General features: G+C 41.0%; 3 protein-coding genes and 1 pseudogene across 5 annotated transcripts in view; 1 reads left to right on the top strand and 3 right to left on the bottom strand.

The window, feature by feature from the left end:
- LOC119361684 (ABC transporter B family member 4-like) overlaps positions 1 to 1,507 on the bottom strand; it is a 12,518-nt gene extending 11,011 nt beyond the window's left edge. The window contains exon 1 of one of the 2 annotated variants that reach the window (XM_037626814.1): positions 1,263 to 1,507. In XM_037626814.1, the coding sequence (XP_037482711.1) occupies positions 1,263 to 1,499 (237 nt within the window). In that variant the 5' untranslated portion in view covers positions 1,500 to 1,507. The remainder of the gene's footprint in view (positions 1 to 1,262) is intronic. The other variant, XM_037626815.1, reaches the window with a different exon arrangement.
- Positions 1,508 to 5,043: 3,536 nt separating this feature from the next.
- Positions 5,044 to 11,372, bottom strand: LOC119366763 (annotated as a pseudogene).
- A 6,187-nt stretch (positions 11,373 to 17,559) lies between these two features.
- On the bottom strand, positions 17,560 to 34,125 carry LOC119361682 (ABC transporter B family member 11-like). Its single transcript, XM_037626813.1, has 12 exons — positions 33,847 to 34,125; positions 23,408 to 23,462; positions 22,863 to 23,038; positions 22,533 to 22,754; positions 22,198 to 22,436; positions 21,590 to 22,115; positions 21,238 to 21,511; positions 20,522 to 21,152; positions 20,201 to 20,429; positions 18,978 to 19,244; positions 18,582 to 18,845; positions 17,560 to 18,493 (listed from the first exon to the last, which is right to left on the bottom strand). The coding sequence occupies exons 1-12, from the start codon at positions 34,084 to 34,086 to the stop codon at positions 17,840 to 17,842; spliced, it is 3,777 nt and encodes a 1,258-aa protein (XP_037482710.1). The 5' UTR covers positions 34,087 to 34,125; the 3' UTR covers positions 17,560 to 17,839.
- A 16,934-nt stretch (positions 34,126 to 51,059) lies between these two features.
- On the top strand, positions 51,060 to 58,906 carry LOC119361681 (pyruvate dehydrogenase E1 component subunit alpha-3, chloroplastic). 2 transcript variants are annotated; one of them, XM_037626812.1, is made up of 5 exons: positions 51,060 to 51,236; positions 51,339 to 51,469; positions 55,320 to 55,467; positions 56,121 to 56,907; positions 58,317 to 58,906. In XM_037626812.1, exons 1-5 carry the CDS (start codon positions 51,174 to 51,176, stop codon positions 58,592 to 58,594), a joined length of 1,407 nt encoding a protein of 468 aa, XP_037482709.1. In that variant the 5' UTR covers positions 51,060 to 51,173; the 3' UTR covers positions 58,595 to 58,906. The 2 variants fall into 2 exon arrangements, with proteins under 2 accessions (XP_037482709.1, XP_037482708.1); XM_037626811.1 differs by lacking the exons at positions 51,060 to 51,236; positions 51,339 to 51,469 and having other exon boundaries at positions 55,183 to 55,467.
- The last annotated feature ends 3,681 nt before the right edge of the window (positions 58,907 to 62,587 follow it).

Genomic DNA, 62,587 nt, shown 5'->3' with positions numbered 1-62,587 from the left:
GCACGATTGTTCTTTCGCGAGAGTCACGGCCGTGCCTCTTAGAAACGAAAAAAACACGTTTTCTGTTTTTTTTCCTTTCGCGAGAGTCACGGTTTTGCTTCCGCGAGAGACACGGTTGGGCTTTCGCGAGAGTCACGGGCGTGCCTCCTCGGAAATGAAGAAAAACGTGTTTTTTATTTTTTTCGCGAGAGTCACGGTTTTGCTTCCGTGAGAGGCACGGTTGTGATTTCGTCAGATGCACGGGCGTGCCTCTTTCGGAAAGGGAAAAACCCATGCTCCCGGTTCGGCTTTTTCGTCCGTTTTTTTTCCTGAAAAAAAGTTCGTCAAAACCTATCAACATAGATCTAGTTTTGAAGATCTCGACGCGAGGAATCCAAGGGCGAAAGCGGTTCAAGATTTGGACGCACGGTTTAAGAAATAAAACATTTTGAATAAATGGATCTACGAAAAAAGAAAAAACTCCCAGGTTGCGACAAGTGGCGCACATGCAACGCGCCACTTGTCGTAACCTGGGGAATTGGAATGATCTTCGCAACGAGTACTCCTTAACTAGTGATTTCAGAAAAAATCGCCAGAAGCAAAGTTTCAATAACGTGAACAAGAGGCCTCCCTGAGCCGGTCTATGGAGGAGCCTTCTGGGCATTTCCCCAGCATTTTGACGCATAAAGCATCAAATATGGACTCGCACGTTAAAGACCAATATGACAGTTGACAATTATTTGTTTTTTAGCTATTTACATGGCCAGATAATAAAAAGGCTCACTGATAGCCTAACTAATTTTTATCTCATACTTCCTCGGTCCCAAAATATTTGAAGCTTTAGGTTTGTCATGTATCAAACATTTTATGGTTTGACCAAGTTTATAGAAAATTTTACTATATATATTTTTGGAACGGAGGGAGTATACAGCTATGGGTCAAAAGGGCTCAACAAAGGCAGGAGGTCACCTTCTACTATGAGTCCAAGTTAGAGAAATGTGACTAAAATTAATTACGTAGCGCATGAGTTCGCTAAAATGGCTAAGGAGGTTGGTCTGTAGTAGCTCGAAGGAAGATGCTTCAAGCGAGACTCTCTCCGTCCCAAGTGCAGTGTCAAAAACGCTCTTATATTATAGGACGGAGGAGGTAGAAGTGATTGCACGCTTTCTAGGATATATAACATGGACGACAAAGTTGCAACAAGGTATAATATATACGTTGTATATATATGCCAATAAACCTGCAACAATGGAAGCTGAGCGTGTGAGACGATCGGGGCTTACCTTGTTGACGCGCTGGAGGACGTTGTCGTCGGTGGCGCCGCCAAAAGCGTCGAGGACGTCGCCGAAGAAGACAGTCATGAGGGGCGTGGTCATGCCGTTGGCCAGCGCGGCCACCGTGCCGACCAGCATCAGCAGCTGGTCCTTGCCGTCGGCATGCCGGAACAGCCCCATGAAGGACACCTTCTGGTGCTGCCCCGCGTTCTCCTCTCCCTCGGCACCAACTGCTGCCGCGTCCATTGCTTTAATTTGTGTATATACTTCTCACATTTCTTCTTCTGCTCATTTGCAGGGTATTTATGGGGCAGGCCAATGAGTGGAGGTGGAGGAAATATTGTAGCGTTGCACACCCTGTTGCCAGAGTAGAGTAGTATTAGTTATGCTCCACTAACAACAAATATTAGGGTATGACGTAACTGGATTAGAAAGCGTTTATTCTTGATTAGGACACCTTCTCGTTGAATATTTTATAGATGCTGTATACTTTTTTTTTTGTCCAGAAGTGTACAACCATAGACTTGAAGAGGTACTGTAACACATCTGGACATTTATAGACATATAGACTTGAACATCATTGACAATAGAGAGAACTTTTTGACATGATCTTATCTCAACGTTGGGCAATCATGATGCAAGCAGCAGTCTGGATGAGTTGCATCGGCAGCCTGTACCTAATCTTGGACAGACTTTCCGTGGCATCAACTTGATAAGATGCTCCAACTTGCTTCACATGAGTACAGAACCTGGCGCCACAACAGATAATCCAAACGGTATAGGAAGAGAGCATCTCTACAGTATCGTTTAGTTGCTTATACTTAACCTAATCTTCATGTATTATTGTACACCTGTCACCTGTCCAACTGGTATATATAGAAAGAGCCAGCATCCTAGTGTATTGTTTAGCTGTTTACTTGACCTATTATTCCTGTATTATTGAGTGCATACAATCCATCAGCATGTTGGTTGGGGCAACGAATCGATTCACCTGACCCAACAACCACCTGAGGATGAGATCCCCCGGCCGGATGAGCTTGCCGAAAGCTCATGCCCTCATCGATTCCATTGAGCAGGGCAGGCTCAAGACCAAGGAGCTCGGGGTGTTGCTCTCGCAACTAAAGGATACCACCTACGAGGCCACGACCACACTTTAAAGCTGGACCCGAATATCCAGCGAACGTCAGATTTTTAGGCATGACAAATCGAATGTTTTTCATGGCAAGTTGCGTTCATCGGTGATGGCAAGTTTAGTTGGCGAGTATGAAAAATCTGACTTAATTCATGTTTTGCCAGGAAAATTGTCGTGCTTGGGAACTAAATTTGCCGTCCGCAAATTGCCATGAAAAACTTTCGATTTGCCATGTCTGAAAAACCGACACCAGATTTTTAGCCTTTCCGTTGAAGTTTTGGAAAAAGGAAACATTTGACCTCAGGACATGTCCAAATTTTGGAAATTCTTGGTTTTTCAAACATCATAATCCCAATCAAACTTGAAGAATTTTACTATAATTCAAATTAGCTTTGAAATCACTTTGAGTTTGGTCCGAACTTTCAAGGTTGCAAATATTTGGACACCCGCTGACACTACCAAAGTATCGTTGAGATTTTGAGGTTTGCTCTCTGTCGTTCCAACCTACCACCGCCGCGCTCGAGGATGAGCTCTCAGAATCTCTCCCGATGTGAACTACTTTTCCAAGAGTAGTTCTCTTAGCCAACCAGGCCTTGCCACAATTGATTCTTTGCACCCATTTCTACGTTCCTTTTTTTTTCAGATGGAACCCACCCATGTGGAGGTGTTTGGGGAAGCAACTTTATTCTGGTCTAGGTTTTGCATACTTGTACTTTGGCATTTAATCTCTATTTTATTTGAATTTCAGCTAGTCTCAAAAGATTAGATGCAATTACATCTGATTTGCATCTTATTATTTTCCACATATTACATCCGGTTTGTTATATTATGTATTAATCTCGGTTTCAATCTGATTTGTAAAAATATTCAACTAAACTTACATATGGTTTGTTTTTTTACTTTGGTTTCCAAAACAATAATCCAAGTTTCCATTATGGTTTCATTTGTGCCTCTATCACGTTTTTAGCTCGTAATGAATGGATCTCAAAGAGGTACATCCAAAACGCCTGCATGTAAGAAACTCTATAAACTATGATGAAACACCTTCAATTATACGTCGTACCTTTCATCTTAACCATGTGTCACATTGACATGAAATAAGTAAAAACATGATCAATTAGTTCCATTATTATTATTTTCCAAAACATGCCCAAGATTGGTCTTCTTTTGAAGATTTTAACACCATGAATAGTAATATCCAAACTGTTGGTTTTTACTGGTAAAAAGGGGGAAAGAAGAGATTTGACACGATGGTTAAAACAGGATAGTAACAACTTGTATCTCGATAGGACTGAATGTAGACAGGAGTTGTCTTAGGTTAGTCTAATGATAAAAAATAAGCTTTAGAATCAAACTAGAAAAGCATGGGTAGATACGTCGCGAAATTACTTGTTGACTCCAGACATACCCACTACTCACTTACTATGGAGCCTACGGGAAGACAAAATTAAGGTTGAGAGGGGCCAACCCCCCACTAAAAACTTTTAATTTCATTAGAATATATTCATGCCTGAAGGAAAAAAAATCATATTATATGTATTTATACTACAAGTGTGCCAATCATATGGATTGCCTCCACTGGAAAATATATTGGGCCTGCCCCTAATGTCGCCGCCAAGCTAGTTGCCTCAGTTATCAAAGAACGGGGAGGAAGGTAGATGGATGAAAGGAGAGAGAATGTATTGAACAAATGGGTTTATATGGCACATATCCCAAGCAATGAAAAGATGGATGATAGACTCAATTCAGTAGAAAACATCTCCCTAGGAAAATCACATTCAATTCCCAATAAAACTTGAAAAAATATGGATCATTTTACTAAGTTCAATAGAACGCCACACATGTGTTGTAGGGAGCACACGCCGATGCATGCACGTGGGCACTTTCGCTTGTCATTCGTGGAAAAAGCTTTTATAAAAGCATGCATTAACTAATGAGAGTTTCAGTCTATAATGTATGGTAGTCATAATACAATTTCCCAATATAATGAAAATGTAACAACAATAGTATAATTGTCCCATCCTATATATACCACACCAAATATGCACTCCATTCAAGTAATGAAGTTATACTTTATATAGAAAAGTATATTTTTGGCTCCTCAAGTTTACAAGAAGTCAACATCTAGCCCCTCATCTTTTTAGGTTGACATTTCGTCCTCGTGCTTATAACCGGAGACATTGGCCCCATACCGGAAATGTGGAAAAAACTGCTTGTGTGTCATTTGTTTAGATGAGGGAGAGAGAGGAAATAGAGGAAGGTCCTAAGGGCTTAGCCAAAGTACATATATTGACAAGATACCGAAGAAGCACCTTCCAGAACATATATAAGAAGAGAAACAAGAGTTGCAACATCTTCATACAATACATGACATGTACAACATTCTTAAAAGGCAATTTTCAAATGTATATACGTACAACAGGAAAATGCACTGCTTTTCACATCGACATGAGAAATGGATGTTTGAGATTTAGAAATGAATCAAAACGAGAAGAAAAATCTTTCGTTGTAAATGCATACAATCTTACTACATCACATATACTTATATTGGTAAGTACAACATACTATAGTTTACATCTCAAGCTCCTCTTAATTAAGGTCATCCCAAACAATAAATGTGCCATAAAAATTGGAACCGGTTGCAAGGATCCTAGGTTATTATGATGACGCCGACTGGAGTTCGACCAGTGAAGCATACACTCCATCTTTGAGTTTCATCAAGGACGCATGACTTCCTTTCTCTACTATCACACCATCCTGGAGAACTTCAATGGTATCAACACATTTGATCGTCGATAGGCGGTGCGCCACAACAATCGTTGTCCTGCCAACCATAACATGATTTAAGGCAATATGCACTATCCGTTCAGATTCAACATCCAAGGCGCTAGTTGCCTCGTCGAGTAGTAGTATCTTAGGGTCTTTCAGTATGGCCCTTGCAATAGCCACCCGCTGCTTTTGGCCACCAGATAGTTGTATCCCTCTCTCTCCAACGGAGGTGTCATATCCACGAGGAAGGCTTGATATGAACTCATGCGCATTGGATGCCTTTGCTGCTGATATGAGCTCCTCCTCTTTGACTTCCCGTTTGTTACCATAGGCTATGTTGGCACGAATAGTGTCGTTGAAGAGCACAGGCTCTTGGCTCACCAGTCCGATTTGGTCCCTCAACCACTTGATGTTTAAGTTGTTGATTCCCACTCCATCCAATAAAGTGGTGCCTAAATCAGGATCATAGAATCTCTCCAATAGCGCAATTACCGTTGACTTCCCACTACCACTCTCTCCAACAAGTGCAATAGTCTATAGAAGACCATAAAGGAAGTAAATGACTAATTACATGCATGTATGTTGAAAATATAACAACGATGTGAATATATGAAGTGGGTAAATTAACCTTGCCAACCGGAATATGCAGGGTAAAGTCATTGAAGATGATAATATCTGGGCGAGTTGGGTACTTGAAGCTGACATGTCGGAAATCAATGTCTCCCTTGACCTCATCTAATGTAAAACCCTCATTGTTGCTTGAGTCAATTTTTGACTTTCGGTCCAGCAAAGCAAATACGGAGATAGCTGAAATCTTTGCTTTATTTGAATCGGAGACCATAGCACTTGTTTGAGATACTCCCATAGTTGCTAAAACTAGTGCAAAGAAAACCTGCAAAGTATGGCTTACTATGTGAAATGATGTTGTGAAAGTTATGACCGACGTTAAAGATGGAGGGATTATGAAAATAAAATAATGTGAAGAGAATCCTTAGCAAGAAACCGTCCTACTCCCTCCATCCCAAAATAAGTGTCTCAACTTTGTACTAGCTCTAGTACAAATTTGTACTAAGCTCAAGACACTTATTTTGGGACGTAGGGAGTACTAAAAATGCATTTGCATACCTCGAAGATGTCACCAAATTTTGATTTTCCTTGGCGCACAAATTTCCCTCCGACATAGAAACAAAGACCATATGTAAGGTACAACATCAAGTAAGAGAAACCAAATCCAATACCCCCAACTACTCCAGTTTTGAATCCTTGATTCATTGATTCTTCACATTTATGATCATATATTCTTGCAATTCTTTTCCGTGAACAAAAAGAAGCTATGGTCCTTATACTAATGACTGCATCTGTGGCCACTTGACTCGCATCTTCATGCATCATCTGGAGAATGAGCAATCGTTTGAGAATATGAAATAACAACTTTCTAGAGTAAGTGTTGATTCTTACTACGCATGATAGAGTAAAAAGAAATACTATACTTTTTCAACTCCTCTGAATATTTTCTTAGTTATTTGTATTTTATCTTTCATCTTACTATGGTATAAAGGGAGTTTTTTTGTTGACTCTTCCACTTTCCTTTCGCCTTACGAAAAATCTTTAATAGAACATTTAAAGGCTAATTAATTGAACAACAAAGCTCCCCACATAACAAACTAAGTTCAATATGGATCATGGAATGGGTTAGAATATGAGAAGGTGTGTCTATGGAGCCAAGGGCGCATTGTAATGTTGTAAGTCAAGTCGAACACCATCATGACACTAGACAAGATGAAACTTGGATGTCCACAACAACATATGAGATATATGAAGCAGGCCGAGCCAATGTTCCTGACTTACAATAATTCATAGAAAGCAAGGGTAACAAGCTAGTTGTTCTATCTGAACGACATCAAGGTGACAGGCTCTACTTTATTTAGCTAGAAAGGTACGTCTTATAAATAGCAAGACTCCACATTTTTGGAACATCGGCAACTAACATACTTGAAATTATTTTGACTAAATCATATGCGTAAAATTTCTCGTATGGCACTTCTACAATATTATTGCTTTCTTGGCTTTTCGTACAAATTATATATATTATAGTGCAAATAAGTGGTAGAATTGCATTTTGAAGACATTGCCTATGTGCAAAGAAACAACATACATGGAATTACAAGGTGTAACATTTAGTTTTAGGAAATCATTCTGAAAATGTAATATTACTTGAGGAACATCCCAATAGTTTCCTGTAACTGATTACCTTAGCATCTTGACTAAATCCACCTAAGAACTTCACATGGGCATAACTTTGTAGACCCACAAGTGGAATCACACATATGAGGATCAAAGAGAGCTTCCAATCAGCTATCATAGCAATGAAAACTCCTGTGACAAGTGTTGAGATAATCTGAACTATTAAGGACAAGTTATCTCCCACTAAACGTCGGACATTTAAAGCATCAATTGATAGTCTTGCACCAAGTGCTCCACTGTAAGATATAGAGTTGGAAATTATATTACCTGAAAGTATAATTCACACAACCTAGAGGGAGAAGAAATTAACCAAGAGAAAAGCTGCAACACACCTGGAATTTCTCGGATCATCAAACCAAGCAACTTCTTGGTGCACAATGCTTTGAAATGATAAAGCCCGGATGCGCTCGATAAGCTTTCCTCCAGCTATTCCAAACAAGAAGAACTCTGATGGTCTTGAGATTATCGATATGATGCCTATGACAACACATATCAGACCCCAAAAACTAGTATCCTTTTTTAGTTTATCCAGTGGCTCATAGAAAGCTTTAATGGCACTTGAAAGCATTAAACCAAACATTGGGAAAAGCACTCCGTGGACTGCTGCCGCTAAGGATCCCAACAGAAGAATAGGTACCTCTGGCTTGTTAAGAAGTGCTAGCCGTACCATGGGAGATTGGTTTGGGACCAAACCATCAAAATTGCACTCTTTCTGATTCTCCTTATGTGTATCATTTCCTACAGACGATTCAACTATGCCAGGCAGTCCGGAGGGTAATGTAAAAGAGTGCCCGCTACTGCTTCCTAGAGAATCACTAATCGATCGCTTCATTGACAGGCTTGCGCTTTTAGACCGTTGAGTAGACAATCGACGATCTATTCTTTTCTCTTCATGGCTTTCTTGTAGTAGAATAAGTTGAGAGTATGCACCATCTAAGTTTAGTACTAATTCATCATGGGTACCTAAATAAAAGTAAATTTATATATGTAGGAAATTGATCAATTTAGTTGAAATATTCCAACATATGATTAATAAAAAGTGAGTGATGTGAATGTAATCCCGACCTTGCTCAACTATCTTTCCTTCTTGAATAACTGATATGCAATTAGCATTCCTAATGGTACTTAAACGGTGTGCAACCACAAGCGTACTTCTATCAACCATGATCCTATCCAGTGCCACCTGAACTATCCTCTCTGCTTCCACATCTAATGCACTAGTAGCCTCATCTAGCAAGAGTATTTTGGGGTTTTAATGATTGCTCTAGCAATCGCAATCCTTTGCTTTTGTCCCCCAGAAAGTTGAGCACCACGTTGGCCAACCATTGTGTTATACCCCCGACACGAGATACAAATAAATATTAGCACTCAACTCAAATAGAAGAACTCAGAATTAAACAATTATTTTCACGCACATTGGGCAACTTACCAACAAAATTTGCCGCATTAGCAAGCTCGGCAGCTCTCTTAATCTCATCCATTGTTGCATCTTCTTTGCCATATGTTATGTTATCTTTAATTGAGGTCATAAAGAGCAAGGGCTCTTGGCTAACAAGACCAATTTTTGCTCTTACTGAATCAAGGTGTAAACTCTTGATATTGATCCCGTCAATCAAAATCTCACCAGCCTGCGGATCATAAAATCTCTCTACAAGACTAACCACGGTTGACTTGCCACTCCCACTCTCCCCAACTATAGCCATCGTAGTGCCAGTACGCACATGTAGTGAGAATCCATCAAATATTAGTTTCCCGGGCCTTGATGGGTAGCTAAAGTACACATCCTTCAACTCAACATCACCCCTCATTTCTTCTAGTTGTTTACCAATATTGTCATCATGATCAATATCTGGTTTCCTCTTGATTATTCTGAACATTCTGTGTGCTGCTGATTGTCCTTCTGCAAAGGCAGTCATACACGGGGCTGCATTACCTAAAGATCTGCATCAAACAGTCAGTATTGTTCCACTAATGTGTTATAGGACAGATGAATTCTAGTTCAAGGTAAGAGACAGAACTCACGCTGCCCCGGTCATGATAGCTAACAGGACAGTGAGGACTTGTCCTCCAGTGTATCCTTTTGTAAGTACTAACTTCCCACCATACCATATGGCTAGGCCATAGCTAGAGAAGAGGGCAAAGAAAACAGAACCCATGCCAAAACCATTGGTAAGTCCTTCCTCAACAACATTCTCATATGATTTGTGTATTAGTTTATTGTACGCTTCTATGGCTTGCTTCTCCCCATTGAAAGAAACGACCTATTTTGCGGATATAGCCAGAAGGTAACTTAGTGAGCACACAAACAATTATGTATGCATACTAGCCATTGGATAAAACTTTAAGTTACTTTATGAACTGAACTTACTGTTTTTATGGCTCCAATTGTTTGTTCGACAACATTCCCCGCATTACTGTATGATGCTTGACTTCTGCTCGTGATTTTGGTCATCATTTTTGTGGCTATTCCTGCAGCAAGTACAACTGGAGGTATGCATGCCAACATGACAACACATAGAAGCCATCCTTTCATAAAACCGATAGTGAAACCACCAACAAAAGTAGCCACAAGTTGTTGGAACTTGCCAACCTGGAAATTTTCATGGTGCACATCTATGTCAGTTTAATACGAGTTAGAATATAGCGAATAGTGAATACAATTTGTCTTATGCGCTCTACATTTGACTTCGAGAAAGTCCTTACCTTTTCACCAATAGCATCTTGAACTAGCACAGTATCACCAGCCATTGTTGAAACTATTTTTCCGGTTGTCATTTGTATGTCAAAAAATGATATATCCTGTCTCAAAACAGATTTGAGGTAGAGAGATCGAATGCGTATCGCCTGCCTTTCACCGGTAATTGTCCAACATGACACCTCTGCACAAACAACGACGGTTATTGTACCTTGACATGACCAATGGTATATTTCTTGCTATAATTGAGTTTTTATAGGTTAGTTACATGAACCAAAAAAAACCATCCATCTTCCATTTGAAATGTAAACATTTTTATATTCAACAGTTTTGCTATTCTCTTTGGACAAGAAATTTAGCTTCGAATTTTCGCCATATCGATAACTACTTGCAAATTTAAAACACTAGTATGTGCATTAACTGATTTTCAAACAAGGTCAAGATCTGGCTAGTATCTCAGCAGGTGGTTAAAATATGTATTTATGTTTTGTTTTCTGAATAGGAGGATATAAAACCCATAGGCTCTACATCGACCAAGGTGCAAACACAGATGAAGAGGTTGACAAAGTATGCTGATGCTCACGGAGAAAGGAGATGACCGCTGCTCCGATTCCCAAGTAGACAAAGTTCAGAACAGCCTGCATAAGCGAAATGACAACAAGGTGAAAAATGTCTCCCTGCGTTTACCGTCTTACAACCATGCAACATGTGCAAGTAAATAAATGGAACTATTATTTTATGCCGAGATGTGATGATGCGCGTGGTAAATAAATTCCTTCTGCTTGCTAGAAGTTCTTGCGATTGGTGGACCCGAAATACTAACATCTACTCGGTAGCCAGGGTAAATTCAACATACAACAATCATCTTTAAACTGCAAAAGAATACTCGCTGAGGTAACCTGCAAGTCAAAAGAATACATGGAAATTCATGGACAGAACTGTTGAATCGACAGTGGACTTGATTTCAGCCAGGCCCTGACGGTAAGTCAACCGAGGACTGGGGCGGCTCCGGCGCGCATACTTTACTTACTTTGTTGACGCGCTGGAGCACGTTGGCGTCGGTGGCGCCGCCGAAGGCGTCCACGACGTCCCCGAAGATGACCGTCATGAGCGGCTGCGACACGCCGTTGGCCAGCGCGGCCACCGTTCCGACCAGCATCAGCAGCAGGTCCTTGCCGTCGGCGTGCCGGAACAGCCCCGTGAAGGACACCTTCCCGACGCTCCCCTCCTCATCCTCCTCGCCAGCATCCCTCCCGTTGGCAGCCGCTGCTGCGTCCATTGCTACCTACTAGCTCCTAGCTTCAGCTATGTGTGTACCCAGCCTAACCCAACCCACCGCTCTGTCTGAAGCATAGCCTGGTTGACTCTCACAGTTCTTCTGGTACTCATCTGCAGGGTGGGTATTTATGGGACAGGCCGGTCAACTCTCGGAGCATATGGGAAGCATATGAAGCATAGCCTGGTTAACGAGAACGCCACTCTCCCAGACTTAAACACGTCCTGCCACAAGCCCTCCACCCACCACAAACCCACGTCGCGACACCCCAACGGAGCACATACACGACAAACCACTTGTTCAACCACCACCTAAGGAGCGCACCGCCTAGATCTGGCGCCTCTGGATCTAGGACACCGGGATGCATCAACACCAAAACTGCTGGAACCCACTAGACAAACAACCGTGAAGGGGCCACCATTGACGGCCCACCCGTGCTCTCGTATGTGGTGCATGGCTGTTTGGGAACACCGACCACCTGATGGCAATAGTGGCCAAGCTTGTAGAGCCATGCGACCAGGCATCACCAGTGGCAATGCAAACATCGCTTGGGGGGATGATGTCGAGACGAGTCTAGACCAATTCGACAACGACGGTAGGCGAGAGATCTATGAGAGAGAAATAGAGGTGGAGGCATGGCCGCGCGCCTGAGCACCCGCCCCCTCCAACCACCACGAGGATCTTGGTCGTGAAAGCCCCTACCGACAACAGTAAGGGATAAATGAGGTGGAGGGTTCTAGAGAATGATCAGCGGAGACGCTACTTCCTCTAATATAGGAAGGCGGTGGGCCTCCATGTGCAGAGGTTTGTAACAAGCAACAATTTACCTCAAGTGGATAACTTTAAAGTTTATCAAACCAATAGGAGTCTTCCAAAAAGAACAATCCGTACCTACACACACAAATAAAGAACTTGCCTTGACCCCCAATGAAGCTAGATAGTAAGATTGCTAGCCTTGCTAGTTACAAGAACTAACGTAACTTGTGTTCGGAAGTATTGTTTGCAACGAAAAAAGGAAAATCCAGATTGTAAACGGAATTTAAAAAATGTTGATCAAGGTTGAAAGCAATGTGAATGAATGGATTGGGATCCATGGTTTCATTAGTGACATCTCTCCATAAAAAGATAACATTGCATGGTGAACAAATTACACTTGTGTATCGATTGAATTATAGTAGTATTACGAATATGGTCATACGTGGCATAATTGCATATCTGCATCACGTCTGGACATCCACATACCATTAGTACAGCTATACCTATAGTTAATAATCCAACCCAACAATGCTATCCGGCATTCATCTCAATATATCAAGTAAAACAGAGTATTGCATTAAGTACGATGACATGATGTAGAAAATATATTGTCTTCGGCCTCTGTTTAAAAGATAATTACACAACTATCTTTTTGACCTTAGTGGCAACAACACAATACAAGCATTTTTTTTACTTTCTGTCACTAAGATAGGTCACTTGCAAAAATGAACTCAACTAACATACACAACTTCCTTTTGGTCATCATTCATCTAAACATGACTAGTTCAAGACTAACAGATCGAAGAGCATATATGTCTATAAATTATGCAGGAGAGAACTCATATGAATCTAAAAATATAACATATATAGATCTGATCATAAAATGACAATTCATCACACTACAACAAACACACCAAAGAAATTAAATCATATCGATCACAATCATGTAAGGCAACTCATGTGTTCATTGTATTGAAGAATAAGGAGGACATTGCCATATAGCTATTGCTATGGACCCATAGTCCTAACAAAATTAACCATGGGTAATCATGTCGTCAGCAAGTTTGACGTAGATGACCACTGTGATAATTTTCACATCTGGCAGAGTACCAGAAAATTCCTCCACATTGGACCGCGGTGAAACAGAGAGCTGCAGCGCGGGAAAAATCCTTGATAATTATTGTCATGGTTTTCGGGGCGATATAAAAGCGTGAGCACCGAGAGGAGGTGGGGGATGCCAAGACGGGACGACCATGCAACCACGTTCCCTACTTGAGTGGTGGTTATGGGCCACCCCCCCCCCCCAGGTTGGGCGAGGTGCCTCCGGAAGCTCCCCGACTCAAAATATTTTCTGATTTGTAAAGGATTTTTCTAAGTTCTGTAAAATTTATTTTCTTAAAAATTCCAAAAATAGCAACAAAAGAAAAACAACTCATAGTAGCCATTGAATTGATAGGTCATTCCAAAAAAATAACAAACTTTGATTCTAAAACTATGCCAAAATAATATAATTATAGCATGAACAAGCAAAAATTACAGATACATTTAAGACATATCTAGTGCCGGCACCCTGTGTTGCATGGATAGGTTTTTTTTCACGACATCGTCCATCTGTCGGCAGTTAGCGCTTCTGAAGGAGATCTTTTCTTGTTGGTATATCCTTCAATAGGTACACAATTCTTGTAACTGAGTGAAAAGTGACTACTCCATGAGATCTAGAGATTGTTAGTAGTATTAACAGACATGAGGAACAAAAAGGAAAACTATAAGAAAGAAGAATAGAGAAAATATATAGTTTGGACCGTTCACGCTTGAGCTCCATTACCTTCTTCGACCCAGGGCTCTTACCAGAGACACTAAGAAATAAGTTGGGCCATGGCTAGCACCGCCAACCAGTTGGAGCATGCAGAGTGTTCACTTGTCGTTTTTGCTCTTTCTTATTGTTTTCCTTTTACAATGACTATTTTGCGGTTAAGTACGGTCAATGTGCGTGTGTCACCGAAAAAATGCCAACATTTGTTTTAAAAAACTGACTACTATTTTTATTTTGTTTTACAAATGCAAATATATATTTCACAAATTAATTTAATTAAAAATGTTCATGTAATGTAAAAAAATTGTTCGTTTAGTTCGTAAAACATGTTTAGATCAGTAAAAATTTGTCCATCACACTAACTAAATGTTCACGTGTTACAAACATATGTTCATGACATTTTTCTCAAGGTATATACAATGTGAAAAAAATGCTTACGTAAGTTTGCAAAAATGGTTTGTACCATTCAAAAAGAGTTCTTGACATTTTATTAAAATATTCGTAACACTTCATAAATGTTTCACAAGTTTTTATAAAATGTTCATGGTATTACTGAAAAATATTCAACGTGGATTAGGAAGTGTTCAATGTGCATTTGACAAATTTTCAAAACTTGAAGGAATATCTCACATGTTTTTCAAAAACGTTCATGCTTACCATTTCCAATGAAAAATGTCCAATGTGTGTTAACATGTTTACCATTTCTCTTTTAAAAATGTTAAATGTGCATTTGAAAAGTGGTCAACAAGTATTTGGAAAAATGTTTAACAAGTATTTGAAAAATGTTCAATGTGCATCTAAAAAAATATTTGCTCTGTTCGAAAAAAAATATAGATTGTTTAACTGAAAATTGTTTAACGGATGATTGAAAAATGCTCAACATGTATCTAAGAAACTTTTAACATGTGTTAAAAAAAGGTCAGCATGTATTAGAAAATGTCAACATGTGTTCTGCAAAATAGACAATAAGAAGACTAGGAAATGCCAAAAATAATAATTAAAACTAACAAACAAAAATAGAAAAATATACATGGTTCAAAATTAAAAAGGAAAGATATAAATAGAATTAACAAAACATAAAAGAAGTAAAAAAAAGAGAAGAAAAGTAAAATGATAACATTTAGAATAACAGTGAAAGAAACAAAAATAATAAATAATAAATTCATAAAAGAAAGACATACGGCAGAAAAGAAATCAAAAGAGAACAAAAACATACAAGAAAACAACACCGTTCTAGGACAGATGACAGTAGGAAGAGAAATTTTTTGACTTATAGCAACTGTTACAAGCGTTCCTATAACCACCGAGTAATCATGCATGCCAACTAAAATACTCGTTTGATAGGCCGGCCCATTTGTGGCATTGCCGAACGCAAGATCTATAACCGTCTCAGAGTAGACGAGGTTTAGCTGCTGCAGCAACGCAACAAGTTTTGAAAAGTGAATCGGTCATGATTTAGAACTTGTTATTTACATGAACACTCTTAAATACTCCCTCCGTCCGGAAATACTTGTGGTAGAAATGGATACATATGGATGTACATCTAGATACATCCATTCCTTGGACAAGTATTTCCGAACGAAGGGAGTAAGATTTTCTTATTTTTACCTGGTATACCTTTTTCTAATCTAGCTCAGTTATTTCATCTCGCAGAATCAAACATTTTATTTGGTAGAGTTTGTGTGAGGAGAAGCCAATGGGCGATGGTATGGCCCGAGTGTCCAAGGAGAAGAGAATCATGTAATCGAATCGAATCTAGGCCACAGAAACCCGTGGATAATCAAGCCATGGCGCATCCCCTTCCCCCACGCACCCCTTTTGTGCAGGCCCATGTGCGGGGCAGGATGTGCCCTGTTATTCCATTATTTTTTTGCCTTTTGTTTTTCCTTTTCTGTTTTTGTTTTTTCCTTTAAAATAATATGGGGTTTAAAAATCCAAATTTCAAAAACATTGTGAATTTTCAAAAAATGTTCAAGAAATCATAAAAATTCCTAGGAATTTTCCCCATCATTTTCAAAAAGAATGTTCATATATTTTTTGCTATTTTTTGAACAAGGTTCACGAGTTCAAAATATTCATGAACTTAGAAAAAAGCTCAAAAAAATAATGATTGTGAATTAATTTTTTTTCATCAATTCAAGAACTTTTCATTAATTTCAAAATCTGTTCATGCATTTCACAAAAATGTTCATCAAACAAATAATGTTCATGAATTTCAAAACTTGTTCCCAAAGTTCAAAAATTGTTCGTCATTTCAAAAATTGTTTGTCAGTTAAAAAACAGGTCCCAAATTTGAAAAAGATGTTCACAAATTGCAAAAGGAATAAAAATGATATGGAAAATAAAAGGAAAAAACTAACAAGAAATATATGAAAAAATAAATGAAATGAGCAAAATGAGAAAAGCAGAAAACCCCCAAAAGGAAAAAACAACAACACCAGAAAGGAGCTGCTTGGGCCCGCCAAAAACGTGTACTTAGCTGGAGGGGGTACGCGCCAGGTGCGGCAAACCAGCAATCTGCACACCGAATAGGATTGCCCGTGGAGAAGGTACGTACTTGTGGTCAACGGTTTCCCGGACGCCGGCCGACCACACCGACGGGCGCCGAGCACACCTCCATACCGGCGGCTGTTGGGAGTCGCCGAGCACACGTGTTCGACGCCTCTGAATCCTCTTTGATATCGTGACACTGCTCACTGCTGGGTCTCTGGTAAGTATTGATTACTGACATTTCCTTACGCGTTTGCTTGCACGAGAGAGGAGATTCAGAACCATGGCTCGGCTGAACCCGCGCTCAGCACCGTTGGATGTAGCAGTACTTCCATGATGATACGGGCCATGTTAGGATTCAAATTTTATTGTTTGTGCTAATCATATACTGATCATTTGACTTGTAGACCTGCAGCAGTGCTCACCTTTCTTTAATCTGCATGTGTTGGCACGCGCTCCCAATTACTGTAGCACACTAGACAAACTTTGAGAATAAAAAAAATATATATGTTCAGCACTCTTGATATTCTCCTGTACAAATTGATGAACATAGCAAACATATTGTTTCTTGTGCTTATCCTCTGATTTTGCCAAAACTAAAGGTTTAATTTTGTCAGAAAAATATGTGTTCACGTTTTGTCAGACCAAAATACTGAATTTTGTCAGTTAACTGACACGTATTCGTCTGAGGTGACACAAAAATCAATAAGACACCAAGAAAATCACTTTACACCGAGTAAAACGGAGAACAAAATTTTCTGCAAAAAAGAAAAAAGGAGGGAAAGAACAAAGTCAGAGCACTATACACATATTTTCGTGAGTGGCACTGTTGCAATCACACATAACGAGGCGAATAAGAAATAGTGAGCTGACCTAGTCAACATGGAGATTGAAGACGTATTGTATGTACCAATGCAAGATTCATAATTTAATGCCTAAGGGGATATGCAAACAGTAGGCTTTATTAGCAATGCTAGTAGTCTATTAAACAACAGTTAATGACTCCCGCCATGAGTTTTGATGTTCGCCGGACACAAATCCCAATAGATGGTGTGAGAGGATGTAGAGTGTTGAGCATGGGTTCGGCTGCACCATGGCTCCGTACAACTTTTTTGTTGCTTGCACTGTATGTAAGATCAATTCCTCAACAGTAGATAGATTTTAGCCAGAAAAACAAGAGCTACAGACATCTCCATACAATAATTTCTGAAGGGGCGATCTTCAATTATTTCTATAGTTATTACAGCACAAAACTACACTGCTCTACACATAGCAGGAAATGTACGTTTCAGAACCAGAATCAAAATCTAAAGCAGAAGCAGAATCTCCTTTTAAATGCGAGCAAACTTACATCAAATAGACTTAGACTGCTAGATACAACAAATTGGGCATGGTGTACCGCGTACGTCTACTAGGCATTTTCATGGTGAGCCGAGCGAAGTTCAACTAGTGAAGCGTACACCCCATCTTTGATGTTCATCAGGGACTCGTGTCCCCCTTTCTCCACAATTGCACCATCCTTGAGGACTGCAATGACATCGGCGCCTTTGATCGTCGAGAGGCGGTGCGCCACGGCAACCGTGGTCCTGCCAACCATCACATGATCCAAGGCATTCTGCACGATCCGCTCAGATTCAGCATCCAGGGCGCTGGTCGCCTCGTCAAGTAGTAGTATCTTCGGGTCTTTCAGTATGGCCCTTGCGATAGCCACCCGCTGCTTCTGGCCACCGGATAGTTGTATCCCTCTCTCCCCAACAGATGTTTCGTATCCTTGAGGAAGGCTTGATATGAACTCGTGCGCATTGGATGCCTTCGCCGCTGCAATGAGCTCCTCCTCACTGACTTCCTCATCCTTTCCGTAGGCTATGTTGGCACGAATTGTGTCATTGAAGAGTACAGGCTCTTGGCTCACTAGTCCAGTTTGCTTCCTCAACCAGTTGATGTTCAAGCTCTTGATTTCCACTCCATCCAATAAAATGGTACCTGAATCAGGATTGTAGAATCTCTCCAGCAGAGAGATTACAGTTGACTTGCCACAACCACTCTCTCCAACGAGTGCAATAGTCTATATAGGACCATAACAAACATAAGACACCAAGTACATGATTGTACAAGATATAACAATGTGATGAGTATACGAGAAGTAGGCTAACCTTTCCATAGGGAATGTGCAGGGTAAAGTTGTTAAATATTACAACATCTGGGCGTGTTGGGTAGTTGAAGCTGACATGTCGAAAATCGATATTGCCCTTGACCTCGTCTAAAGTCAAACCCTCATTGCTACTTGAGTCGATTTCAGACTTCCGGTCCAGCAAAGCAAATATGGAGATAGCTGAATCCTTTGCTTTTTTTGAATCGGATGCCATTGCACTTGTTTGAGATACTCCCAAAGTTGCTAACATCAGTGCGAAGAAAACCTGCAAAGTATGCCTTACTATGTGAAATGACCTCATGAAAGTGGTTAATCATGGAGGGAATTAAGATAAAAAAATACTAAGAAGAGGATCCTCAACCAGAAACTTTACTGCTGAAATAGTGCATATTTGTACCTCAAAAACATCACCAAAATTTGATTTGCCATGGCGCACGAATTGCCCTCCAACATAGAAACAAAGACCGTATGTAAGGTACAACATCAGGAATGAAAAACCAAATCCAATGCCCCCGGCTATTCCTGTTTTGAATCCTTGATTCTTTGAGGCTTCACATTTCTGCTCATATATTCTTGTAATTCTTTTTTCAAAACAAAAAGAAGCTACAGTCCTTATACTACTAACTGCATCTGTGGCCACTTGACTTGCATCTTCATTCATCATCTGATGAGAAATCCATTATCACAAACTCAAAAGGTGTTAAGAAAATGAAAAACAGTTATCTAAAGTGCCGATTCATACTATGCTTGATGAAGTAAGAAAAATGACTGCAATTCGTAAATTTAATCAGTTACTGTTATATAAATGGATCTGTCTATAGGTCTTCCACCTATTCCTCTTTCCTTTTTCACCTTAGTAAAAATCTCTAACAAATAAGTAATCACAACGAAGCAAGTAGCAATGACACTATGTGACTATGGTTGAGGACATGGTGTAATGTTTTAAGGATAAAAATTAAGCATAAAATCTATATCCGGTATAAATTTTGAAGGAGGTGGCGAACATTTTATAAAAAAATTAAGTTTTCCACCTCCTTCAAAATTTATATCAGATATATATCATACACAATATGAGATAGAACAATGACAGTATGTGACTATGGTTGAGGACATGGTGTAATATTTTAAGGAGAGCAAGAACACTAAGTCGTGACACTGGCCAAGAAGGAACTCAGATGTACACAATAGCGTTTGAGATATATGAATATGGGAAAGCTGAGGACCCTGACTGAAATAATCCATCAAAATCATGGGTAATGAGCTAGTAGTTCTAGATTGACAGTACAAGCTATGCATGCACTGCATCATTACTCGCTCCGGATCTCCAAAAGTCGTTTTTTGGAGCAAGTTTTGGAACATTGGCAACTAATATCTTTAAATTTATTTTAGCTAAATGATATACATAAATTTTCTCACAAGGAATTTCCAAAGTGTATAGTTTTCTTCACTTTTTATGCCTATAATACCGAAATTAGTGGTAAATTATGTATTTTGGATACAACGCCTATGCCCAAAGAAAAATATATCTAACTATAGGGTGTAGCATCTAGTTTTAGGGCATTATTCTCAAAATGTCATATAATTTGAGGAACATCCCAAGAACTTTGTTTAATGAATTACCTTAGCATCTTGACTGAAACCAGTCAAGAACTTCACATTAGCATAACCTTGAATACCAGTAAGTGGAATCACGCATATGATAATCAAAGCAAGCTTCCAGTCAGCAATGATAGCAATGACAACTCCCGTGACTAGATTTGAGATAATCTGAACCATTAAAGACAAGTTATCTCCCACTAAACGTCGGACATTTGAAGAATCAATTGACAGTCTTGCACCAAGTGCTCCGCTGTAAGACGTAATTTAGCGATTATATACAGTGACTGGTAGTAAAGTTCATACTATTTATAAGAACAAACAAAGAGAAAATATGTAACACACCTGGAATTTCTCGGATCATCAAACCAAGCAACTTCTTGGTGCACAATGCTTTGAAATGACAAAGCTCGGATGCGTTCTATAAGCTTGCCACCAGCTAGTCCAAACAAGGAGAACTCTACTGGTATTGAGATTATTGATATGATACCCATGACAACACACATCAGACCCCAAAAACTAGTATCCTTTCTGAGTTTATCTGGTTGCTCATAGAAAGCTTTAATGGCACCCGAAAGTATTAAACCAAACACTGGGAAAAGCACTCCATGGACTGCTGCGGCTAGAGATCCTAACAAAAGAATAGGTACCTCTGGCTTGTTAAGAAGTGCTAGTTGTACCATAGGAGCTCTCTTTCGGACCTCGCCATCACCATTCAGCTCTTCCTGATTTTGCCCAAGTGTTTCATTTCCTCCAGGAAATTCAATTGCGCTAGGTAGCCCAAAGGGGAGGGTGAAAGAATGCCCACTACTATTGCCTATTGAACCACTAATTGACCGCTTCATTGACAAGCTTTTACTTTTAGACCTTGGAGTAGACAATCGACGGTCTATTTTATGCTCTTTATGACTTTCTTGTAGCAGAACAAGTTGAGAGTACGCACCATCCAAGTTTAGCACCAATTCATCATGGGAACCTATATGCATGAAATTGAAAAATCTAATTAAGATGTGAAAAATAGGTTATTGGTAAAAAATGGGTGATAGAAACGAAATATTGACCTTGTTCAACTATCTTTCCGTGTTGAACAACTGATATGCAATCAGCATTTCTCACAGTAGTTAGACGATGTGCCACCACGAGCGTAGTTCTGTCCACCATTATTCTATCCAATGCCTCCTGAACTATCCTCTCTGACTCCACGTCTAATGCGCTAGTAGCCTCATCTAACAGAAGTATTTTGGGGTTTTTAATGATTGCTCTCGCAATTGCAATTCTTTGCTTTTGCCCCCCTGAAAGTTGAGCACCACGTTGGCCAACCATTGTGTCATAACCCTGGTATGAGATAAATGTAAATATCAGAACTCAACTCAAATGGAATAAATCTGGATTACATGATGTTTTATCACACACGTTGGGCAACTTATCAATGAAAATTGCTGCATTGGCGAGCTCAGCTGCTCTCTTGATCTCCTCAATTGTTGCGTCTTCCTTGCCATATGTTATGTTGTCTTTAATTGAGGTCATAAATAGCACTGGCTCTTGGCTAACAAGACCAATTTTCCCTCTTATTGAATCAAGCTGTAAACTCTTGATATTGATCCCATCAATTAAAACCTCACCATCATGTGGATCATAGAATCTCTCTACAAGACTAACCACAGTTGACTTCCCACTCCCACTCTCCCCAACTATAGCCATTGTAGTGCCACTAGGCACGAGAAGTGAGAATCCATCAAATATCAGTTGCTCAGGCCTTGCTGGATAGCTAAAATACACATCCTTCAGCTCAACTTCTCCCCTCATATCTTCCAATTGCTTACCATTATTGTCATCAGGATCGATTTTCGGTTTTCTCCTTATTGTTGTGAACAGTCGGTGTGCTGCTAATTGTCCTTCTACAAAGGCAGTCATACATGGGGCTGCATTACCTAAAGTCCTGCAAAAAATAGTTGATATCACTTTCTGTAATGTGATATGGAAGATATGAATTCTAATTCAAAGTATGAGTAAAGACTGACGCTGCCCCAATAATGATAGCCAATATGACTGTGATGACTTGTCCTCCTGTGTATCCTTTTGTAAGAGCCAACTTTCCACCGTACCAGATGGCTAAACCATAGCTAGAGAAGAGTGCAAAGAAAGCAGAACCCATGCCAAAGCCATTAGTAAGTCCTTCCTCAACAGCGGTCTTGTATGATTTGTGTATTAGTTTATTGTATGTTGTGATGGCCTGCTTCTCCCCATTGAAAGAAACAACCTATTTGCATATATAGACGTCATATAAATTAGAGAGTGCACATAAACTCATTTATAATAGCCATTATTCAAAACTTGTTTTGTCAACTAAACTTACTGTTTTTATAGCGCTAATTGTCTGTTCGACGACATTACCCGCAGCACTGTATGATGCTTGACGTCTGCTTGATATTTTGGACAACACTTTTGCCACTACTGCTCCAGTAAGTACAACTGGAGGTATGGCTGCCAACATGACAAGAGATAGAAGCCATCCTTTCACGAAACCTACAATGAAACCACCAACGAAAGTAGCCACAAGTGATTGAAACTTGCCGACCTGAAGAGTTTAGAATGCATGTCTATGTTAATTTCAATAAGATTAGGAATATAATGAATACAATTTTTTTCTTACATGTTCTTCATTGTACTTGGAGAAATTCCTTACCTTCTCACCAATAGCATCCTGAACTAGGACAGTATCACCGGACATTCTCGAAACGATCTGCCCAGTTGTCATTTCTAGGTCAAAGAATGATATATCCTGTCTCAACACAGCTTTGAGGTATAGAGATCGAATGCGTGTCGCTTGCCTTTCACCGGTAAGTGTCCAACATGACACCTCTGCATAGACAACAAGTTGGCTTGGGATGATCAACACTTTGGTTTACATATGATCAAAATATTTATATTGAATGTGTTACATGAGCAAAAAATGTCGTCGTGATTTCAAATATAATTTCATTCTGTTGAAATAAAAGAACATATAAACATTGTTTATCCTATATGCAAAAGGTTTGCTATCCTCCCTGGATAAGAACTTTAGCAACATGAGCTGGAATTCACGGCATGATGATACTAACTTGCATATTGAAAAAATAAGCATGCATGTGCATTAACTGCCATCTTCTCAAACATGCCAACAACTAGCTAGTATCAAGGCAGGTGACAGAAACGCATATGTATAGGTGTACAAAGTGTGCTCGTGCTCACGAAGAAAGGAGACGATTGTTGTTCCGATACCCAAGTAGACAAATTGTAGAACCACCTGCATAAAAACAAACGGGAATAAAATGAATAATGTATTCATGTGTTTGCCATCTGACAGCCATGTATATGTGCAAAGAAATAAATATTACTATTTATGTAGATAAGTGATGATATGTGGTTAAAAAGCTTCAAGTTGGCTAGAAATTCTTCCAGAACCGGAATTATGACCAATCCACGATGATCCCACATATGCATAGATCTTGTAGATGGATAAATGAACATAGAACAAGTGTCTTGAACTACAAATGAATATTAACCGCTAAGGTAACCTATCAGTGAAATTTTGAAATTTGAGCTCCAAAATTTATATATCCATGTAGAATGTAGAGGATGGAGCAAAATTGTGTGGATCGGTTAGTGTATTTCTTACTAGAGATTGTAGTGTTTTCTTCAAGCTGGAATTCATGGACAAAATTGATTAAGCATCAATCAATTATGTTTATCTAGCTCCCGATGGTAAACTGACAGTGTGGATCATCTCCAATGGTAAGCTGACAACGTGAATCATCTCCACCCCCAACATGGTGAAGCGCACAAGTGGCAACCAAGCTGGCAACTGGCAATTCTTTGTTCGAACCACTGGAGTTTCAACTATAACTTTTATGAGTTGTTGGGCTAGTGACCTCACAAACCAATTTCAAGGACTGGCATTATGATGTACTATCTTTATTTCGGGAAACTAGCACATAGGCCTGTGATATGCATGATCGGTTCATTGTGACATCTATAAGGGGGGAGTGTCAAGGAGAAATGTACTCCAACCCCATCGGTTCACGGGGTAGGGCACGTAGGTCTTTAATTTTTTTTAAATATACTGGTAAGAATAGTTCTTTCAGATATGCAAACTAAAGTTCAACCTGTGATTCAGTCTACCCTTTGTAAGTGGCATCACATGAAATTACAATACTACATGAATAGCGCAAAATATCAAGAATTAAATTTTGAACTATATACTTTGTACTAAATCAGCGACACTTATTTTGTGACGGAGTGAGTACATGACATTAGATAGGTTTCCCAAATTGCTTTGTAGAATGAACATGAGCATAACTATTATTGATATGTCTACATTGGCAAGTTTTGTACGTTGAAACAATAGTACTTCCACTATTCCAAATAAGATAAATTTTATTACTTGCTAAGTTTCTAATATGGATTTTTTTATCAATACTTTTGCATGTGTATAATAAACAATAATTAAATTGTAGTATTAATGAGAGAATTGGACGAATATAATCAGACAATTGTGACCTTATGAATCTATATATATTTTAGACATATTGAATGTCAAACTTAGATAACATTGGGTGCCTGCTTTCTTGTTTCATATACGTAATGTTTTATCAAAGGAATTATGTAGCGCACATATTTAATATAGTATTTTATTTATAGCGAGTTTGAATGGCGATAATGATAAAATTAATCTTTAAGTTGTCACAATAAGATGTCACTGCCATTAGGATTATGCAAATCAATTTAACAGTATGCATATCGGCATATGTATGAAATTGTAATTTCCTAGATATTGTTTCATAATTTTATAGTACAAACGACACCCTTGTCTTCACGTTCACTCGGATTAATATATGTTCAATACAATTGTTTTTGTGCATGTTAGGATATGAACCGAGGAGAGTTTCCTTACAATATCTTTAAACCCCATAATTTTCATTATGATACTTTTAACAAATACTATTATGATCTTAAATGTGTCATAATTTTACCCATTCAGATAATGCAATGAACTGGATTATAACGTCATAATGGTATGTGTGTACTCAAATAATAATGTAATTTTGGTCTATTATATATTTTTTAAGAGAAAAGTATACTTTTCGTCCCTCAACTCTTGGTGAAGTCTAGATTTGGTCCCTCAACTTCCAAACCGGACAACTTGCACCCCCAACAACCGAAACTGGACAAGATTAGTCCCTGGACTCGGTTTTGACCGGTTTTGGTGTTGACTCACCCCTGTTTTGACTGGTGCTCACTCATATTCCAGTAATTTTTATACCTGTGAAGTTTTGAAATCCACATACACTTTTCAACTCTGCGTAGGTTTTTCAGGGTCGCGTATTTTTTGTAAAAAATAAACATATTTTTTTCAAATCAGCGAACTATTCTGAAATTCGCGTACTTTTTTTCAAAAATAAACATACTTTTCTCAAATCAGCGAACTATTCTGAAATTCGCGTACTTTTTTCAAATCCGTGATTTTTTAACATTTATGTACTTTTTTCAAATCCCCATATTTTTCCCAAGTTTGTGTAGTTTATCAAATCCAAGTATTTTGCAAAGCCATGAACTCTTTTTGAAATCGCATACTTATTTGAAATCCACATGCTTTTCAAAGTCCGCATTTTTTTTAAATTTGTGTTCCTTTTATAATCCATGAACTTTGTATGAAATTCACGTGCTTGTTTCAAGTTGAAATAATTTTTGAAATCCACATATTTTTGGGCAAAAGAAGTCCATATCCGCGTACTTTTTTCAAGTTCGCATAAATTTTTCAAATTCATGAACTCTTTCAAAAAAAATGTACTCGAATATGAAAAGGTACATCAATTTAAAACATTAAATGAACTTTAAAAAATACGCATATTTGAAAAAGTACATGAAGTTGGAAAAAGTACGCAGATTTTAAAAAGTACACAAATTTTAAAAAGGTTCATGTATTTGAAAAAGTAACCGAATTTAAAAACATTACGTGGGCTTGGAAAAGGTAGGCAAATTTGAGTTGGAACGGTCAAAACCGGGGTAGGACAGCACCAAAACCGGTCAAAACCATGACCAGAGATGAATCTTGTCCGGTTTCAAAAGTTAAGGATGCAAGTTGTTAGGTTTTGAAGTTGAGGGACCAAATCTAGACTCTGTCTAGAATTGAGGGACGCAAAGTATACTTTTATCTTTTTTAATGAAGTTTAATTATTCACTGAATATGCATTGTACGGTTATGTGATCCAACAATTATATTCCTATGTACAGTTACATAGCTCTAACAGCTGTGATCTGCTTAGGAGTTGTTATGATGATCAACCGATTTGTGACATATTTAGTTAATAATGGTTTAGCACATAAATGGCACAATTTTTTGCTATGAGAAAATTCCCAGGATGCAGAATAAGTTATTTTTCATCCGAGGTAATCTTACAATCACTTCATAAATAAATTACGTTTGGAATAGAAATAGTTACATTTATATTGATTTACTACGTAAAATTTGGTATAAGAAAACAAAAATATAGGTTATAAGACCAGAAAAATCGCATTTTATGTATTTTACATTCATAATTTTACGTAACGTAAAATATTTTTTATGACAAGCATATATTTTCTTACATTCTGTTTTTACGTATAAAATAAGACTAAATTTACAAAACGTAAAATTACGGTGCATTGATGTCAAAATAGAGAGCGGGTGAAAAATAACTATTCCTCATCCAGAATGACGAATAGCGCGACCCTATATACATCCTCAAAAGCTAATTTACTTAGGAAAGGCATACACGTTGATGCTAAAGTTGGATTGTAGAATGGCAGAAAAGCCACGTTGTGACCGACAATAACATGCAAACCCACGGCCAAAAGCATAATAGCGTGCTATTATTACAACTAGAAGAACAATCTAAATGGGCTTAGAGATAAATACATTGGTGGTCACTGGAGTTGAGGTGAAACCACGGTATGCTCACGATACTTTCTAATATGCACATTATGGTCACTAAATATGACTTGCCGAGAAAGGGCATGTAGCCTAGTGGTTGCAACGACCTTAGTAGCACAGGTCCTGGGTTTGACTCCCGGTGGGACCGGATTTAAACAGGTCTAGGCAAAAGTTTATGTAATAAAGGACGTAGGGTTATTGCCCTACAGTAAATAGTAAAAAAAAGTATGACTCGTAATGATTCTAATGTCACTGGTTCATCATATAGTTTTGTATCTATATACCTAAACAGTTCATCCCCACTACCTCTATTATCTTAACATGCACACATGCCGCCTCGTCAAAGGCCCACCACAACATGCAAAAGAACAAGTTTTCCATTATTTGTGATCACATCCGCACATCCCACCTCACCACACATGCCACCTCATCAAAGTGCCACTCAACGTGCATGGGAAAAAAGTTTCCCATTATATTATTATAGTCAAAATATTTTTCGACTATACAATCATCAAATGCAATGCATAATATATGTTTTCAGTTTTGGTTCATATATTATTAATTCAACTATTCATGTTTTATACAATCAAATCACTCAAAATGTGTTGCAATCGATTCCCGCAACAACGCACGAGCTATTCTCTAGTTTAATCTATGAGGCACTCGGTTGACTTGTCAAACAATCCATGTGGCAAATAATGGTGCCTCGTCAATTGCATGTGCTCCATGCATGTGTGGGTCCCATAGTTAATGAATGGAAGAAATAAGTACTGGAAAATAAAATTATGCGTGTTGAAATTGATATGCATAATGGCAAAAAAACTACATTGTGATTGTGACCAACAACGATGACCACAAAATAATGGCATGCTATTGTTATAAATTTTTTCTGGGAAGATGCTATTGTTATAACTAGAAGAACAACCTAAATGAGATTGGTATGGAGAATTGAGATGGATATGATGCACAAGGCCGGGATAGACCGATGCTGACAAACAGGCCATGAATGGTGGAGGTGCAGTTTTCAGAGGTGGTGGAGCTTGGATATCGGTTGCAGCCTGGTGCCACACAGTAGAGTAGCTAGTTAACTCGAACGAATGCTCTGAAACTCCATCTCCTAAAAATGCTACCAAAATAGGGAATGAAACCATTTAACAATCATTAATACCAACTATCGCTATAACTTTTAGCGAGTCTTTTAAAAATACTTCCTCGGTTTTTATTTACTTCGCATATTAGCTTTGTCTCGAACCAAATTTTGTAAACATTGACCAAGTTTGTACAAAAAATTATTACGTCCACAATAAGAAAATCAATACCATCCGAATCATCATTCAATATATTTGCATAACACACACACACACACACACACACACACACACACACACACACACACACTAATATGCGGAGTAAGTAAAAATGGAAAGAGTATCATTTTGTCTTTATAATTAGGGAATGAGAGGGGAAATATAGAGGACTCTCTCCCGAATTATTTTTGTGCTAATGAAGCTTCGCGCAAGTTCCTACATTTTTTGTACGGGAGAGAGTTCTCTATATTTCCTACAAGTCTGTACAAGCTTCGCGCATGTTCCTACAATGGTTTTTTCGGTTTTCTTCGAGTTTTCTTCTGTTTTTCCTTATTTCTCTTTATTTGTATGTTCTTTTCTTTGGTTTCTTTGTTTCTTTCTTCGGTTTTCACTGATTCGCTCTGGTTTTTTTTATCTTTCTTTGTTCTTTTTTTCAACACATGTTTAGGTTTTTCATACACATTGTACATTCTTCGTATACACCAAGAACATGTTTTTATACATGTTTAAGATCTTTCAAATGCGGGATTGGCATATTTCAAATATATGTTTTGATGTCTACTTTTTCATACACATTGTAAATTTTTCGTACACATCTAAAACATATATTATATAAAAAAAATTCAACATAGATGATTATATTTATTTGAAATATGTGTTTTAAATTTATTTTTAATACGTGTTAAACATTTTTCAAATATGTTTTTGAGACATTTTATCCAAATGATACAAAATATTTTCAAAACTATGCAAACATTTTTTAACATTGTATAAAATTGCTTTAAGAAGTCAAAACATATTTTTGAAACATGTGGACATTTTTTTACAAATTAAAATGTACACTCTTAATGGTACCATACTATTTTTTTAACTACACAAACATTCTTTAAAAAGTATAACATTCCGGCATATCACACATTTGTTTATTGATAGAAACATTTTAAAGGTTAGAACATTTTTTGACATTGCATGAACATTTTTGTAATATGCGATGAACACTTTAAAATAATTAAATAAATTATTTTATATAATATATTTGTTTATTATGTTTTAATATAAAAAGTTAAAAAAATAAAAGTAAACAAACTGCGTGATGTCAGTGTGATGAAACCATATGACTACTAGGTCGGCCCACTACCAGGTCTATGTAGGCGAGCTCGACTTCCATCTTGCTAATGGCAAGACATAGACTCGCCCCTTCTTGCACCGAGACCAACTAGTTCACGAGTGCTCCTTCGGGAGCCTTGCAACTATCAGCTCACTTGGCGTGCTCTCAGCCGCCCGCCATGTGTCGCGCTCTGGGCGCTCCCACCAGATTTTTTTTATTTTTCCGCACATGTTTTTGGCTTTTTAAAAGGTTTTTTCCGGGGTTTTTTTTGATGTTTTGGTTTTCCATCGGCCTACCTTAGCTTTTGGGTCAAATAAAATTTGGTCGAAAAATACGCTTTTCCTTTTTATTTTTTGACGAGAGTCACGGTTTTGCTTCCGCGAAAGGCACGGTTATGCTTTCGCGAGAGGCATGATCATGCCTCTCGAAAACAAAACAAAAACGCATTTTCTGTTCTTTTTCTTCCGCGAGAGTCACGGCCGTGCCTTTCACAAACAGAACAAAACACGTTTTCTGTTTTTTTTCACGAAAAGCACGGTTTTGCTTCCGCAAGAGGCACGGTTGTACTTTCGCGAGAGTCACTGTCGTGCCTATCGGAAAGGGAAAAAACATGTTTTCTGTTTTTTTCCTTCTAGGAGAGGCACGATTTTGCTTCTGCGAGAGGCTCGGTTATGCTTTCGCGAGTCTCGAAAACGAAAAAATGTGTTTTCTATTTTTTTCCTTCCACGAGAGGCACAGTTTTGCTTCTGCAAGAGGCACAGTTGTGATTTCACGAGAAGCACGGGCATGCCTCTTTAGAAAAGGGAAAAACCCGTTCTCCCGGTTCGGTTTTTCAAAACCTATCAACATGGGATCTAGTTTTGAAGATATCGATGCGAGGAATCCAACGGTGAAAACGGTTCAAGATTTCGACGCACGGTTTAAGAGATAAACATTTTGAATAAAGGGATCTACGAAAAAAAGGGAAAACTCCCAGATTGTGACAAGAGGCGCACATGCAGCGCGCCACTTGTTGCAACCTGGGAAGGTGGGATTGATCTTTTTCTTATGGGAAGGTTTTTTTAGGGAATTTTTTACCTGATCTTTTTTTATGAGAAGGTAGGAGTGATCTTTGTAACGAGTACTCCTCAACTAGTGATTTCGTCTTGCGCCTAAATCATCACTGGTGCTCGTGCGGATGCTAGGTGGGCTGCAGCCCATTATCTAGTCCGCTTGCTTGGCTCGGCTGCTTGACACTCGCTGGCCCGTCTAATGCTTTAGGATAAACACATTTTTTGATTAACAAATATGGCCTTTTATAGGTTAAAAATCCATACTTTCAAATTTTGAAAAGGCATTCATGAATTTTAAAGACTTAAAAAAGTTTAAAAATGTTCTAATTTTAAAAACAATGAATCAAAAAATCAGATATTTTCATAATGTCCATTGAGTCTTAAAAAGTTCAAAAAATTAGAAAATTTTCCTTAATTTGAAAATCTTCATAAATTCTAAAAATCTCATGAATTTGAATAATTTTTAGGAATTGGGAAAATATATTCATAAAATTGTGTTCATGAATTTGAAATAATAGAAAATGAAAAAAAATACTATAAAAACTAGCCAAGAAGAACCTTCAAGAAGGTTCTAAAAATTTGGGAAACCCACAACAGTGGAACCTTCAAGGAAGGTACCAAAACTAGAAAACCATCTATTCATGGGTCGGCCAGTTTACTTCCAGTGTGAGCAGTTTCTATTATTAGGGCGCAATTCAGCGCCTTAAGCGCTGAATAGGAAATTCCCAGGTTAGGATTGAGGATGAATTCCTTGGGCCTAAGGAATGTGTTGCTTCATTTCACAATATTCTAGGTCGGGTCTGACCGGTTATCATCCCGTGGAATGTTGTGATCCATTGCTGGTAAATATTCCTTACATAGTGGTCATATACTCATATGATAGTTTCTTGCCGTTATTTTGATTTAGCACACATCGTCTGATCTAGTAGAATTGCATGATTATGCTAATGTTTATGTACAATTAGGATGTCATATATAGCAGTTGTTATTTATTTTGCTATTATGAAGATATATCAGTTGTGGATTGGTTAAACATAAGGGAGCCCATCGGATTAACCTCAAGATGTTTTGTTTTTCATGGTGTATGTATCATGCTTTATGTACTCCATGTGTCTGTAGATAGATGAAGTTTGGATATTGAATGGCATCAAATATGAAACATTGACCATTATTTATCACGTGAATGTATTACAATGAGAATATGTTAAATAGATGATAATTTGGATATTCATGTGGTCTCTCTGATCCTAAATAGATGGGGTTTCAAATATTAATATGGTATACGATATGCAATTTTGATCATCATTTATAACATGGATATATCCCACTGTAAATTAACAAAATTAGGATATTGTGAAAATAGTTTCATGGTAATAGAATAGTATTAGTTCACATGGTTCACCGGCATAGAATATGCCATTTAAGACACCTAGGGCACATGGTTTCAAAAAGTCGCCGGAGTAAGGCAGCCAGGATTGTTTATTTCGAACTATAACAAATACACCTACATCGCAAAATGGTTTCAGGTGACAATAACATATCACACACGGTCAAAACTTTAAGCCCATGTGTAAAAGGTTCCAACTTACGTAGTCCTCTCCTCCATCTTTGCCCACCTTTCTCTGTACCATCACCCTCTAATCTTCCCATCTCCCTCTCTCAAATCACCAGCAACCGATGCCCTCCCCCCTCCGTCGCCGCTCACTCATCTTCTCTACACCGGATGGCCACAATGCTAGCATCGACGGCTAGTGCTTGCTAAAAACCCATTATCTTCTGCTGCCGGTGCTAGCATCGACAGTTGTCAAGCCTCAGGAGGGCAGCAGAAGACGATGGCCACAACACTACACCGGCAAGCTCTAGCTGTTAAGCCTCGGGAATCAGGGCGCCGCACCTCATGGTCGTCTGTGTGCCTACACCCCCTGAGAGCTCCCTCCAACAAACTCATGGTTCAGGGTGAGGCTTGCCTCCTTCGTCAGCTTGGCAGCCACAGTTGTACTTCACCAGATTCGTGTAGACAAGTAGAGGAAGGGTTCCCTTTACCATATTTGGCCAAGACGAGGAGAGGTTGGTGATGGTGGTCGTCAAGCTCCTTCCATGACTACCTTTTGTGTTTCCTTGGCAACAACGGTGGATGTTACAGTACTAGTGTGACCAAGTTGCAGAAGGAGTGGCAAACAACAACTCCTTCATCTCCTAGTGAGCTCGGGCTCCGTGATTCCACAAAAATGATGGATCTACGATGTGTTGGTTGTCTACCCGTCTTTATGACACTCCATCTCGTCTGTGCTCCCTTTTTAATCTGTGGTTCACAACTCACACGATTTTGTTTCATGTGACTGTGGGATATTGACTAAATATTGCATGTGAGTTAGGGTCGGTGTGCAATGAGACCCCAAAATCGATACAGTTTTGTGCACATACTGAGGGAAGCCGTATGTGATATGCTTTCTTGAACCGTGTGTGATGATTAATTTTATATTGGTGATGGCACCCCTATTTTATGGGGTTTCAGCAAAACAAAACAAAAACACTAAAACCCTCCCATACTCACCTTGTGTTGTAGGGAGGGCTCTCTTTCACCCTATTTCCCCTACATCTAGGGAGAGAATAGGGGCTCTCCATCCTTCCCACAAGACTCCAACCGCCATGAAATTGCCTTCCTACCACCACCCATCTTCTTCGATCTGCTGCCCCCGGCGCTAGCATCGACAGCTAGAGCTCGCCGTAGCTCTCCTGGGATCGTCCGGGCTCACCAGAGCTTGCCGGAGACCTCAGAGCTCCCTGTGCTGCCGCTTACTTCTTTTTCTATTCTTATTATGAGAAAAGAGGAGAAGAAAAAGAACAAGAGCGAAGGATGTAGGGGTGACGGTTGGAGAGGCACCAAAAAAGAAGGCCCACAAACAGCCTTCTAAAAGGGAGGTAAATTTAGGAAGATCGGAGATGCATGGTTGGAGTTGCGTTAGTGTAAGATGAGTCAAAGTTTCGGTTTTGGCCTAGTTTTTGGCTAATTAACTGATCAATGCTCTTCTTCTTGAGTAATGGATTGAGCTCTAAGGCTCTGATTTCTAAAAAGAAAAAGTCAAAGTTTGGGAAATATAACGTTTTTTGACACTGTCATATTGTCAGTCAAAAAACTTCTTATACTATTAAGTTACAGAGGTATACCAACTCGGACGCAGCAATACACACAGACGAGGACGTACGGTGTAATTAAGCCTGCCATGGAAGGTTAGACAGATGGGCCTTACTTTGTTGACCCGCTGAAGGACGTCATCGCCGGTGGCGTCGCCGAAGGCGTTGAGGGTGTCACCGAAGATGATCGTCATGAGGGGCTGCGAGACGCCGTTGGCCAGCGCGGCCACCGTGCCGACCAGCATCAGCAGCAGGTCCGTGCCGTCGGCGTACCGGAAGAGCCCCATGAAGGACACCTTCTCTTGCTGCCCCACGCTCTCCTCCTCCCCCTCGGCAGCCACTGCTGCTGTGTCCATTGCTAGCGGGGTAGCTCGTCCCCAACCCACTGCTTTGTTTGTCTACAGCCTGAGTCTCACGATTGAAGTTCTCTGTTTGGATTAATCTGCAGGGTATTTATGCTTGGGCTGGCCAATGCTTGGAGATATAAGTGGGCATATTATTATACCGTTGCAACCACATGCATGCACTCTTGTCTAAACACAAACACACACACACACACACACACACACACACACACACTGTTGCCAGAGTAGGGTATAGTTACGCTCCACTAAAACCAAAGAGTACAACCTCATAGTTGTTGAAATAAAGTGTACTCTTTTTCTTTCTTTTGAGTGGAAGAAGTGTACTCTTTTTCTTTCTTTTGAGTGGAAGAAGTGTACTCTTTTAGAAGTCCGGAAGTGTACAATTATAGGTTTGAAGGTATCGTAACGTGACATTTGCACATTATTAGACATAGATTTTTTTTGTATTTTATTAGACATAGATTTGAATATAAATACATAACCAACGGCATGCCACTCTACCTAGAAAAAGCATTTTTTTTAACTGCTGTAAAATAGCAAACTCCGGCAGATGATGGATTAATTTTTGCACTCATGAGCCCAAAATACGATCATCCAAGCAGAAGCAGGGTCTTAGTCTACACAGGCCGTCAGACTATTCTGGGACATGATCTTTCCTTGGGAATCACTTAACCACAAGTTGGCGATATATAGTTTGTGTCGAATGTCTGTCCCCGGAAGCTTCCTACTAATAAGGAACATATCTAGCAAGCTGACTGGACGCACGTGCTTTTACAGAAGATGAGAGCACTACGTGCTGTAGTTGGTGAACTAACCTCTTGTCACTTACCTGTAATATTAATCAGGAGAGACCTATCAAACAGAAATAATCTTCTAATTTTATCCTGACTAGCTTCCTCTAGGTACATAATTAATAATTAAACTTGTTGTCCAGGCTGATGTATTACGATAGCGATGAACGGCTCTCCTTCCTACTTATAAGTCATCAGAAAGTTAACTATTTAAGGTAGACATTTGTGTGCAGACAGTCGATTTTTGGGTGACAATCGGCTATTATGTCTCTTAATTTACAACAAGTGAGTTTCGTTAGAAGCTTCCGCCAAAAATGAACTTTCTGAGAAAGTTCAAGCAAATCCAACCCCTTTGGGTGAGCGCTAGTTATCCTAGTGTTGAGTTTACAGTACTCGATCGCCAGGACCGATTGACCAGCCTATGTGGACTAGTTCATAGGGTTCTAATTCCTACAATGGACATCATATAAACCTTTCCTGATTAGAATGGTTCTTGTTAATTTTATTCTAGGTAACTAAATAGTGTAATTAATTTTAGGAAGACAACAAGTAAAGCTAAATTAATCCAAATAGAGAACTTCTGTTGAATTAAGCAGAAAAAATTAGCATGGCAATCTCGTGTGAAGGCTTCACTTTCTTTTGCACTTGTGATCTCAGGCCCTGAGATGCAATTGTGGCTGCCGAACCGTCGAATAGATTTTCTTGGAAAAGGAGGATGATCTGATCTGATCTCTCGCGAAGAAGTGGGGCGAGCGGATGTGAAAGTAGTGTGAGCACGTTGGCAGTTGAGTGTAGAATTCATGGGCAGGATATGTAGTGAAGGGAGGTATGCATACAATCTTTAATTTCTATGATCTTATTTATGCAGAAATTGCTTTGAACTAGAGATGGCCCTAACATTAGAATTGTGCATGCAGGATAAAAAAGCAGACAATGTTTAATTTTTGTTAGTTTAAGAAGCACACTTTCTTTCTTGTCTCTGCGATACAAATTTAAATATAAGTATCATAGTAAATTCAATAATTATCCATATTTAACAGCGACTTATAAAATTGGTCCACATACAAAGTGCTCACACAGGGGTGATAGGGATATACTCATTTGGTGACTAACCTTCTTCTCTCATCTACATAGAAACACTTCCTCTATTCCAGTTTATGAGACACACACACAATGACTTGACCATCAATTTAACCTACAAATTATGAGTTATATGCCAAAATTTATAACACTGAATCTGTATCCGAAACTAGAAAGGAGCACTCAGCTACTAGTCTCGGCGACAGGTGTACTTCTATGGCAATGTTTTCTATACATTACAAGTGCCGAGGTAAAGTGGCTGCCTTTGCAATTCTCACTAAGAAGTGCTTACATATATGAGCTTCCAAGAAAACCCGGCCAAACATGTGAGATATGATTAACTGTAACTGCAACTTGTGAGTACAAAGAGATGATCACCTGGTAGTAAGCAAATGTGACTTCGCCCTTTGGTGGGGACCACCCTAGGGGGTGTAGGGAAACGTAGTAATTTCAAAAAAATTCCTACGCACACGCAAGATCATGATGATGCATAGCAACGAGAGGAGAGAGTGTTGTCCACGTACCCTCATAGACTGTAAGCGGAAGCGTTATAACAACGCGGTTGATGTAGTCGTACGTCTTCACGATCCGACCGATCCAAGTACCGAACGTACGGCACCTCCGAGTTCAGCACACGTTCAGCTCGATGACGATCCCCGGGCTCCGATCCAGCAAAGCTTCGGGGATGAGTTCCGTCAGCACGACGGCGTGGTGACGATGATGATGCTCTACCGGCGCAGGGCTTCGCCTAAACTCCGCGACGATATGACCGAGGTGGAATATGGTGGAGGGGGGCACCGCACACGGCTAAGGAACGATCCGTAGATCAACTTGTGTTGTTGTGCCTAGAGGTGCCCCCCTGCCCTTGTATATAAAGGAGCAAGGGGGGAGGGGGCGGCCGGCCTAGGAGGGGCGCGCCAAGGGGAGTCCTACTCCCACCGGGAGTAGGACTCCTTTCCTATTCCAACTAGGAGAAGGGGGGAAAGGAGGGAAGTGGAGAAGGAAGGGATAGGGGGGCCGCGCCCCAAACCCTTTGTCCAATTCGGACTGGGCTTGGGAGGGGCGCGCGCCACCTCCTGGCTCCTTCCCACTAAGGCCCATTAAGGCCCAATACTCTTCCCCGTATTCCCGTAACTCCCAGGTACTCCGAAAAATATCCGAATCACTCGGAACCTTTCCGAACTCCGAATATAGTCGTCCAATATATCGATCTTTACGTCTCGACCATTTCGAGACTCCTCGTCATGTCCCCGATCTCATCCGGGACTCCGAACTCCTTCGGTACATCAAAACTTATAAACTCATAATATAACTGTCATCGAAACCTTAAGCGTGCGGACCCTACGGGTTCGAGAACTATGTAGACATGACCTAGAACTATTCTTGGTCAATAACCAATAGCGGAACCTGGATGCCCATATTGGCTCCTACATATTCTACGAAGATCTTTATCGGTCAAACCGCATAACAACATACTTTGTTCCCTTTGTCATCGGTATGTTACTTGCCCGAGATTCGATCGTCGGTATCCAATACCTAGTTCAATCTCGTTACCGGCAAGTCTCTTTACTCGTTATGTAATACATCATCTCGCAACTAACTCATTAGTCACATTGCTTGCAAGGCTTATAGTGATGTGCATTACCGAGAGGGCCCAGAGATACCTCTCTGACAATCAGAGTGACAAATCCTAATCTCGAAATACGCCAACCCAACATGTACCTTCGGAGACACCTGTAGTACTCCTTTATAATCACCCAGTTACGTTGTGACGTTTGGTAGCACCCAAAGTGTTCCTTCGGTAAATGGGAGTTGCATAATCTCATAGTTATAGGAACATGTATACGTCATGAAGAAAGCAGTAGCAACATACTAAACGATCAAGTGCTAAGGCTAACGGAATGGGTCAAGTCAATCACATCATTCTCCTAATGATGTGATCTTGTTAATCAAATGACAACTCTTTTGTCCATGGTTAGGAAACATAACCATCTTTGATAAACGAGCTAGTCAAGTAGAGGCATACTAGTGACACTATGTTTGTCTATGTATTCACACATGTATTATGTTTCCAGTTAATACAATTCTAGCATGAATAATAAACATTTATCATGATATAAGGAAATAAATAATAATTTTATTATTGCCTCTAGGGCATATTTCCTTCAGTCTCCCATTTGCACTAGAGTCAATAATCTAGTTCACATCGCCATGTGATTTAACATCAATATTCATATCTGTATATGATTAACACCCATAGTTCACATCGTCATGTGACCAACACCCAAAGGGTTTACTAGAGTCAATAATCTAGTTCACATCGCTTATGTGATTAACACCCAAAGAGTACTAAGGTGTGATCATGTTTTGCTCGTGAGAGAAGCTTAGTCAACGGGTCTATCACATTCAGAGCCGTATGTATTTTGCAAATATTCTATGTCCACAATGCTCTGCACGGAGCTACTCTAGCTAATTGCTCCCACTTTCAATATGTATCCAGATTGAGACTTAGAGTCATCTGGATTGGTGTAAAAGCTTGCATCGTTGTAACTTTTTACGACGGGCTCTTTTATCACCTCCATAATCGAGAAATATTTCCTTAGTCCTCACTAAGGATATTCTTGACCGCTGTCCAATGATTTACTATTAGATCAAAATTGTATTCCTTTGCCAAACTCAGAGCAAGGTATACAATAGGTCTGGTACACAGCATAGCATACTTTATAGAACCTATGACTGAGGCATAGGGAATGACTTTTCATTCTCTTTTCTATTTTCTGCCATGGTCGGGTCTTGAGTCTTACTCAACTTCACACCTTTGCATCACAGGCAAGAACTCCTTCTTTGACTGTTCTATTTTAAACTATTTCAAAAATTTATCAAGGTTTGTACTTATTGAAAAAATCTTATCAAGCGTCTTGATCTATCTATATAGATCTTGATGCTCAATGTGTAAGCAGCTTCACCGAGGTCTTTCTTTGAAAAACTCCTGTCAAACACTCCTTTATGCTTTGCAGAATAATTCTACATTATTTACGGTCAACAATATGTCATTCACATATACTTATCAGATTTGCTGTAGTGCTCCCACTCACTTTCTTGTAAATACAGGCCTTTCCAAAAGTCTGTATATAACCATATGCTTTGATCAACTCATCAAAGCGTATATTCCAACTCCGAGATGCTTGCACCAGTCCATTGATGGATTGCTGGAGCTTGCACACTTTGTTAGCATCTTTAGGATTGACAAAACCTTCTGGTTGCATCATATACAACTATTCTTTAAGAAAACCATTAAGGAATGCAGTTTTGTTTATCCATTTGCCAGATTTCATAAAATGCGGCAATTGCTAACATGATTCAGATAGACTTAAGCATAGATACGAGTGAAAACCTCTCATCGTAGTCAACACCTTGAACTTGTCGAAAACCTTTTATGACAATTCTAGCTTTGTAGATAGTAACACTATCAGCGTCCGTCTTCCTCTTGAAGATCCATTTAATCTCAATGTCTCGCCGATCATTGGGCAAGTCAATCAAAGTCCATACTTTGTTTTCATACATGGATCTTATCTCAGATCTCATGGCCTCAAGCCATTTTGCGGAATCTGGGCTCATCATCGCTTCCTCATAGTTCATAGGTTCATCATGGTCTAGTAACATGACTTCCAGAACATGATTACCGTACCACTCTGGTGCGGATCTTACTCTGGAAGACCTACGAGGTTTGGTAGCAACTTGATCTGAAGTTTCATGATCATCATCATTAACTTCCTCACTAATTGGTGTAGGAATCACTGGAACTGATTTCTGTGATGAACTACTTTCCAATAAGGGAGAAGGTACAATTACCTCATCAAGTTCTACTTTCCCCCCACTCACTTCTTTCGAGAGAAACTCCTTCTCTAGAAAGGATCCATTTTTAGCAACGAATATCTTGCCTTCGGATCTGTGATAGAAGGTGTACCCAATAGTTTCCTTTGGGTATTCTATGAAGACGCATTTCTCCGATTTGGGTTTGAGCTTATCAGGATGAAACTTTTCACATAAGCATCGCAGACCCAAACTTTAAGAAACGACAACTTCGGTTTCTTGCTAAACCACAGTTCATTTGGTGTCGTCTCAACAGATTTAGATGGTGCCCTATTAAACGTGAATGCAGCTGTCTCTAATGCATAACCCCAAAACAATAATGGTAAATCAATAAGAGACATCATAGATCGCACCATATCCAATAAAGTGCGGTTACGACGTTCGGACACACCATAACGTTGTGGTGTTCCAGGTGGCGTGAGCTGTGAAACTATCTCACATTGTTTTAATTTGAAGACCAAACTCGTAACTCAAATATTCGTCTCCGCGATCAGATCGCATAAACTTTATTTTCTTGTTACGATAATTTTTCCACTTCACTCTGAAATTCTTTGAACCTTTCAACTATTTCAGACTTATGTTTCATCAAGTAGATATACCCATATCTGCTCAAATCATCTTGTGAAGGTCAGAAAATAACGATACTTGCCATGAGCATCAATACTCATTGGCCTGTATACATCAGTATGTATTATTTCCAACAAGTTTGTTGCTCGTTCCATTGTTCCGAAGAACGGAGTTTTAGTCATCTTGCCCAAAAGGCACGGTTCGCAAGCATCAAATGATTCATAACCAAGTGATTCCAAAAATCCATCTTTATGGAGTTTCTTCATGCGCTTTACACCGATATGACCCAAACGGCAGTGCCACAAATAAGTTGCACTATCATTATTAACTTTTGCATCTTTTGGCATCAATATTATGAATATGTGTATCACTACGATCGAGATCCAATAAACTATTTTCATTGGGTGTATGACCATTGAAGGTTTTATTCATGTAAACAGAACAACAATTATTCTCTGACTTTAAATGAATAACCGTATTGCAATAAACATGATCAAATCATATTCATGCTCAACGCAAATGCTAAATAACATTTATTTAGGTTTAACACTTATCCCGAAAGTTTAGGGAGTGTGTGATGATGATCATATCAATCTCGGAACTACTTCCAATACTCATCGTCACTTCCCCTTCAACTAGTCTCTGTTTATTCTGTAACTCCTGTTTTGAGTTACTAATTTTAGCAACCGAACAAGTATCAAATACTCAGGGGCTACTATAAACACTAGTAAGGCACATATCAACAACATGTATATCAAATATACCTTTGTTCACTTTGCCATCCTTCTTATCCACCAAATGTTCAGGGCATTTCCGCTTCCAGTGACCATTTTCTTTGCAGTGTAAGCACTCAGTTTCAGGCTATGGTCCAGCTTTGGGCGTCTTCGCAGGAGTGACAACTTGCTTGTCTTTCCACTCGAAGTTCCCTTTCTTTCCCTTTGCCCTTTTATTGAAACTAGTGGTCTTGTCAATCATCAACACTTGATGCTCTTTCTTGATTTCTACCTTCGTCGATTTCAATATCACAAAGAGCTCGGGAATTGTTTTCGTCATCCCTTGCATACTATAGTTCATCACGAAGTTCAAGTAACTTAGTGATGGTGACTAGAGAATTCTGTCAATCACTATCTTATCTGGAAGATTAACTCCCACTTGATTCAAGCCATTGAAGTACCCAGACAATCTGAGCACATGCTCACTAGTTGAGCGATTCTCCTCCATCTTTTAGCTATAGAACTTGTTGGAGACTTCATATCTCTCAACTCGGGTATTTGCTTGAAATATTAACTTCAATTCCTGGAACATCTCATATGGTCCATGACGTTCAAAACGTCTTTGAAGTCCCGATTCTAAGCCATAAAGCATGGTGCACAAAACTATCAAGTAGTCATCATATTGAGCTAGGCAAACGTTCATAACGTCTGCATATGCTCCTGCAATAGGTTTGTCACCTAGCGGTGCATCAAGGACATAATTTTTCTGTGCAGCAACGAGGATAAACCTCAGATCACGGATCCAATCCGCATCATTGCTACTAACATCTTTCAACACAATTTTCTCTAGGAACATATCAAAATAAACATATGAAAGCAACAACGCAAGCTATTGATCTACAACATAATTTGCAAAATACTACCAGGACTAAGTTCATGATAAATTTAAGTTCAATTAATCATATTACTTAAGAACTCCCACTTAGATAGACATCTCTCTAGTCATCTAAGTGATCACGTGATCCAAATCAACTAAACCATGTCCGATCATCACGTGAGATGGAGTAGTTTTAATGGTGAACATCATTATGTTGATCATATCTACTATATGATTTACGCTCGACCTTTCGGTCTCCGTGTTCCGAGGCCATATCTGTATATGCTAGGCTCGTCAAGTTTAACCTGAGTATTCCGCGTGTGCAACTGTTTTGCACCCGTTGTATTTGAACGTAGAGCCTATCACACCCGATCATCACATGGTGTCTCAGCACGAAAAACTTTCACAACGGTGCATACTCAGGGAGAACACTTCTTGATAATTAGTGAGAGATCATCTTATAATGCTACCGTCAATCAAAGCAAGATAAGATGCATAAAGGATAAACATCACATGCAATCAATATAAGTGATATGATAGGGCCATCATCATCTTGTGCTTGTGATCTCCATCTTCGAAGCACCGTCGTGATCACCATCGTCACCGGCGCGACACCTTGATCTCCATCGTAGCATCGTTGTCGTTGTGCCATCTATTGCTTCTACGACTATCGCTACCGCTTAGAGATAAAGTAAAGCAATTACAGGGCGTTTGCATTTCATACAATAAAGCGACAACCTATGGGTCCAGCCAGTTGCCGATAACTTCGGTTACAAAACATGATCATCTCATACAATAAAATATAGCATCACGTCTTGACCATATCACATCACAACATGCCCTGCAAAAACAAGTTAGACGTCCTCTACTTTGTTGTTGCAAATTTTACGTGGCTGCTACGGGCTTAGCAAGAACCGTTCTTACCTACGCATCAAAACCATAACGATAGTTCGTCAAGTTAGTGATGTTTTAACCTTCGCAAGGACCGGGCGTAGCCACACTCGATTCAGCTAAAGTGAGAGAGACAGACACCCGCCAGCCACCTTTAAGCACGAGTGCTCGCAACGGTGAAACCAGTCTCGCGTAAGCGTACGCGTAATGTCGGTCTGGGCCGCATCATCTCACAATACTGCCGAACTAAAGTATGATATGCTGGTAAGCAGTATGACTTGTATCGCCCGTAACTCACTTGTGTTCTACTCGTGCATATAACATCAACGCATAAAACCTAGGCTCGGATGCCACTGTTGGGCAATGTAGTAATTTCAAAAAAAAATCCTACGTACACCCAAGATCATGTTGATGTATAGCAACGAGAGGTGGAGTGTATCTTCATACCCTTGAAGATCGCTAAGCGGAAGCGTTTATCAACGCGGTTGACGTAGTCGTACGTCTTCACGATCCGACCGATCCAAGTACCGAACGCACGGCACCTCCAAGTTCTGCACACGTTCAGCTCGATGACGTCCTCGCCTTCTCGATCCAGCAAGAAGGGCGAAGTAGTAGATGAGTTCCGGCAGCACGACGGCGTGGTGACGGTGTTGGTGAAGAACAATCTCTGCAGGGCTTCGCCTAAGCACTACGGAAACTATGATGGAGGATAAACTAGAGGGGACGGGGTTGCCGGCACACGGCTTGGTGTTTCTTGATGCCTCTTTGGTGCTAGCCCTACCCCTCTATTTATATGTTGAGCCTTGGGGTCGAAACTTGGAGTAAAAGCCTCCACAAAGTCGGTTTCACCCGAAAGGCAAGAGTCCTTCTCGGACTCCAGGGCCAGACGCCAGGGTTCCCGGCGTCTGGGGCGTCTGGACCCAGACGCCAGGGACCCTGGCGTCTGGCCCCTGGACTCCGCAAAACTTCCTCTTGCGCTTTCCAAAAACCTTGTGGGCTTTCCCCTTTGGCTCAAATAACGTGTTCTCGTTCCCAAACATTTCGGGAAACATCCGGAACCCCTTCCGGTGAATTCCGGAACTCTTCCGGAGATTAAACACCATTATCCCATATATCAAACTTTATCTCCGGACCATTCCAGAGTTCCTCGTCATGTCCATGATCTCATCCGGGACTCCGAACAACACTCGGTTACCAACATACATAACTCATATAATATTATATCGTCAACGAAACGTTAAGCGTGCGGACCCTACGGGTTCGAGAACTATGTAGACATGACCTAGAACTTGTTTCCGGTCAATAACCAATAGCGGGACCTGGATGCCCATATTGGCTCCCACATATTCTACGAAGATCTTTATCGGTCAAACCGCATAACAACATACGTTGTTCCCTTTGTCATCGGTATGTTACTTGCCCGAGATTTGATCGTCGGTATCCAATACCTAGTTCAATCTTGTTACCGGCAAGTCTCTTTACTCGTTATGTAATACATCATTCCGTAACTAACTCATTAGCTACACTGCTTGCAAGGCTTATAGTGATGTGCATTACCGAGAGGGCCCAGAGATACCTCTCCGACAATCGGAGTGACAAAACCTAATCTCGAAATACGCCAACTCAACATGTACCTTCGGAGACACCTGTAGTACTCCTTTATAATCACCCAGTTACGTTGTGACGTTTGGTAGCACCGAAAGTGTTCCTCCAGTAAACGGGATTTGCATAATCTCATAGTTACGGGAACATGTATAAGTCATGAAGAAAGCAATAGCAACATACTAAACGATCAAGTGCTATGCTAACGGAATGGGTCAAGTCAATCACATCATTCTCCTAATGATGTGATCCCATTAATCAAATGACAACTCTTTTGTCTATGGTTAGGAAACATAACCATCTTTGATAAACGAGCTAGTCAAGTAGAGGCATACTAGTGACACTATGTTTGTCTATGTATTCACACATGTATTATGTTTCCGGTTAATACAATTCTAGCATGAATAATAAACATTTATCATGATATAAGGAAATAAATAATAACTTTATTATTGCCTCTAGGGCATATTTCCTTCACTAACATTTTTCAACACAATTTTCTCTAGGAACATATCAAAATAAACATATGAAAGCAACAACGCAAGCTATTGATCTTACAACATAATTTGCAAAATACTACCAGGACTAAGTTCATGATAAATTTAAGTTCAATTAATCATATTACTTAAGAACTCCCACTTAGACAGACATCTCTCTAGTCATCTAAGTGATCATGTGATCCAAATCAACTAAACCATAACCGATCATCACGTGAGATGGAGTAGTTTTCAATGGCGAACATCACTATGTTGATCATATCTACTATATGATTCACGCTCGACCTTTCGGTCTCCGTGCTCCGAGGCCATATCTGCATATGCTAGGCTCGTCAAGTTTAACCTGAGTATTCCGCGTGTGCAAAACTAGCTTGCACCTGTTGTAGATGGACGTAGAGCTTATCACACCCGATCATCACGTGGTGTCTGGGCACGACGAACTTTGGCAACGGTGCATACTCAGGGAGAACACTTCTTGATAATTAGTGAGAGATCATCTTAAAATGCTACCGTCAATCAAAGCAAGAATAAGATGTATAATAGATAAACATCATATGCAATCAAAATATGTGACATGATATGGCCATGATCATCTTGCGCCTTTGATCTCCATCTCCAAAGTACTGTCATGATCTCTATCGTCACCGGCACGACACCATGATCTTCATCATCTTGATCTATATCAATGTGTCATCACATGGTTGTCTCACCAACTATTGCTCTTGCTTTATTGCTATCGTATAGCGATAAAGTAAAGCAATTATTTGGCACTTGCATCTTATGCAACAAAGAGACATCCATAGGGCTTCTGCCAGTTGCCGATAACTTCAACAAAACATGATCATCTCATACAACAACTTATATCTTATCACGTCTTGACCATATCACATCACAATATGCCCTGCAAAAACAAGTTAGACGTCCTCTACTTTGTTGTTGCAAGTTTTACGTGGCTGCTACGGGCTTAGCAAGAACCAATCTTACCTACGCATCAAAACCACAACGATAGTTCGCAAAGTTAGTGCTGTTTTAACCTTCGCAAGGACCGGGCGTAGCCACACTCGATTCAACTAAAGTTGGAGAAACTGACACCCGCTAGTCACCTGTGTGCAAAGCACGGCGGTAAAACCAGTCTCGCGTAAGCGTACGCGTAATGTCGGTCCGGGCCGCTTCATCCAACAATACCGCCGAGCCAAAGTATGACATGCTAGTAAGCAGTATGACTTATATCGCCCACAACTCATTTGTGTTCTACTCGTGCATATAACATCAAACCATAAAACCTAGGCTCTGATGCCATTGTTGGGAAACGTAGTAATTTCAAAAAATTTCCTACGCACACGCAAGATCATGGTGATGCATAGCAACGAGAGGAGAGAGTGTTGTCCACGTACCCTCGTAGACCGTAAGCGGAAGCGTTATAACAACGCGGTTGATGTAGTCGTACGTCTTCACGATCCGACCGATCCAAGTACCGAACGTACGACACCTCCGAGTTCAGCACACGTTCAGCTCGATGACGATCCCCGGGCTCCGATCCAGCAAAGCTTCGGGGATGAGTTCCGTCAGCACGACGGCGTGGTAACGATGATGATGCTCTACCGGCGCAGGGCTTCGCCTAAACTCCGCGATGATATGACCGAGGTGGAATATGGTGGAGGGGGGCACCGCACTCGGCTAAGGAACGATCCGTAGATCAACTTGTGTTGTTGTGCCTGGAGGTGCCCCCCTGCCCTCGTATATAAAGGAGCAAGGGAGGAGGGGGTGGCCGGCCTAGGAGGGGCGCGCCAAGGGGAGTCCTACTCCCATCGGGAGTAGGACTCCTTCTTTCCTATTCCAACTAGGAGAAGGGGGGAAAGGAGGGAAGTGGAGAAGGAAGGGAGACGGGGGCCGCGCCCCAAACCCTTTGTCCAATTCGGACTGGGCTTGGGAGGGGCGCGCGCCACCTCCTGGCTCCTTCCCACTAAGGCCCATTAAGGCCCAATACTCTTCCCCGTATTCCCGTAACTCCCCGGTACTCCGAAAAATACCCGAATCACTCGGAACCTTTCCGAACTCCGAATATAGTCGTCCAATATATCGATCTTTACGTCTCGACCATTTCGAGACTCCTCGTCATGTCCCCGATCTCATCCGGGACTCCGAACTCCTTCGGTACATCAAAACTCATAAACTCATAATATAACTGTCATCGAAACCTTAAGCGTGCGGACCCTACGGGTTCGAGAACTATGTAGACATGACCTAGAACTATTCTTGGTCAATAACCAATAGCGGAACCTGAATGCCCATGTTGGCTCCTACATATTCTACGAAGATCTTTATCGGTCAAACCGCATAACAACATACTTTGTTCCCTTTGTCATCGGTATGTTACTTGCCCGAGATTCGATCGTCGGTATCCAATACCTAGTTCAATCTCGTTACCGGCAAGTCTCTTTACTCGTTATGTAATACATCATCTCGCAACTAACTCATTAGTCACATTGCTTGCAAGGCTTATAGTGATGTGCATTACCGAGAGGGCCCAGAGATACCTCTCCGACAATCGGAGTGACAAATCCTAATATCGAAATACGCCAACCCAACATGTACCTTCGGAGACACCTGTAGTACTCCTTTATAATCACCCAGTTACGTTGTGACGTTTGGTAGCACCCAAAGTGTTCCTCCGGTAAACGGGAGTTGCATAATCTCATAGTTATAGGAACATGTATACGTCATGAAGAAAGCAGTAGCAACATACTAAACGATCAAGTGCTAAGGCTAACGGAATGGGTCAAGTCAATCACATCATTCTCCTAATGATGTGATCGCGTTAATCAAATGACAACTCTTTTGTCCATGGTTAGGAAACATAACCATCTTTGATAAACGAGCTAGTCAAGTAGAGGCATACTAGTGACACTATGTTTGTCTATGTATTCACACATGTATTATGTTTCCAGTTAATACAATTCTAGCATGAATAATAAACATTTATCATGATATAAGGAAATAAATAATAACTTTATTATTGCCTCTAGGGCATATTTCCTTCAGGGGGATCAAGTCACTCCATTTTACCATGAGGGAACACTTATGCAAACATCCATTTAGCCTACATATAAAGAAGAGAGCATTATTGTATGTAAAGTGATTATAATCATTGATATTAACAAAGTGGAACTATGCCCTTATTTCTTATGTGGCAATTTACCTTCTATAGTGGTATGCTTCTTATCGACTACTTTTGTGTATCCCGCTTCTTGATCCTTGACTGGCCTCGCTGGTAAAGGTTGTGGAATAGATTCTACTTCTGCATATGTCCATCTTCTTGTCCTCCAACCAAAGAATTTTGACTGTGTGTGTGTACTGGGCTGTCTTTCTCCTTCTAAATTACGATTTAGCGAACCTTCTCCTTTTCTTCTAAGCTTGGATTTAACTAACCATTTAGTTACTAAGTCTATGACTATGACTAACATACTTCTAGGTTGCAAAATTTTGTACCACAAGTGCCAATGGGAGGTGGCTGTGTTGCAATCCGTATTGAGAAGTCATTATGTGTGCTTCAAGGAAAGCCTAGTCGAATAGGTGACATTCAACTTGATGATCAATTGGTAGTATGCAAATGTAACTTTGGCCTCTGGTAAGGCCTACCAAGGGTGGACTATTCCACCACCTCCAAATGACTAAGTGCTTCCACTTTGATGTTAGTGGGTACTTATCCAAACACCCTTTTAGTCTATATATAAAGAAGAGAGAATCGTTGTACACACGGTTGAGTAGAATCATTGACAAGGAGAAAACCAACCTCTATTTCCTCAATATCAATTTGCCTTATGTACTCACACTTTCCCTGATCAATTACTTCCTCTACATATCCTGCTTTGCATGCGGAGTAAAAGTCACGAAACAAATTCTACATGTGCATTTCCGTCTTCTTCTCTTTCTGAAAGTTCATTTCCGTCTTCTTGTCCTTTGTCAAAATGAGTTTGATTCCGTAAAAATCTGTCCCACTTTCTCTTTCTAGATTAGGACTTAACTAACCTTCTCTTTTCATTCTAAATCAGGATTTAACTAAACGTTTAGCTACTAACCTACTACCACGACTAGTGTACTTCTATATGTAATGCTTTCTATATTACAAGTGCCAACCCAAAGTGGTTGCCTTTGCAATTATCATTGAGAAGTGGTTACGCGCGCTCCAAGGAAAGCCCCGTTGGACAGGTGATTAAGAGATATGTAAGTGCAACTTGAGAGTACAGACAGAGGATTAGATGGTGGTACGGGGATGCAACTTGGGGGTGAAGGCCAGTAGGGTGACATATGTAACCAGCAACTTGCATGTGTGATTGCGCTTGTATGCTATACTAGACATCGATAATGGTGTTAAGAAAGAGGAGAATGGGGTAGGCGCGACAAAGATTAGGACCATGCTTAGCCGCCGGCCGGACTACTGGTCATATAAGAACTTTTGCTGCCATGTCAATTATGACATGTGATCTTTTTTTTGCTTGTAATTATGACATGTGATCGAGCTCGATTATCCATCATTCATACTACACTATGTGCCACCATAGTACTATATATGTCAGGTATTACCTCCGCTTTAAAAAGGTTCTCTTAGATTTATCTAGATACGGATGTATGTAACACTAAAACGTGTCTAGCCGTATCTAGACAAATCTATGATAGTCTTTTTAGGATGGGGAGTAATTTTTTAAAATTTCCCCGCGGAACAGAAGGAATGGTTTCTCGCCAAGCATCTTTTAACAGCAAAATGAGCAGTAGATGCATGGCTACTGATAGATGTAAGTGTGTTTCTATATCAACAGATGTAGTGTGTTTAAACAGTATCGGATGTGGCCGGCAGTAGTATTTACATCTTTCACAACGGTTGGGGGCCTCACCCCCAATTAGCTGAAGCAACACAAGCAAATGCCGCGACCTCCTGTCCGGCGCCTTAAGTGTCAGTTGGCTAACCAGCGCAGACCGCCTGGGCTGTGGCCCAGTAGCCGCTTGCTTGGTGTACACTCGCTAAGCCTGTTCCCTGATTCTATTCTATTTTTCGTTCGCCTTTTTCTATGGCCAGTCTACTAGCTTCGGGAAAACCGACTGTGTTTTTGGTAATTTTTTAAAACTTGGTAGAATTATAAGTGTTCAGGGATTTTGGAAAAGGTTCATGTCTGTGAAACAATGTTCATGAATTTAAAACAATATTATGAATTTTTTATGTCCACAAGTTTGAAAAGGATAGAATTTTTAAAAAACTTTATGAGTTTTCAAATAGTTCGTGAAGTTAAGATTTTTTTATTTTTTGAAAAAATAAAGTTTTAGAAAATATTTTAGAATTCAAAAATATTTACGATTTAAAAAATGATAACTAAAACAGAAAAAGAAACGGGAAATAAAAAAACAGAATTCTGTCGTTGGCCCAATCTTAGGCCTGGTGGGCTGGAACCTGCCCAACACACACATTCCAGTTTGGTGGGCTGGCACCGGTCCTTGAACTCTGTCGTTGGCCCAATGGTAGGCAGTTGTACTGTCCAGGAGGCGGAAGCCCAGGAGAACACTACCACTTATTGTTATTAATTTATCTCAAAAAAAAAAACTTACTTTTATTTATTTTCGCGGGGGCCAAAAACCACCACTTGTGGAACTTGTAGAAAACATTCATGCTGACATATTGTAGTTATCCAAGAACAATCTGACATGATGTAGCCATTTGGTGAAATTTCAGCAAAATATCACACGACCCAGATATTTGTTCCTATACATCCATCCAATTTTCCTTGCCTGTCACTATATGTCGTCCATCACGAGAGAAAAAACGCAAAAAGTGCACAGCCCAGATATATGTTGCAGTGTGGATAAGATGATGCGCACACATAGTGCTAGAAACACTCCGGCGGGTGAGCTACGTGGAGCTAGAGATAAGCCAGCCAACAAATTGAGGCTCTTTCTTGGTAGCTAGAGATAAGCCAGCCATATCCCCATGAATCTCAAGCCGTTGAAACAACCCGAACTCGACCGATCCCGACAATGTTCTTACACTGGTTGGTTGCTATATATAGACATGATCGTATCAGCATGCAGCAACAGAGCTTGCCATATATGCAGTGAAGTTCAGATAAGAAACACTAAGCTAGTTTAAGTGGTGATTAATCAGTTCATCACCAGCTTCTAGCTATTGGCTCATCCGCTCATGGGTTCGACAGAGGCCATCCTGTCTGCACAGACCGCCAGCCAATTCTTCAGCACCAACAAGGTACAAGCAGCTCATAAGCTCCATGGCAATTCATGTTTGCTAAGTTCTACATTTGTGTTCTTATGTTTTTTTTTTTTGGCTCTCTATATTTGTTCTCTGCAGTTCATGGCGAGCCCCGTGCCGCAAATGCCGAAGCAATCTGATGCCAGCGGAAGACACGCGGAGAAGAAGGAGCTGAACAATGATTCTGCCGTCAAGGTTGCTGGGAAGCAACGAGCGCAACTGAAGCCACGGTTCGCCCCGGAGCTGGATGGGCTCAATTGCTTCGAGACCCTTGTCCCTCTCTGATCAAGCACCAGCTAGCTGAATGCACGGGCTCCTTGATTTCTTGTGTCTACTTTCCAACACATGGATTTTTGTTTGTGAGAGACTCATTATTACATGGGCGGGAGTTGTGTCTTTTATTTCACGAGCGATCATTAATTCATAAATACTTTTTTTAATGATCTAAAAGATCTTACATTAGTTTACAGATGGAGCATGTTTTTATGTTCACATATTGTCATGTTGTTTGTTTCGATGTCGAGGGACTTGATAATTTGTTCCCTGTGTTTCATGCATTTAAGTGTGACAACATTTGTCCCAAGTCCCAACTCATGACATATGGAGACATGCCAACACATCGCCTATAATTTGTGCGCGCCTATGTCTCGCTTGACGTCAGACGTAGGACAGTCTTGCCGGAGGGAGTGTAAGAATGGGCTGGCCAGCTTGCGGGAGGCCACAACCTCGTTTTTTCTGTTTTTTTCTTATTTTTCGTAAATAATATATAGCACTCTACATAATTTTAAAAAAAAATATTAATCCAGCATTTGTGATAAAATGCTAAATGTGTGTAGAAAAAATATTTCTCTTGTAGACAATATACCATGTAAATGAAAAAAATCATATTTAAAGCATGTTCATGATATATATACAAAAAGGTATAATGTGTATCAAAAAGTACTCTTCAAATACAAAAAATTGTAAAAATGTTAATCATTTATTCTAAAATCGTTTTAAACTAAATTTGTATATAAAATATTCCTGGTGTACGCCAAAAATGTAGAACATGTACTAATAAATTGAACATAAAAATAAATTTTACAAAATGTTGATCATGTGTAAAAAATGTTAATTATGTATTTCAAAAATGTTAACCGTGTATAAAAAATGTTTTTTAACACAACACAGACGCAAACGATTATACATACGCACATACACTCATCTCTATGCACGCACGCACACCGTACACATATGAGCACCTCCAAGAGACTGAGTTGGCACACCATCTTGAAAAAGTTGTCACAAACACCTTCGTAGGAATGTCTCCCTCCACTAAACGCACATCGCCGGAAGCCCTAAAATAAATCCAGAAAAATACAAGCACCAGCGTCAAGTCTAGAAGTTGAACTCAGATGGGTTGGGATACCACTGTCGTCCTAACTATTCAACCATAGGTTGGTTCGCATAAACACATATTCCCAATACATAAAAATGTAAAGTAGCGTCAAGTCTAGAAGTTGAACTCAGATGGGTTGGGATACCACTGTCGTCCTAAATATTCAACCATAGGTTGGTTCGCATAAACACCTATTCCCGATACATAAAAATGTAAAGTATGTATGAAAAAAATAGTCATCAAAGACAAAAAACTTGAAAAAAATGGTAATCATCTATTTTAAAAATGTTAAGTGTGTGCAAAAATATTGTTCCTGGTGCATATGAAAAATGTATAATGTGTCTTAAAATTTCTGAACAGAAAAAATAAAATTATTGTGGTGTGTGAAAAAATATTAATCGTATATTTCACGAATGTTAAACATATATTAAAAAATGTTCCTGGTATATACAACGTGTATGAAAAAATAGTCATCAAACATAAGATCTATAAAAATGTTAATCATGTATTTGAAAAACGGTAAACATGTATTAAAAATGTTTCTAGTGTATACTTAAAATGTACAAAAGTGTATATAAAATGTAGACAAGTGTTCAAACAAGAAAAAAACGAAGAGAATCAAACAAACGGAAGAAAGAAAAAAAGAACTTAGTAACAAAGAAGAACGGAAAAGTCGAAGGAACCAGTCAAAACCCACGAGGAAACAGAGAAAACCGAAGAAAAACAAAAGAACCGAAGAAAAATGAAGAAAAATAATGAAACTAAGAAAGAAACAAAGAAGTAGAGAAAATGGGAAAGAAAATAAAAATAAAAACAAAGAATGAAACAAAAGAAAGCCGACAAAAAAGGAAAATAAAATACCAGAATAAAACAAAGATAATGGTGAAAAAGAAAAAGGAAAAACAATGAAAACCCCATGAATAAACAAAAACTCATGAAAAAACCAAAGTATAACCAAGAAAACCAGGGAATAAAAAACAAAAAACATCAGAGAACAAGATTGAACGAACGAACGACGTGAACGGACAAGACTGAACATGCATCAACAAACAAGATTGGACCGAAAAAACAAAAACAATCTCAGAAAAGAAGTCAACGAACGAGCGACGGTGATTGGGGTCTAAGTGTCTAACATCGGGGCTTATATAAGTCCCAAAAAACTTTCTGAGATGGGCTAGAGCTTTATTACAGGCCTGGAAAAAAGTCACAAATACATCCCCATGCGAGACGACCTTACCATATAACTGCCTGAGATAGTTTCTATGACGGGTCTACTTTCTGTTTGCCTTAGAATGCCTACCTTGCCAATGTAGGCTTCACTCTAAGCTATCCGATAACGAGGTCTAAGGTAATCCGCCTCATACGGGTTTTTTCATGATGGACCCTGCTGACATGCCTTGAAAGCTTTATATGATATAGCTCTTTTTGTGTGGTAGTGAGATTGAGATGATTTATCCCTTGAGGTTCTCTGCAAATTTAATTGAAATTTTCAACAAAACTCAAAACAAATCTAAGCAAATCATAAATACCCTGGTGACTATCCTATAAAAGTTTCATATCATTTGGATGAGAAGCCCGGGAGAATCACCCTTTTGGAATTGTATATCTAAATTAGATTGAATTCCAAGTCAGCATATCTATGGCATGAGTACCCGTCCTCTCAATATTGATATCCAATGGGGTGAGGTTCGACTTTGAGTCCGGTGCGAATCATTAGCATAACAGTTGTGATTTTTCAGAAAAAACCCTCCAAATAGTTTGGTACATTGACACAAATTCATTTAAAATCGTGGCTTCATGAAATCCAGTTATAAATCAAATCTTGTCATTCGCTCTCTAGTGAGCCAATGAAAGTCATCGGGTGGGTGGGAACTTTGATACCATGTTTGTGACTGCACAGTATGGTTGTGGGCGTGTGGCCTCCATCCATGCCATGAGCTGAACCTTTCAGCTGCCACCTGAATTAGCCTAATCATTCCATGCCGAGGTAGTTTTCGAACATGATAACAATATATTTAGTTTGCCATCAAACCACACGCGGGAAAAAGTTTCAATAGCATAAGATAATGCATCGTACCAGCTGGAGTAAGAAAAGAACAGTCCAACGCATTCGGAACCTATGATGTTGACTTTTTGTCTACGCAAAATTTCCTGTCTCCAAGACATGGTAAATGTCGACAAGTAAAGGCCCCACCATAACGTGGGACAAACATATAGCAACCGCATAACCAAGCATAGCAACTATAAATCCCTAGGAAAACTATATTTTACATTACACTCCTTTAAAAATCTCTTGCTTGTTGGTTGCTTGGTGCAACAAGAATTTTGCTCCTAGAGAAGACCATTGGGCTCTGTTTTCTCGGTGGTGTGGTTGGGGTCGGACACTTGGACGAACAAGAAAATCAATCAATCTGACGCTCACCGCCGCCGCCGCCAGCGTTGCATGGTGGGGTCGTGGCCTGGACGGACCCTCCCAAGCCCCCCAAACCCTCTCCCCATCCGTCTTCCTCGTGCTCTCCGCCCCTCCCCTCCCCTCCCCTCCCCTCCTTATACGCCCCCGCCCCGAGCTCTCCTCCCCCATTCCGCCGCATTGCGTCGCGCACACGGGCAAGCGGGGACAGCCGGCAGCAGATCTTCCAGACAGAGGAGATGGCGGCCGCGTCCTTCACCGCCGCCAAGTTCCTGGCGCCGGCGGCGGCCAGATCCGGCGGCGACCGGGCGCGGCCCTTCCCCGCGCCGTCCGCGTCCTCCATGCGCCCGCTCCGCCACAGGCCGGCCCGGCGCCTGGGCTCCGTCCTGGCCGTCTCCTCCGACGTGCTCAAGGCCGCGCCCGCCGCCGCCGCGTACCCGGTGAGAATTCGCATCTCTCGTCTGTTCATCAGGGACCGTAAAAAAAGTTGCGATCTTGCAGTCCCGACTGTAAAAAATCGATCTTGGCTCGGGCCGCTTTTCCTCTTCTACGTACGATTGGATCCCGGGAGCTGCCGTCTGTAGATTCGTCGAGCGTTCTAGATTTACTTACTGCATGACTCTGTTCTAGATACTAGATTGGTTCAGATTAGCTCGCGTAATTTTCGTCCCCAAAGGTTGGACAGTAAGCAATTCGACTACCCAGATGCTAGTCAGTAGCGGCCTCCTGAATCTTGTATTGGGAATTCTCTTGTAATAATCTGGGCACAATCCCACGCTTGAAAAGTTCACTTTAGGATTTGATTTGAAGGTGCTGCAAAAGCTCTCTCTCGACCGATCCTCTCATGCCAACCTTGTTTTTAGTTTAAAACCGATACTCGATAGCAAATTAAAATGTACCGCATCATATGATTTCAGAATTGGAGTACTGTTTAGTTCTTAGATCTAGCTTCAACTGTGGTAACTGCAGCGAGCCAGTGGTGCTTGTATATGAAAATTTGAGAAAACTGAGGTTATAAATTGTTAAATCTTGGAAACTTTTTTCATGTTCTGCTTCTCTGTTTCCTTAATTTGAAGTGTATCGCCTTATGCAGGCGGTGACCCGGGAAGAGGCGTTGGAGCTGTACGAGGACATGATCCTCGGCCGGAACTTCGAGGACATGTGCGCGCAAATGTACTACCGTGGCAAGATGTTTGGTTTCGTCCATCTTTACAACGGGCAGGAGGCCGTCTCCACCGGCTTCATCAAGCAGCTGAACCAACCTGACTGTGTTGTTAGCACGTACCGTGACCACGTCCACGCGCTGTCCAAGGGTGTCCCGGCCCGTGCAGTCATGGCCGAGCTCTTTGGCAAGGCCACTGGCTGCTGCCGCGGACAGGGTGGTTCCATGCACATGTTCTCTGAGCCCCACAACCTCCTTGGAGGCTTTGCCTTCATTGGAGAGGGCATCCCTGTCGCCACTGGCGCTGCCTTTGCCGCCAAGTACCGCCATGAGGTGCTCAAGCAGTCTAGCCCTGACGGGCTTGATGTCACGCTTGCATTCTTTGGGGACGGTACCTGTAACAACGGCCAGTTCTTTGAGTGCCTGAACATGGCTCAGCTGTGGAAGCTTCCGATTATTTTTGTTGTGGAGAACAACCTATGGGCAATCGGGATGTCTCACCTCAGGTCTACTTCAGATCCCGAGATCTGGAAGAAGGGCCCGGCATTCGGAATGCCTGGTGTACATGTCGATGGGATGGATGTCCTGAAGGTCAGGGAGGTGGCTAAGGAGGCAATTGACAGGGCCAGGAGAGGTGAAGGACCAACTCTAGTGGAATGTGAAACTTACCGGTTCAGAGGCCACTCTCTTGCTGATCCAGATGAACTCAGGAGGCCTGGTAAGGATTACCTTTCTGGTTAATTTTTACTCCCTCCGTCCCAAAATAAGTGACTCAACTTTGTACTAACTTTGTACTAAAGTTAGTACAAAGTTGAGTCACTTATTTTGGGACGGAGGGAGTACTTCACTTTTGTTCTAAGTAGTGGCACTGCTATCACTTTTATGCTAACTGGAGAAATAGAAATTGCAAGAAAAGCATTTTAGTCATGAAGTTTACAGTTCTGTTTAGACTGTTTGCCAAGTACCTGAACTGTAGTACTATACTACTCCCTCCGTCTGGAATTACTTGTCATAAAAATGGATAAAAATGGATGTATCTACAACTAGAATATGTCTAGATACAATCATTTCTCCGACAAGTATTTTCGGACGGAGGGAGTACTATATACTACTCCCTCTGTCTCAGAATGTAAGACCTTTTCTGACACTGAACGTCTTACATTTTGAGACAGAGGGAGTACTAAATTTCCTGAGTAATACATCACATACAATTTTGGTCATGCAAGATGTGCCATCCTGTTTGGTTGCGAAATAAATGTGAAAACTATATAGGGTTTTGTATGATCACAGTTAGAAAGTAAAGTTTATGGTGCCAATTGAAATACTGAGCGAAATATTTCTTTTGTTCTTATCATCATCCCAGTCATCTTATCTGGTATGTCACCTTCCTGATAGTGATAGGTATGACTAGATTGTCTCATAGTCAATTCACAGAATATTCAGCACCACTTGTTTTCTTTAAATAAACATGAATACAAACGGCAAAAATCCTCTCATATTAACCTTCATAAGAAGCAAATGCCTTTTTTTATTGCTTATTATTAGGGGACGTGCTTTAATGAACCTGACAGTAAATTGACCCAGTCATCTTATCTGATATGTCACCATCCTGATAGGGTATTACCGGTTGTTGACCCATAGGGTCTCATTATTTAAATTGACCCCTTGTGTTTCTGTATCAAGTTGATAAATCTTAACAACTTGACAGTTGACATACAACCAATCATAGTTTTGTCCCAGGATGTATGCCTTTTTATGCGGTTATTATTCTCAAATCACTTTTACTCTGTTATTAGTCGTATCAGATAGATTTTGTAAAGGTGGAAATATAAATTAGTTGGCTAAGTTTGGATCTTACATGACCTAGACCATATACTTGTTTACGTCTTCAAACCTGATTACTATTTTTTTTATGGTCTATGTATCTAACTTGGAAATTATCGCTATCTGGTAATCTTGATTTTTGACTATTTTGTATCCAGTATCTCAGTGTATATCTGCATCCATACTCTTTTTCTCTAGTGGCAAACTTAATTGTCAACTCTTGAAATTGTCAAGCTGCACATATTTCCTCTTTTTTTTGCTAATGTGCTCTTTGACTCAATCATCTGATGACCTCGTGCGCAGATGAGAAATCTCACTACGCCGCAAGGGACCCCATCACATCCCTGAAGAAGTACATCATCGAGCAGAACCTCGCGTCCGAAGCCGAGCTGAAGAGCATCGAGAAGAAGATTGACGACGTCGTGGAAGAGGCCGTGGAGTTCGCTGACGCGAGCCCGCTTCCCCCACGGAGCCAGCTGCTGGAGAACGTGTTTGCCGATCCCAAGGGCTTTGGCATAGGCCCCGACGGCAAGTACAGGTGCGAGGACCCCAAGTTCACGCAAGGCACGGCGCAAGTCTAAGGGCCGCTGCTGCAGAAGCAGCTTGTTTACGCCTTGTTTCTCATGCACTACCTCTCTAGCTACCCCGTCCCTAGTTTTGTCGATCCCGCTGTCGATTTCTTGTGTTGTTAGAGGTCATCTATCACTGTAATTCATTGCTCGCTGTGCTACTGCGCGGCGGCTGATGCCCCCAGTTTTTTTTTTACCCAAGAAAATGTTCACCAGTCCAGTTGTTGTTCTACAGTGACTCTACATGTGTCTGGTTTGTAGTAATTGGTACAGATATTGGAAGAGATGTTTTTTTTTTGAAACGGAGGCAAAAGATTTGCCTCATCTATTAAAGTAGAGGAGAATAGAGTTTTGTAGAGTTACACAAGGCGGGAGTACGGCATGACAATTACTCGTGCGATATAATTTTCCCTAATTGTTTAGCCCCTGCAGTAACCCATAGGTTGGCCTCATCTATAATAAGCTTGAGAAGGATTGGTGGTGGCGTCTCTTTGTGGCGGAAGACTCTAGCGTTCCTTTCGTTCCAAATTGTCCAAGATACGAGCATGGTAAGGGAGGCCATGGCTCGACGATCCGGAATGCTCGAATTGGTGCGCTTGTCCCACCAAGAGAGGAGGGAGTCCTCAAGGTGCCAGTCAGAAGGGTCCAGATGCGCGAGCCCATACTTGTCAATGAGCATCTGCCAAAGCCTCAAGGTGAAGCGGCATTTGGCGAATAGGTGGACGCCCGACTCCTGCACTTGCTTACAGAGCGGGCAAAGACCGCAATTGTCCCAACCACGTCGCTCTAGCCTGTCGGCGGTCCAAATCCGATCTTGTAAGGCCAGCCAAGAGAAGAATTTGACCTTTGGGGGCGCCCACATTTTCCAGACCGTGGAGTCCATGGGAGAAAGCGTCAAACCGAGAAATTATGCCTTGTATGCAGTGGACGCCGAATATGAGCCATCCGAAGAGTGCTTCCAAATGATGTCATCCTCAGAGTGGATGTCGAGGTGTATGTCATGGATGAGCATCCAGAGGGTGAAAAATTCCTGCACATGCTGGCCAGTGATGGTGATGTCTCGTCTAATCGTAAGCATCCAAGCATTCTCTGTAATAGCCTCTCGCACCTTCCAGTTCTTTCTCCTCGAGGCCTCAAAGACGAGAGGTGCAATGTCCTTCGGCTTGCGGCCAAGCAGCCAGGGGGAGTCCCAAAAAGGCGTTTTGGCCCCATTGCCCACGATGATGGAAGTGGAGGCGTAGAAAAAATCACGGTCCTCCTCGGTGCAAGGGTTGCCCAGGCCGACCCAGAGCTTGGACGGCTCTTTCCATTCAAACCAAAGCCATCTGAGCCTCAAAGCACGAGCAAATTTGTCGGTGTTAAGAACACCCAAACCCCCATAGCTGGTGGGGCGGCAGACCATGTCCCAGTTGACTTTACATTTGGCACCGGTGGTCTTGTCAGAGCCGGACCAAAGAAAAGCTCGCTCAATCTTGTTGAGGTTGTCAAGGGAACCCTGAGGGACAATGAGTGGTGTGATGGAGTACACAGCCTGAGAGGTGATGACAGATCGAACAAGGGCCGTGCGCCCAATGGTGGTGATGTTCTGCCCATCCCAGGTGACCAATTTTCCAGCTGCCTTGTCCTGGAGGTATTGGAAGTCAACTTTCTTCAGTCTCCAAACCGAGAGCGGGAGGCCCAAGTATTTGATAGGGAAAGACGCCCTGGTCGCCGGGATGCTGCTGAGAATGCTCACAAGATCAAGGTTGGCGCATCGAATGGGAACGACAGAGCTTTTGTGGAAGTTGGTGCAAAGGCCCGTGACGTCTCCAAAGCCTTTTAAGATGGTTGCAAGGTTGTCAATATCACTCTTAATTGGCGCCATGAACACGGCAGCGTCATTCGCATAGAGGGAGGTTCTGACCATTGTACCTCGGCCACGAATCTTATGAATGATTCCTTTGCGCGTAGCCAAGTCGAGGATCTTGTGCAACGGGTCAATTGCGAGCACGAAGAGCAGAGGCGAGATGGGGTCTCCTTGGCGAAAACCACGTCCATGCCTGATGGGGGGGCCAGGCAGGCCGTTGAGGAGGAAGCGCGAGGACGAGGACGAAAGCAATGCCGCAATCCAATTTCTGAATTTATCAGGGAACCCCATGCATTGCATGAGATCCAAGACATACTCCCATCGGACTGAGTCAAAAGTCTTTTTGATGTCCAGCTTGAATAATAGAGCTAGAGTCTTGCACTTGTGCAGCCGACGAGCGAAGTTGCGAACATACATGAAATTATCATGGATGCTTCTCTTCTTGATAAATGCACTCTGCGCATTGGGAACCAGAGCATCCATGAGCGGCACTAGGCGCATGGACAACACCTTGGCGATGATTTTGGCAACGGCGTGGATAAGACTGATAGGCCTATAGTCGGAGATCCCCTCAGCGCCGTCCTTCTTGGGCAATAAGACCACATTGGCAGAGTTTAGCCATTGCAGGTTGTCCGTGCGCAGGGAGTCAAAGCAGTGGATGACTCGCATGAAGTCCACCTTGATGAGGTCCCAACATTTCTTGAAGAAAATGCGGTGAAGCCGTCTGGGCCGGGAGCTTTGTCGTTGGGCATTTCTTTGATAGCAGCCCAGACCTCCTCCTCAGTGATGACAACGCCAAGAGCGTGGAGGTTGTGATGCTGGATGTCGAGCTCATCCCAGTTAAAGTCTACGTTACTGTTGGTTCCGATCCGCCCCATGACCTCAGAGAAGTGGTCGTGGATGATCTTCTCCTTCTGTCCATGCTCAGTCACCCAACCGTGAGCCTGTTTGATGCGGTGAATATGGTTTTTTCTTCTCCTGGCATTGACACGGCGATGGAAATTTTTTGTGTTCGCATCCCCTTCTTTGAGGTTGGCCACCCTCGCACACTGACTCTTCCTAGCTCTCTGAAGGACCGCCAGGCTAATGACTCGTCGTTTTAGTCTAGCCCGAAGGTCGGACTCGGCGGGGGAGAGGAGACGCGTCTCTTGAGCAATGTCCAACCGAAGGATGACCAACAGAGCCGCATGGAGTTGGACGTTGGCCTTCGAGAACATTTTTCTACTCCATTCTGAAAGGCGGAGGGCGGTTTTTCTGAGCTTATGATGAAGGACTTGATAGGGCTCCGAGTGAGGCATGTGCTCGTTCCAGGCCGTTTGGATCACCTCAGCGAACCCAGGCAAGGAGACCCAAATGTTTTCAAATTTGAAGGAGCGGGGACGTCTAGGTCCTTTGTCATCTGCCAGGAGCAGCGGACAGTGGTCCGACAAGGAGGAAGAAAGTGGTCCCACCGACAGCGGATAGGGCTCCGAGTGAGGCATCATGTTTCACATCTCCTTGTCGGAACATGATAGTATCTGTTGAAACTGCTCTACTGGGTTTATTTTTTACTAGATACCTTTCCTCTGTTGAGCCTCAGCTCATAGCACAAGGCCACACCTTGCTCACATGCCATATGATCTACAAACACAATAAGGTATCAAACTCTTTACATTGAAAAATCTGTTACATGTGCTGAATTTGTTATCTTTCTCGTTTGAGACCCTAGAACTTGTTGCGGTGTCGTGATCGCTTATGGTCATGGCAACAAGAGGGACTGGCGTCACGCCCCATTGCACGTGGCCTAATGCTGCTCCTCTCGACGTCGCCCCATGGCACGTGCCCTAGTGCCGCTCCTCTCCTTGTGCCTGAAAGAGAAAATAACCTAACTGATTGTGCACTTGGGACAGCTAGAAAGGTAAATGGGTCCTGTCATCGTCCAACATGCCATTAGGGTGCGCAGATACCCCTAACTGATCTTGGCCATGGCATCACATGGCGCCTAACGCTCCCCTCTTTCGGGTTAACCAGCACGGTGCCCCCCCTTTCGGTTTCGGAAAGGGCCCATCGCCTTCCTTGGAGAAGACCACTTCGTGCGAGATAAGAACGGAAACGCGGATTGACTTGTCGGGGAAACCAGTTTGTAGCATTGATTTGTGAGTGAGAGATAAGATGGTGAG

Source organism: Triticum dicoccoides, chromosome 2B (genome assembly GCF_002162155.2).
Source record: "Triticum dicoccoides isolate Atlit2015 ecotype Zavitan chromosome 2B, WEW_v2.0, whole genome shotgun sequence".
Classification (NCBI taxonomy): Eukaryota; Viridiplantae; Streptophyta; class Magnoliopsida; order Poales; family Poaceae; genus Triticum; species Triticum dicoccoides.
Note: the sequence above shows the minus strand (reverse complement) of the source record. Positions and strands in the feature narration are given on the sequence as shown.

Bases quoted from the DNA above. Each gene is read 5' to 3' on its own strand.
- LOC119361681 (XM_037626812.1), top strand. From the start codon at position 51,174: ATGGGTTCGACAGAGGCCATCCTGTCTGCACAGACCGCCAGCCAATTC. The intron at 51,470-55,319 runs GTTCGCCCCGGA...GGCGGCGGCCAG, and splicing joins CGAGCGCAACTGAAGCCACG to ATCCGGCGGCGACCGGGCGC. The intron at 56,908-58,316 runs GTAAGGATTACC...CCTCGTGCGCAG, and splicing joins AGATGAACTCAGGAGGCCTG to ATGAGAAATCTCACTACGCC.
- LOC119361682 (XM_037626813.1), bottom strand. From the start codon at position 34,086: ATGGACACAGCAGCAGTGGCTGCCGAGGGGGAGGAGGAGAGCGTGGGG. The intron at 19,245-20,200 runs GTAATTCATTAA...ATTTCTCATCAG, and splicing joins GTTTCAGTCAAGATGCTAAG to ATGATGAATGAAGATGCAAG. The intron at 18,846-18,977 runs GTACAAATATGC...CATACTTTGCAG, and splicing joins ATTTTGGTGATGTTTTTGAG to GTTTTCTTCGCACTGATGTT.